At 51.0% G+C, this 70470-nt stretch overlaps 2 long non-coding RNA genes and 6 other non-coding genes across 8 annotated transcripts; 3 read left to right on the forward strand and 5 right to left on the reverse strand.

Annotated features, from left to right (window-relative positions):
• Positions 1 to 14625: 14625 nt before the first annotated feature.
• Positions 14626 to 14697, reverse strand: TRNAA-UGC. The gene has a single exon. It is a non-coding gene; the product is annotated as a tRNA-Ala (tRNA).
• A 1273-nt stretch (positions 14698 to 15970) lies between these two features.
• TRNAE-UUC lies at positions 15971 to 16042 on the reverse strand. The gene has a single exon. It is a non-coding gene; the product is annotated as a tRNA-Glu (tRNA).
• Positions 16043 to 22181: 6139 nt separating this feature from the next.
• On the reverse strand, positions 22182 to 22275 carry TRNAI-UAU. The gene is made up of 2 exons: positions 22238 to 22275; positions 22182 to 22217 (listed from the first exon to the last, which is right to left on the reverse strand). It is a non-coding gene; the product is annotated as a tRNA-Ile (tRNA).
• A 20842-nt stretch (positions 22276 to 43117) lies between these two features.
• On the reverse strand, positions 43118 to 44685 carry LOC123358879. The gene is made up of 3 exons (XR_006575784.1): positions 44625 to 44685; positions 43875 to 43964; positions 43118 to 43177 (listed from the first exon to the last, which is right to left on the reverse strand). It is a non-coding gene; the product is annotated as an uncharacterized LOC123358879 (long non-coding RNA).
• Positions 44686 to 56650: 11965 nt separating this feature from the next.
• LOC123358877 lies at positions 56651 to 58482 on the forward strand. The gene is made up of 3 exons (XR_006575783.1): positions 56651 to 56693; positions 57048 to 57292; positions 58425 to 58482. It is a non-coding gene; the product is annotated as an uncharacterized LOC123358877 (long non-coding RNA).
• A 2819-nt stretch (positions 58483 to 61301) lies between these two features.
• Positions 61302 to 61373, forward strand: TRNAG-UCC. The gene has a single exon. It is a non-coding gene; the product is annotated as a tRNA-Gly (tRNA).
• A 1441-nt stretch (positions 61374 to 62814) lies between these two features.
• TRNAV-CAC lies at positions 62815 to 62887 on the reverse strand. The gene has a single exon. It is a non-coding gene; the product is annotated as a tRNA-Val (tRNA).
• Positions 62888 to 69286: 6399 nt separating this feature from the next.
• Positions 69287 to 69360, forward strand: TRNAI-AAU. Its single transcript has one exon. It is a non-coding gene; the product is annotated as a tRNA-Ile (tRNA).
• The last annotated feature ends 1110 nt before the right edge of the window (positions 69361 to 70470 follow it).

A 70470-nucleotide genomic window follows, 5' to 3' on the forward strand; every position in this document is an offset into this window, starting at 1 on the left:
CTGGGAGCTCCAGGGTCCCCCTGTCACATGTGGTGGCTGGGAGCTCTTGGATCCTCCCACAGCAGCTGGGAGCTCTGGGGTCCATCCGTGGTGGCATGGGCCTGTGGGAGCCCCTTCCGACACTGGTGGCTGATAGCTGTGAGGCCCCCACCGGCCGACAGCTCCAGTCTTGCTGCCCCAGGGCTGAGGTGGAAAATGTCACTGAGATCTCTGAAAGTCACAGATTCTGTGACCCCCTTTATATAATCTTAGCCTTAATAGTTGTTGACTGTCTCTCTCAATCTAGTGGTCTGCTCTAGCGCGGATGGGACAGGGAAGACAGACGCTCACCCCCCAGCACAGGTTTGGGCAGAAATGGCTCTTGGGCTATTTGCTGTGCATGCAGAGGACTTGTCCAGGCCGGTGGAGCAGCTCTGCCAGATGAAGAGCTGGAAGAAGGAGACCTGAGCAGCCTGGACAGCCCACTTTTTCTCCACAGCCACTGCCTGTCAGCAGGATTCCTCCTTCTCCTCAGTGAGACCAAATCTAAGCACCTAGATAGCTGGTCTGTCCGCTGCACCCCAATCCCTCATGCCAGAGCCTCCCTGCCAAGTCCTGTACCTGGCTCCAGAGAATTGTCTCACATCTCGCTGGAAACTCGACGTCTTGTGCCCAGACAGTCTCGGCCCCACTCAGTAGAGGACCTGAGAAACACAGTGTCTGCCTTTTCCAAAGAAGTGCTTGGAGAGGTTTTGTTCCCGTGGCCTAACGGATAAGGCGTCTGACTTCGGATCAGGCGATTGAGGGTTCATGTCCCTTCGTGGTTGTGCTTGTACAGTTTTACCTTTGTGCTGAACGTCCTGCTCCCTTCAGGGCTGGAACCTCTTCTTGGCCGCTCAGGACAATGCTCTGGCTTCAGCTAGAGCCCCGGGAAGGAGTTGGGGGGTGGGCGTCACAAAGGCTGGGGCATGAGCCCCAGGTGCTTCCAGTCTCGCCTTTGCCCTTCCTGACTTGCCAAAGAAAATGGGCGGCTGCCCGGGCTAGAGTGTGGAGCAGTTTCCCTCTTCCAAGTGTGCGCCTGTCCCTGTGCTGGAGGGTACTTGCTACATAGCACCTTGGGAGCCTGGGTGTTTCTCTGCTTCTCGCCCGCTGGGGAAAAGCCTCTTGGGGTAAAATCTCCTGCCCCACTGCCAAAGTCAGCACCGTGAGTGGGAACGGTAAGAGGCCCCACCAGGGGGGCTGGCCCTGCTTTCCTACCGTCTTCTGATGGTGGCCACATCAGCAGCTGGCTGTGGGTGGTTTTCAGTGGGTGTTTGGCATGGCAGGGAGCAGCCTGGCTGGGTGTCTCTGTGGCTGTCTGCTGGCCACGCATAGGCATGGTTCTCCCCTCCTCTTGCCCTGCCCTCGGTTGCTCTGTGGCTTTTAAGCCGTCCCTTGGAGCTGTCAGCACCAGCCGCCTCTGTCCTAGGTGCCCAGAGGAGGAGAGGTGCTGAGCTCCAGCCTGGGACTCTGCCTCCCTCCTGCCTTTCCCTGACTATGAAACCTGGCCCTGACACTCCTTTCTTCAAGCGCCATGTGGGCAAGAGGAAAAGTGTGGTAGAAAGCACAAGGGCCAAACTTGCAGGCATCAGAAATCCCAAACACCCAGTCAAACCATAGTCACTTCTAGACCCCATTCCAACCAAAGACCTGGCTCCAGTGGGTATGAATCACTCAGCACAAGGTAAACAACTCATTCTTATAGAGCTGGAGATAGGAAAGCACTTGGGTCTCCAGGGATTTACCACAAGGTCCCACTGAGATTTGAACTCAGATTTCAGCATGCCAACCCTTACACCATGGGACCAGCTTGTGCTAGTTTCTCTGAACATTGGTGACCCTATCATAGAATACCAGGGTTGGAAGGGACCTCAGCAGGTCATCTAGTCCAACCCCTGCTCAAAGCAGGGCCAATCCACAGACAGATTTTTATCCCAGATCCCTAAATGGCCCCCTCAAGGACTGAGCTCACACACCTGGGTTTAGCAGGCCAATACTCAAACCACTGAGCTCTCCCTCCCTCACAGGGCCAGTTTGTGTAAGGGACTGTTGGCCCTTTTCTAAAACTGAGTGGGGTTTTTTTGGTTGGCTAGTTCCCAGTCCCAATAGAAGGGGGAAGGGTCAATGGGAAACCAGGACCCTGAGACTGACAGGCCCCTGGGGCAATGGTCACCGACTGGTAGGGAACAAGTGAGAATTTGTTAATGAGTAAAATTCCTGCTGAAAATTGGCAAAGCTGTGGAGAGTTTGAAAAGTTCCAGTGAATTTACACATGAAGATACAAACAGAGAGAAAGAGAACATCACAGACTGCACAGGCCCACACAGACATAAACAAAAACCCAACCCACACAGCACACAGAGCCATATACACATAAGGGAAAGCCACACAAAACATAGAACAAATCCACACCAAAAAATACAGCAAAAGCCCACAACAGGAAAGCACAAAAACCACATACCAAAAGAATACTTAGCAAAAAACAATCTGCATGCAAAAGTCATACACACACCCACGCACACACAAAACTATGCACGGCATCCACCAAAATCACACAGGACCCACATGCACATCAACACAACAGATGAAAACCACACCAACATACAGAAAGCCAGGCAGGGTTTGAGTGTCACAGCGAAGAGGGTGAACACACAGGTGATTTGGGGAGCAAAGATTGAGGGGGAGTTGGGGGCAGTGCTCTGGGCTCTGCCTGACCCCTCCTGACACAGGCGGCTGGTGGAGAGCAGAGCCTGGTAGATCTGTGGAATCTGCCCTGCTCTCTGTAAAGCATGGGGACCTCGGTGTCTTCTGAGCTGCAATTGTATTTTCTGCAGGGCAAAATGATTGGCAGAAGCCATTTGCTTAAAGGAAACTAGTACTGTAGGTGAAGTTTGAATTCACAAGCTCAGCATGACTCCACACAGCACTGCTCTGTAAGTACTGGGCACTAACCCATTGCACCACTGGGCCCTGCTTTTAAGAGTTTGTCTCCATGTTTCATGGATGGATTAGCGGAGTGGGGCGGGGGGTTGCATTAGCTAAAACAAATCCATATTAAAGGCTGCAGGATGGCAGCAGCAGAGGTGGGGAGCCTCCTTCCATGTGATAGAGCTGGTTCCCCCTTCCGTTGCTCAGGGGAAGGTTGGTGCTTTGAGCCCACCCGGTGCTGGAACGTCTCATGGGTGAGATTAACGGGACTCTTGGGAAGGGAGGGGAAGTCTTTTCTATCCCTGCCTAGCTCCATTGGTCTCCTGTGGCCCTTTCGGCTCTCTGCTCCCCTGTTGGGGAGATGCAGAGACAAGCCCCCATCTGGGTGAGTCACCGAGAGGCTGTGTCCCATGGCGTGTGTGGGGGAGAGGGGTAGGGGTGGGATGGGGCTCAAGGGGAGAAGGTTGTGTGTGACAGTGTGTGGGGCAGGGGGAGGGTGTGTTCCTTAGGATAGAAATGATGGAAAACACAGGGGCAGTGACAGCGAAGCCCTGTGTCTGAGTGTTATGACCCTGTGTGGTGCCGCCGTTCACCTTCCCCTCCTATGGTCTCAGCTTTCATTGAATCCAGCATTTTTTCACCTGTCCTCACCACAGAGGTGTCCCACGTGCCTCAGCTACCGAGTGTCCCTCTTAGAGACGCCGAGGACTGGAACTGATTTCAGCTGCTGGACAGCTCTGCTAGGTCTTTATTCATTTGCATAGGAAAATGCTGAGTGTTTAAATTCATTTCAAGCCCTGCCCCCCATTCAGCGAACTCCTGAACATACTGGAGATGGGTCTGGAAATTTATTTTCATTTGAAAAAGTTTTTAAAGGGAATCACTTGGATTGGAACTACAAACCTATTATCCTAGAAGGAAACATTCACTTACTGACCTACACTCACAACAGAGAGTGCCCTGGATAGCCCAGAGCAGGAACAGTTTTTACCCTGGGGGTTAGTAAACTTTCTCTCTATACAAACACCACAGCTTACAAACTCCCCACCCCCGCTCCGTGTCACCAGAGCACAACAACAACTCTCCTTGGGGCACACACATTTCCCCAGCTCCCTGCCCGTCAGTCTCTCCAGCGTTGCTCCAATTCCTTAAAACAGGGTCTCAACCACAATGTACCTTAGGGCCAGTGCCAGTCCTCCAGTCCTCCCAGTGGGCCAATAATGTCTCTCATACTGCCCAGAACCCGCCCCCCAAAACTCCACCCTCCACCTGCCTAAGGCTCTGGGAGGGAGTTTGTGTGGGGCGAGGAGGTCTAGGGTGCAGGACCTGGGCTGGGGATTGGGGTGCAGGAGGGGTGCAGGCTCTGGGGGGAGTTTGGGTGCAGAAGGGGCAAGAGGCTGGTCTCTGGAAGGGAGTTTGGGTGGGGGGAGGAGGTCTGGGGTGCAGGCCCTGGGCTGGGGATTGGGGTGCAGGCTCTGGGGGGAGTTTGGGTGCAGAAGGGGTGAGAGGCTGGTCTCTGGGAGGGAGTTTGGGTGGGGGAGGGGTTCTGGGGGGCAGGCTCTGGGATGGAGTTTGCAGCACCGTAACATGGGCGAGGCGAGTGAGGCACTTGCCTCGGGCGCGCAGAGTGGAGGGGCGCAGCTCTACCACGATCAGCGGCGCTTCGGCGGCAGCTCTACCGCTGCCACTTCTTCGGCAGCAATTCGGCAGTGGGTCCTTCTCTCTGAGAGGGACTCAGGGACCCGCTGCTGAATTGCCACCGAAGGATGAATGAAGCGGCGGTGGCAATTCAGTGGCAGGTCCTTCCCTCCGACAGGGACTCAAGGACCCGCAGCCGAAGAGCCTGAAGCTGGCCCTTGCCTCGGGCACAAAAATTCCTTGTACGGCTCTGGGAGTTTGGGTGCTGGGTGCAGGCTCTGGGCTGGGGCAGGGGGTAGGGGGAACAGGAGAAGGGGTGGGGGTGCAGGCTCTGGGAGGGAGATTGGGGCAGGCGGGATTGGGTGTGTGGAGGGAGAGGGCACAGGCTGTGGGAGGGAGTTGGGGGCAGGCGTGTGTGGACCGGGGTGCAGGCTCTGGGAGGGAGTTTGGGGGGAGGAGGGGGTATGTGAGGAGGGGGTGGGGGTGCAGCACTTACCTGGGGCTCCAAGGCGGGGCAGCCTGGGGGGCCTCCATGTGCTGCTGCCCCCAGGTATCACCCCCACAGTGTCCCATTGGCTGCAGGTGCTCAGGGCGGGGGCAGCGCGCGGAGGCAGCGACCCACCCTGCCCTGCCATGGGGAGGGGCCGGCAGCCACTGGAACGAGCAGGCAGATGCTGCTCAGCTCCGCTGCACTGCCGGGGCCCCTGGGGGGGGAGCACCTGGGGGCGGCAGGTGGGGCCAAGGGAGCGACCTGGTCCCAAAACTGCTGGAGCCCCACAGGCGAGACCTGGGAACCAGGGCTGCCAGCCAGACAAACACCTTGAAGAGGAGGCGTCCCTCTCCCTGTCAAAAACTGATCTTCCTCCTTCAGTTCAGTGACAGCCTGAATTGTTCCTTATCCCGGCAGAGCCGGAGGATTGAAAGCAGCAACATCAAACCCCTGTGTAGCTCGCAGGAATGGACATAAACACTCCCTGGTATCTGAGGAGATGTTCAGCTTTGCCCTTGGTCAACTACAAGGCTAAAGGGAAAGGAGGTGGCGCCAGGTATAAAGAGTGAAACACGACAAATCATAGTTATGCGCATGGTGGCTGCAAAATCTTTTGATGTACTTCTTCTTATCAGCAGTGTATTGTTTTCTCTGGAGTCCAGGCCTTGACCATGAAATTTGTACCCTGTTAAAATAATTGACTGCCCCTGATGAAGGCAATGGACTTGACACCCACTGGGGTGTCCCTACAGAGGTACAAGTACTAACAACAGTGGCTGCCTTTTAGCCATAGATTTTAATCAGGGCAATACATTGATACAAACCCCTGTTAAATCATTTCTCAGCCCGAGTCCTTCACCCACATTCCATAGAGCATTGGGCCACCATGTGGACGTTTCATTTCCGACCTCAGTTTCACACAGAGACAAAATTTCCTTTGCACAGATCCATGAACAGCAAAATATTCCTATATCTCTTGTCTGAGCCAGGGCATTCGATTCCAGTGAACCCTTCTCTCCTGCAATGGTGATGGTCAGACAGAGGGGACGTGGCACCTGCATCCCTGCCAGGGAGATATTGGCTCGGCTCTTTCTTTGTGCTGCTGTTGTTAGTCCATGAAACATCAAGGGTGGAATGCAAGGCTGAGTTCATGCACCAGCCCTCAGTGCCCCAGAGAAATCCTGCCCCCTGCTATTGGAACGATGTGCTGGAGATTTGACTAGGAAAGGGACTGTCTGAATTGTCAGAGTGGGGAATGAACAACAATCTACAGCAATGTCGTTCACACAAACACACTCCCATCCTACTCCAGCCGGAAGGGAAATGGGCAGGAATTCTGGCTGTTCACCCAAGGACACACTTACACTGATGTGCAGCCATGAGTGTGCTGGGGAAGCTGGTCTGACCAAACAATTTGAAGTGACAATTCAGTGACAACAGAATCATCATGTAATAAAATAGAGGTATGTCAAGTAGTTGTGGTTGAGTGGTTAAGGTGATGGACTAGAAATCCATTGGGGTCTCCCTGCGCAGGTTCAAATCCTGCCCACTGTGCTGTTGTTGTTATTATTGTAGCCTTAGTACCTGAGCATCCACAGTGCGAACTGGAGCCAGATCTGCTTTCACTCTGTCTACACTTAAAACGCTGCCGTGGCACTGCTATAGCACTTTGGAGTAAACAGTGACTGGAGGGGTTTTCCCATCCCTGTAACAGCTACATGGACAGAACAATTCTTCCTTTTCTTTAGCACTATCTAACCAGGGCTTAGGTCACCTTAACTCTATGGGTTACAGGAGTGGGTGAGTGAGATTCTGTGGCCTGCGTTGTGCAGGAGGTCAGACTAGATGATCATAATGGTCCCTTCTGACCTTAAGTCTATGAATCTATTCCCAAATTTGGAAAATTGTGTAGGTCAGAATGTGAATAGTGACCTCGTCTCCTTCCTGCACCTGCTCTACATTGCTCCACAGCAGCTTGTCCACCTGCAGAGTCACCCCAGCACGGCAGTGCAGCCACCCAGGGTTCAGCATGGGCCCCTGGCAAGGACAGTGGGTGCAGCTAACAGCCCGATGTGCCTGGCCATGAGGCAGTTGTAAAAAAGCAACACCCACCCCCAGAATTACAGAGACTGAATTCCCCAACTATAACATCATGGTCCCCCGTAGAAAGCCACACGTGCCAGTTGCATTTTCACAGGGAGATGCAAAAATCAAGTGACACCAATTTTTAAGTTGAGTAAATAAAGTTGAGGAGATAGTTATTAACCTCACAAAAATATACTAAAGATCCCTCAACATAACACCTGAAGGTGAAATATGAACAGAGACAAACCTTGTCAGCAAAGGCTCATTTCCCAAACGATCCTCAAAATGTTACTAATTCCCACCCCTCCTCCGCAGGAGCTCTGTGCAGTGTCACTGTTCTGCAGGCAGCTTCCCATTAAATGCTGTTGTGGGACATTCCCAGGCCTGGAAATGTACCAACGACAGAATTTGAAGAGCAAACCTGGCTCCCCGCACCAGGCGGGATTTGAGTGTTTTGTCCCTGTCACTTAGTCTGTGTCAATAGTACAGATGCCAGGGTCAGGACTCCAGGCTCTGCTTGAGGGATCCTGGCACAGGAGCTGGTGGGTGAGAAAGGATTGTAGATTCTCACCTGTGCTCTGGAGAGGAGGTAATAAGTGAAGGGGGCATTTTTGACTCTTCCCCTTCTCAGGGTCCCAGGGCTGGAATTCTACATTCCACAGGGCCAAATGAGGGGGTGACCCCACTTGGCTAATGAAAACCAGTGCTCCAGGTGAGGCTTGAACTCACAACCTCAGCATAGCTCCTCTCAGCACTGCCCTATAAGTACTGTGGGCTAACGAATTGCACCACTAGAGCAGCTAATAATAAGCATTCTCTGAGACCCCTAGGTTGATACAGGCAAGGAGTGACCCCAAAACATTTTCAGTGGTGTTGAGAGCGGATAGCAACAAGTGTTGTACTTGGTGGGGTGGATTCTTCTTAAGGGTTCCAGGCACCATTTGACCCTTTTGTTCTTCCCTGTGAAATAACAGAGCTGGTTAAGACTCAATGGAGAGTCTTACTGCAGACCAACAGATCTGAAATCACTGATAACCAGCTCTAAGCATTAGTCCTGCTTTGGGACAGTGTCTCTCATGCAAGAAATAAGCCCAGGGTTAGCAGAAGTCATGTCAGCAGCCCCAACACATAAACATAAACCAAAAGGGAAAGTCCCACCCCCAAATAAGCTGGGCAGTGTCCTTCTCCCTACGGTTCGTAAGTCCAGCAACCAAAAGTTCTTTAACATGAGCCATCCCCTCTCTGCACCCCACTCACAGCTGTTGTCCTTAGTCAGTGCAAGCCCAGAGGTGCCTCTGTAGAGTTCACCTGCCATCCTGGGTGGAAAAGGGGGAAAATAAGAAAGCACCGTACTCACTATGGTGTCTAGGGACTCACTCATCTCTCCACAGCCCCCCTGTCCTAACGTTGGTCTAACACCTACATTTTAGTATTGGGACCCAGACCCTGACCCACTTGGCTTTGGAACCCCTGTCCCCTGCCTAGCAAGTGCTATTGAATTGAGGGTGAGTCCCTCTATCGGGGTCTGCCAAGCACAGTTGTGCGGCCCTCGATTCACACAACAAGGATAACAACCCTTTATTTCTCCTGCTCCTATAACATGGAGACTGGGAATTCAACACCAGCCAAAAGTGATCATTTCGGCAAGCAACCCAACATATTTCCAACATACTGTAAAATCCACATGCAAAGTCATACACAAAACCTTGCAAGAAAATCTTCCTGAGGGGGTGTGAAGCACCTGCTGCTGGAGGGAAGGAGGGGGCTGTGGGTTGGGATTGAGGGGCACTGGGAATAGGAGGGGGCTGTGGGTTGGGATTGAGGGGCACCGGGAATAGGAGGGGGCTGTGGGTTGGGATTGAGGGGCACTGGGAATAGGAGGGGGCTGTGGGTTGGGACAGAGGAGAAGGGTGAAGAGGAGCAGGCTCTGGTTGGGAGTGAGGAGCAGTGAGCATAGGAGGGACTGAGAGTTGGGATTTAGGGGCACTGGGAAAAGAGGGGACATGGGTTTAGGCTGAAGAGCATCTTCATTTGGGGATCCAGCAGGACAGGGGAAGGCAGCAGGTGATTCTAATTCCTTAGGGATATTCTGTGTGTTTGTCTGTGTGTTTGTGTGCAGGGGAGGAACATGCTCTATGCCCAGAGACCTTTATTCCTCCAGGCTGCAAGGACAGAGGGGCTGTCAGGAAGTTGCCCCTTCAAACCCACACACAAAAAGGCCCTTCTGAGGAAAGAGAAAATCCGGAAGAGAAAAAGTAACATCAAAGAGAACTCCAGAAAGACAGGTTAAGATCTGGGTGAGTAGCTTATCACCTGACTACGGACTTGAACCCTGGACCCTCAGATTAAAAGTCTGCTGCGCTGCCAACTGACCTAGCCAAGCTCACAAAGAACAACAGCAAGTTGGTGCAGAGGAGAAGCTAGTCAAGAAAACAAGAGCAGGAAACAATACAGGAAACCTGCTGCTCTATCTGGCCTGGTCAACACTACGAGTTTATATCGAATTTAGCAGCGTTAAATCACATTAGCCCTGCACCCATCCACACAGCGAAGCCCTTTATATCGATATAAAGGGCTCTTAATACCGGTATCTGCACTCCTCCCCGACGAGGGGAGTAGCGCTGAAATCGGTATTGCCATTTCGGATTAGGGTTAGTGTGGCCGCAAATCGACGGTATTGGCCTCCGGGCGCTATCCCACAGTGCATCATTGTGACCGCAGTCTGGACAGCAATCTGAACTCGGATGCACTGTAAAATCAGAATAATCCTGTAGTGTAGACATACCCTGTGATTAACAACTTTGGTGGCTAATTGAAAGGTTGATGGTTCAAACCCAAGTGAAGATGGCGGTGGTTTTTTTTAGTGATGCTAATCCAGTACATTTTAACAGGCAGAAAAGCTCCTCAATGCTGCTCTAGCCTCATTGGGCAAGCATAATTGGTACTTTTGCTATATGCATTAGTGGTATAGTGGTGGGCATAGCTGCCTTCCAAGCAGTTGATCTGGGTTAAATTCCCAGCCAATGCAGGGATGTGATGTTTTCTCTGCTGGGAATGGGTTTAATTTCAGTCACATTGTATCTGTTTAGCAATGGAAGGAGAGAATCAATGTGCTGCAGGTCATTCAACACCCAGTGGAGGAAAAATGGGGTGGGACTATACAATGAGCTGTTGGAGTTATCCTGGTATTACAATGTTTGGTTTATATTTAAAAAAAAATTCTTTACTTCCCTCTCCCATTTAGACTCAGAGCCTTTAAGGACAGAAGGGACCAGTGTGATCATCTAGTCCGACCTGCTGCACCTTGCAGGCCAAAAGACCCCACCCACCCACTCCTGTAATAGACCCGGGAGGGGAGGCAGCTCTGTGCTCTGCCCCTACCCCAGGCAGCACATGGAGGCCCTCTGCTCCCCTCCCCCCATGGGTGTGCAGAGATGTGCCAGCAGCACTGAGGTGGCTCCCTGCCCACTCTGCCTCTGTCCCTCCGTGCCGCTCCCAGCATCCCCTGGGCCGGGGGGAGTGTCTCCATTCACTGCCTCTGCCCCAAGTACCAACTCCGCAGCCCCCATTAGCCAGGAACTGCAGCCAATGGGAGCTCTGGGGGCAGCGCCTGCAGGCAGCGGCTCACAGAGACCTCCCTGGCATGGCCCACCTAGGACCTGCTGCCGGAGGGTTGTGTGTACCAGTCACTTTGGGAGCTGCAGTGCCCGGGGTAAGCGCCACCCCTCCTGCACCCCAACCCCCTCCCCCAGCGCAGAGCCAGCACCCTGCTCCCAAATTTCCTCCCAGAGCTTTGCTTGTCTTCCTTTCACCCAGAACCGTCCTTCTTCTCCTGGGCTGCAAGTAGCCATCCCTGGGAAGCCAAGAGGCAGGCACAGGATTCTACCTCCCAGTAGCCAATCGCACCTCCGCAGGCTTTGCAGAATGACTGCTGGTGCTCTACTAACCCCATTTAGCCGCATTGAGGTGCTTAGCTTCTGCCCTGCCTTCCTCAGATCAACTTTCCTCTTTTGCTCCATTCCTGCCTCACTCCCTCCTTTGGCAAGTCACGCAGAAGAACCGGCCGCCATAGGCCAATCTCCCAGGGCAGAGGAGACCAAGCCACAAGGCTTCAAAAGGTGACTGGCCAAGATCCTCTAGCTTTCCCCTGCTGATGCCAAGGCTTTTTCTCAGCTCATTTCACTACCCTCTATCCTGCAGGGGTTGGGGTTTATCGCAGGTGTTACCCGAAATTGGGCCAGCTAGTCAGCGTAGGGAGGACTAATGACCCACCAGAGTTTGGCAGAAAGCAGCACGTTTGTTATAATGACAGCTAAGCTCAAAAGAAGGGGGGGGGGGTGTCACACTCTCTCTCCCAGGACAGGCACAGCACTGGAGATGTCAGGATTCTGCAAGGTAAATGTCCCACAGCACCGTGATGGATGGTGTAATGAAGGTAAGTCTTCCTGAGGCACAATGAAATGCAACGCTGTGAACCACTGGCCAGGCGGTCTGGGCAAAGGGCATTCACTGGAGGTACAAGCTTGTGAGTGCTCTCCTGAGCACAGGGCCCCTTCCCCTTTTAAGGGCCTGCACCTCATGGCCTGTGACTAGAGATGACTTGGCTGCATCTGGTTGGTCACACCCCACCTTGGGCAGTGTCCATGCTCTGGGTGTGTGATCGCTGCCTAATTAGCATCCCAGACACCTTGTCTACCTGGGAGCTCTTCTGCTCTTCAACCAGCCCATTCATCCCACGAGCATTCCAGGGGGGAGCGGGACGGGAAAAGCCACTTCACAGGCATTCAGAGAGGGAGAGGAGACAAAAGTGGGAGCAGGGGAAGTATAACAGACCTTCTGAGCGTTGAAATCACTGCTGCTCCTACAACAGCAGGGACAGGCCAGGAGGAGCTGGGAAAATTAAGCCAGCATGTTTCTGAACTAGGGACCTTTTGTGGGTTAGGCAAATGTGATAACCACTACACTACAGAAACTCTGTCCCAGTGCATTGCTCCTCCATTCATAAGACCATAAGAACGGCCATATTGGGTCATACCAAAGGTCCATCCAACCCCGCATCCTATCTGCTAACAGTGGCCAATGCCAGGTGCCCCAGAGGGACTGAACCTAAGAGGTAATGAGCAAGTGATCTCTCTCCTGCCATCCATCTCCACCCTCTGACAAACAGAGGCTAGGGGCACCATTCCTTACCCATCCTGGCTAATAGCCATTCATGGACTTAACCTCCATTCATTTATCTGCAAAAAGAACAAGGAGTACTTGTGGCACCTTAGAAACTAACAAATGTATTTGAGCATAAGCTTTCCTGGGTTAAAACCAACTTCATTGGATGCATGTAGTGGAAAATACAGCAGGAATATATATATATATATATATATACACACACAGAGAACATGAAAAATTGAGTGTTGCCATACACACTATAACGAGAGTGATCAGTTAAGGTGAGCTATTATCAGCAGGAGAAAAAAACCTTTTGTAGTGGCTTTCATGGCCTTTGAGAAAGCAAGACAGAGCCTTGGAAGACCCAGCAGGGTTTGTGGCACAGGAATTATTCTCAGATTCCACTGAGACTTCACCTCAGATTGCAGGATTCAAAGTCCTGAGCGCTGGCCCTTACACCATGGGAACAGCACAGCACCTGTTGATTCCTGTAGACTTCCAGCAGGGAGGACTCTATGGGCAGTGGCAGCTCTAGGCATTTTGCCGCCCCAAGCACGGCAGGCAGGTTGCCTTCGGCGGCTTGCCTGCGGGAGGTCCGCCGAAGTCGCAGGATCAGCGGACCCTTTGCAGGCATGCCACCGAAGGCAGCCTGCCTGCCGCCCTTGCGGTGACCGGCAGAGCACCCCCCGCGGCTTGCTGTCCCAAGCACGTGCTTGGCATGCTGGGGCCTGGAGCCGCCCCTGTCTGTGGGGACAATTTTTTCTGGCAGGGAGGACTCAGTGGGAACATGCCTCTCTGGCCAGCCCTGCATTTGCTCAAAAAGTCAGCGCACGGCACTTTGCTGCAGGCCCAGAGGCCTTTCTTCCTCCAGACTGTGAGGCCAGTGGACAGGTGAGGCAGTAGCACCTTCAGTCCCAGGCAGTAAAGGGCCCTTCCTGGGAAAGGCCATGTCCTGAAGAGGAAAAACTAAAGTCAAGGAGAGTCCTTCTGAAACTCTTTGGGGATGTCACAAGGGGAAAGTGTTTCTTTGCTTGACCAGGGACTGGAACCATGGGGTCTCAGATTAAAACTGAGCTAGCCAGGGTCATGTTGGGAAAAAAAAGGCAAATTTCTTGCAGAAGAGAAACTAGTCACGAAAAATGAGGGCAGGAAACAATACAGAAAGCCTGCTACTCTGGCTCTCTTAGCAGTCCTAGCCCCAGCCTGCTTCTCCATCCAGTGCCCTGAGACCATATTCTTTTTTTCATTAAATATCAAATCCAGGAGAAAACACAGTTATACAAAGCAAAACAAAATCACAAACATCATTGGAAATACAGAAATAAAAAAGGAAAATGCAATCCCCATCACTTTATCGTATCTGGGCCATTCCTGTATCGAGAGCACCGCCAAGGTCCCTGTGTGCTTACGAGAAACCTGGAGGAACTCATACCACAGCCTGAACATGAAACTCAACTGCTCCCGGGTGCCGCAGTAAAACCCTTTCCCTGCTGTGACCTTGCACTCCATAGGATTTTATGAAAATATGCTAATGAGTGTGAATATAAACTGACTGGACTATGCTTCATGCAAAAGGTCTCTTGTAAGGTATCATTACAAAGCTTATAATCTACGGTATGTGTTCATCCTATTTGTATGAACCGATCATTCTTGGATCTGAAACTAGAAATATGAACTATAACTCTGAGGTCCTGTTGTAATGATGCAAAGTGTGGGGCATTAATAGTGGTTTGGATCTTGATGGCTCCCATTAACCAGGACAATTCACTGTAGATGGCTCTGTCCTGCACCATCTGTGAGTCAGGCCAGGAAGAATGAAGGCTTGGGGGGTCTCACAGGACATGTGACCATGTCACCTGGTACAGGAATCCATCTTAAACCTGGGGCTCTTCCCCAGGAGAGAGACAAAAGATTCCTGCCTTGTACCAAAGCTGTATAAGAGGGTGGAACTGAACAAACATGGCTGCAGTCATGAGACATCCCCTAGCTACCACCTGAGCTGGAACACGGACTATACCAGGTGAAAAGATTGGGCCCAGACAAGAAATAAGTCTAGTCTTTGCACCTCAGTCTGTGCAGATGGGACCTTTCCCCTCCAGTGCTGACAGATTCTCCTCTCTCATCTACCCTTGTCCCAAGCAGCACAGCAGGTGGGAATCTTAAATGTACAGAGGAGACTTAGGAGCAGAACCCCCCCCAGACCTTCCATGCAATTGGCACTTGCCCCTCACTGAGCAGGAGTGAAATTCCTGCAGGGCCACATCCCCTTTGGGCTTGAACAAAGCAGCAGGGTAAAATGAACCTGGAGATGCTGGGGATTGAACCCAGGACCTCATACATGCAAAGCATGTGCTCTACCACTGAGCTACATCCCCAGATGGGCCATGTGTGCTATAGGTTACACTCAGAGCCCTCCTGTTTCCAGAGCATCCAGTGGCCTAACAGTAGCATGGGGGACACATTCTCTGCTCTGAGGCCAAACCTGCTGTCCTGGAGGTTGCTGGTTCTTAGGGGTCACTTTGCAGCAGGGTCAGATTCGAAGTGTGGGGCAGAGAGAGTGGGTGCCCTGGACTCAGGGTGCAGAGATACACTCAGCCCTATCCCCAGCATTGGGTGGGGGGTGCTGCCACCTCCTGCTGGAAGGTAATGGGATGGGAGGGGCGCTGTGAGTCACTCAACACCTGACCCTGTTGGCAGCAGTGGTGTGGGAAGCTCCAGGTGTTTCTAGGATCTGCTATTTCCACCTGCCTGTAAAGTCCAGCTTTCCCCAGCACATTCACTGCGGTGCAATTGGGTCACTGTTTCCATGGCTTAGCAGCAAAGAATCGCTCCCAGTTTCCCTTCTATCGGCAGCAGGATTAGCCTGTGTTGGTGGTTAATGAGGTGGATCTAGTTGTAGATTGTTATTCATTCCCCACCTTGATAATTCACACAGTCCCTTTCCCATGCAGATTCCCAGCACCTCGGTGATCCTGGTAGCAGAGGTTGGGGCCTGAGATTTTCAGGGTCATTTTTCCCCTCCACCTGCAGTGAACTCAGCTTTTCCCCCATCCCAGACAATCCATGAAAGATTGGGGCATAAAGAAAGAGGGGAGGGAACATCTCACGCCCAGGGCTGGATGTGCCCAGGGCCCCCTGCTTGTCCATTGTTTCCATGGAATTTGCCCCCCTGCTTTGCACAAGGGACAGAGAAAGATCTTGCTGTTCCTGTGTCTGTGCAAGGAAAATTGTGCTTCCCTAGGAAAGAGAGGCAGGAAATGGCCCCATTGTGGGACATTATCCTCAGGATTAAGACCTAAGGACTCAGGCTGAGAACTGATAGAACTGCACTCATCTGGGATTTAATAAATTGTCTTCCATGGAGCAGGGCCAGTTCCAGTGTTTTTGGCACCCCAAGCGGAAAAAAAAAAGCTGTAATCAATGGCAGCTCTACCGCTGCCACTTTTGGTGGCAAGTCCTTCCATCTGAGAGGGACTGAGAGGGCTTAATTGCCGCTGAAGCCTCCCATTTCCATTGACCACCCCAGGGACCTGCTTGCTGTCCTGCCATGGAGACACTGGGAAGATGGGGGGAATCAGGAAAATAGCATGGATTTATTTACATTGCAAGTGAAGAAAAATTAAAGCTTTTTTTGGTTTAAAGTCACTTTTCCCTGACTGGGAATTGAATCCAGGCCTTGGCAGTGAAAGTGCAAAATCCTAACCACTAGACCATCAGGGAAGAGAGTATGTTGTTTTTCTTCTCACTTATGCTACACTTTCTTAGGCTACTTTCTAGCCACTTCCTGAAATTGCTCCATTATCTACTCCCTGAGGGCCTAGGAGCAGAGTGCAGGAACCCCTGTGCTCAGGGTCACAACCTGAGCCCAACCCAAGCCACTGAAACAAACTCAAATCATGCTTCAGCTTCCTCCAGCAGGATCACAGAGCAACACAAAGAAAACCCATCAGGAACAATCCTCCTCTGCTTTCATTTACCCCATCACAGCCCTCTCAGCAGCCCGCTCTTGTGGGAAGGACACTGAGCTGATAGGAGCTCTGGCACAGAGACCAAAGGAGGGGTGTTGCTCCCCCACACTGTGAGCTGATCACATTCTGACTCTGTGTAATGGGGCTCTGAGCTTTGCCATCTTGTGAGTTCTGTGTCCTGAACAAGTAACCACAGCGCTGACCCCTTTCCTTGTCTTCTTCAGATTCCCCGGGCCTTCCCCACAAATGGTTCTATCAGGCGCTGGAGGGATCTAAGGACCTGCAGGTTTCCCTCACCCACCTCTTAAGGCAAACAGTGATTCCCTTCTCTGACACTCCTGGGCCTGGGCTTCTTTTGAGTTTTTCCCCAGGGGACCTGATTCCCTGTGAAAATGTGTGTGTGGCATGTGGGGAACTCAGACTCAGACTCTCCCCCACTAGATGAGTCCAACAGCACCTCCCCTTGGTGGGAGATTCCTAAATTCCACCCTCCCACCCTGGTTACTCTGACCAGCTGATGGCGACAGCATGCTTAATCAACCCCAGCTCTCTGGGCTAGAAAGCAGCATCTAACCAGCCTTGTAACAGCTTTGGTTTGCTCGCTGGAGCCATAACGAACCAGGAAAGAAGGCAAATGTCAGACAGGGAACCTCAGCTCCACAAATAAACACCCTCAGGCTCCTTCTACACTGCGACTGGGCAGTTGACTGACTTCAAATCCAGCTAACCCAGTTGGTAGCGTGTGAGACTCTTAATCCTGCCATCATGAGTTTAAGGCCCATATTGGGCAGCAGCAACAGGCCTTAGGTGTCACTCTTCTGCTTATAGTCACAGCCCAGAATGAAAGTGGCGCACCATGGGATAGGTTTTGCAGCAAGACAAGATAAGCACATTAGCCAATGGTTAACAGGTTACATAATGTCTCCGCCCATGGTCTTAAATTAGCAAGTTAACATTTAATGAATACTTTGATACAATGTTAGTTGTATAAAATATCTATGTTGAATTCTGATTTGGGGTCCATTGGAATGGAGCAACTCCTTTGATTGTCCAACAGGTAGATTCCTAGGGGTTAAAGCAAAGAAACAGTGAAAGTATATGGCAATAAAGATTGTTTTCTGTGTGTCTAAAGGCAGGCATTGGTCCCTGGGAAGGGAGGTGGAAGGATGCCATAACTTATACTGACATGTGACAACTTCTCATAAACTCAAGGTTGCATCTGTGGGAAGAACGTCTCCCTACAGAAGAGACTAACACAATAGGAACAGGGATTCTTTGTTCAATCTGCAACTCTGAATAAGACACAGTTATTTAGTTCTTAGCTCCAACACCTGGCAATTTGCTGACCAGGCCTATCTTAGCAAGCAAGGCTGTCTGTTTACCCAGCTTTCTCTTAGCTGATCACGATTTGCTAGGCCTCTGGTCCCTTGACTTTGCTACCCCTGGGTGTGAGCTGATCACATTCTGATTCCATGTAACGGGGCTCTGAGCCAATGGTTAACAGGTTATATAATGTCTCCGCCCATGGTCTTATATATTTTATACTAATAACATTTTATCAAAGTATTCATTAAACGTTCTTCCCTGGACTTTGGGTCTGGAAAAGAGCTGGCACAATCCATAGACCAGGTTGTTATACAAAATGCACATGAATTTTAACTCTTCACATACAGTAATGGCATAGTTCTTGGTTTAGGCTTGTAGCAGTGATGGAATAAATTGAAGGTTCAAATACAGTCTCTAGAGTCCATCCACTGCTGGGATGGGACATTGAGTCCTTTGTACAGAGCTTCAGTTTGTAGCAAAGTCACTCCGGAGGTATGAAGCAGGATTGGAGATGAGGCATCAGCCTTTTATAGTCTCTTGCCATGTGGTCTTTGCTTTCTTTGTCCCAAGTACACTCTATCCAGCACGTGGCATAGAAAAACCTGAGTTCTGTCCATAGGCAGGTCCCTGCATACCTTGCTGAGTCACAAGGTGTATCTGCCTTCTCTCAATGGGTCAGTTGTACAGCTGATGCTCCTTAATTGGGTGATCCACAGGGAGTAGCTCAAACCTCCAAAGTGCCTGGCCAGGGGCAGGACATTAGCACAGCAAGGGAGGGGTGTGGCAGTGACATCACAAAGGCCTTTTGCAGGACCTCAGACTATTGGTCAAAGGTGGAGGGGAGGTGGTGACCTCACAGAGAGATGCTGACATCAGCCAGGCAAGACAGGGGCAAGGGGCCAGGGAAATCTCAGAGACCCCTGTGGCTTTGCTTCAGCAAGTCTCCTTCTACAGGTCTCTCTGTGAGGACTGAGAGAGTATTCGGGTTCACGTACGTGAGCACCAGGAGGAACCTCTTTCGAGTTTTCTCCTTTCCTTTGCCTGATTTTACTAGAAAACAGCCGTCCCTGTTTAGAAGGTAAGAGCCTCCTCAAGGTTTGAAACCTGTTCAGTCTGATCCATCTGGTGACAGTTGAATTCTAGGTATGGAAACCACGAGCTTAAGGAGGCAGAATTTTATTTCGCACCTGGGATTTTGTCCCTTAGAATCACTGGGGACATTAGGGTTTGTCCTTTTTGTTTCACCTTCTCCTCCATCCATCCCTTCCTCCTTTCTCTTCATCTCTTGCTTCTTTTGTCCTTTCTCGTGTTGCCCTCCCAACACCAGGAGGGGTGTGTGTGTGTGTGTGTTGCGGGGGAGCAGTGTGGTTTTTCCCCGTGTAGCCAGCACCAGACCTGGCACCATCCCCAGCTCTGCCCCCTTCCTGCCACTGCGACCCCATCTCACCTCCTGACCCTGGCTGGGCGCCCCTGGCCCCTCATAGCAGGGGGCTGTGCAGGAGGGTGCAGGGGGGTCTCCTTGCAACCATGAGTGGGTGTCTGGTGGGTGCTGTCACCTCCGCCAGAGACCCCCAAGAAACTCACTAGCTTCCTCCACATGTGGGGAGGGGCTCCTACTTTCTGACTTGGGTGGGGGGAGATTCCATTATGTCAGAGCCCGTGGAGGGAGGGGTTCAAATCACGAGTCTGAGTGGCAGGGCAACCCCCTCCCCGAGTCAGATTCTGGTAGGGGGCTGGGCTGGGATCTGTAGGGAGGGAGACACAAGAAAAAGCAGCCGCTACTATGGAACCCAGGAGTCCTGGCTCCCAGTCCTCCTGCTCTCACCTCTAGACCCACCCTCCACTCCCAGAGCAAGGGATAGAACCCAGAGGTCCTGGCGCCCAGCCCCCTCTCTGCTCTGACCACTAGACCCCACTCCTCTTTTAGGCTCGCTGCCTCTTCTATCCACCCAGCCCACCTGTCCATCCCTTTGCTGCAGGTTTCTGGGGTGTCACCCCTGCTCTGCACTCCCCCAGTGCAGCCCAAGGCCTTTCCTCCCCCCCACCACACATCCTCTCCCCGCTCGTGCTGGATCATCTGCTTGGCCCCCCACCTCCTCTCGGGATGCGCTGTGCGGCGTGGCTGGGGATTGTGCAATGGCCCAGCACCAGGCAACGCAGAACGGACACCACAGGCCCTGCCCTGCCCCACCGCACTGGAGCTGCCTTCCAGGTGCATTGGAGCCCAGCACCCTGCACCTGTTCCCTCCTGCCCCACAAGGGGTGAGCTGCAGTCCCCACCACGCTCCGCAGAGGGGAGAAGGGTCAAGCCAACCAGCCCATTTAGGATGGGGGAATCAACACCCTTTTTTCTGCACAGCCACTGACCATCAGCAGGATTCCTCCTCCCTCCTGTGCCTCAGTGCAGCTAAATCGCTGCACCTAGTCAGCTGGTCCATCCGCGGCACCTCAGTCCCCCATGCCTGAGCCTCCCTGCCAAAGCCCTGCACCTGGCTCCGTAGAATTAAGTCTCACATCTCGCTGGGAACTCGACTTCTGTGCCCAGAGAGTCTCAACCCCCCTCAGTAGATGACCTGAGTCTGAGAAACACAGTGTCCGTCTTCTCTAAAGAAGTACTTGGAGAGATTTTTTCTTGTGTGACCATGTGGCCTAACGGATAAGGCATCTGACTTCAGATCAGGCGATTGAGGATTCAAGTCCCTTCGTGGTTGTGTTTGTTCAGTTTTACCTTTGGGCTGAAAGTCCTGCTCCCTTCAGGGCTGGAACCTCTTCTTGGCCGCTCAGGCCAATGCTCTGGCTTCAGCTAGAGCCCCAGGAAGGAGTTGGGGGTGGGCGTCACAAAGGCTGGGACATGAGCCCCAGGTGCTTCCAGTCTCGCCTTTGCCGTTCCTGACTTGCCAAAGAAACTGGGCGGCTGCCCGGGCTAGTGTGTGGAGCAGTTTCCCTCTTCCAAGTGTGCGTCTGTCCCTGTGCTGGAGGGGGGTTGCTACATAGCACCTTGGGATCCTGGGTGTTTCTCTGCTTCTCGCCAGCTGGGGAAAAGCCTCTTGGGGAAAAATCTCCTGCCCCACTGCCAAAGTGAGCACCTGGAGTGGGAACGGTAAGAGGCCCCACCAAGGGGGCTGGCCCTGCTTTCCTACCGTCTTCTGGTGTTGGCCATAGAGCATCAGCAGCCGCCCCCGCATGCTGGTCTGTGGGTGGCCTTCAGTGGGTGTTTGGCATGGCAGGGAGCAGGCTGGCTAGGGGTCTTTGTCGCTGTCTGCTGGCCACGCATAGGCATGGTCCTGCCCTCCTCTGAACAGCCAGAGTTAGTCTGTGCTTAGAAAGCAGAGACACAGGAGACTCAAGACAAGAGGGTGAGAAATATTGAGAAAGGACCTATGCAGACAGCCCACACTACAGGGACACTGCCTGGTTAAGGGATGTGGAGGCACCAAATTGCCCCAAATTTCCTGCTGCCCCACGCAGCTGGGTACTGCTCCAGTGGCGACCTCGATCCCCCGACTGGCTGAGCCGGCCAGGAAAGCTGCCCCTGCCCCTGCTCCACCTCTTCCCACAGCCCCCCACCCCTGGTCTGCCCCCCCCCCGCTCCACTCCATCCACCCCCCACTCTGCCCCTTCCCCTGAGTTACACCCCAGTGGACGGCAGGAGGGATCAGGCGCACCCGGCACTCACCGAGCGGTGGGAAATGGAACGACCTGGCCACAGCCTGCTCTTCTCCACCAGCTCCCAGCCACACCACTGGTGAGTGCTGGGGGGTGTTTTTCCCCCACCCCCCATGTTCCAAGGCTGGGAGCAGAGTGCAGCAGGCTGGGGCCGGATCACTCCACTTCCCACCGCCCCATGAGTGTGGGGTCGGGCCTGCCCTGCAATTACCGGGCGGCGGGAAGTGGAGTGACCTGGCCCCAGCCTGCTCCACTCTGCCAGCTCGGGCTGGGGGACGGGGGTGCCGTGTAGGGCACCAAAATGTCTAGGGACAACCCTGAATAGATCATTTTCCCACAGGGACCGATGGCTGTTAGAATAGAGATATTCAGGCTGCCTGTACAGGCCTAGACTTTCAGAACTGCGGTGTCAGAGCTGGGAAGGGGGACACTGGGGAACAGACTCTGTCGGTGTATAGAGATAAGCCCGACTGGTGTGAAGGGTTTCGGAATCTGCTTGCTGGGAAACTAACCCCAGTAAACATCCCTTTGTCTGCGCTTCCGACTTCTGGTCTTTTGCTGCTTGCTGTCTGCGTGACAAGAGCCAGGGAAGTGGGCAGGGGAAGGGAAAGCCCTCTGACAATGGCTCCTTGCTCCTCTCCCTCCAGGCTCAGGGGTCAAGGATGGGCAGGACTCCAGGCTCTGCTTGAGGGATCCTGGCACAGGGGCTGCAGGAGGGAGGGGGGCAGAAAGGATTGCAGGTTCTGACCTGTGCTCTGGAGAGGAGGTAATAGGTGAAGGGGGTGTTTTTGACTCTTCCCTTTCTCCCACTCCCTCCCCTTCTCAGTGACCCTGGGCTGGAATTCTACCTTCCACAGGGCCAAATAAGGGGGTGAAGCCATTTGGCTAATGAAAACCAGTGCTTCAGGTGAGGCTTGAACTCACAACCTCAGCATAGCTCCTCTCAGCACTGCCCTATAAGTACTGTGCGCTAACCAATTGCGCCACTGGAGCACCTGCTAGTTATCATTCTCTGAGACCCCTAGGCTGATAAAGGCGAGGAGTGACCCCAAAACATTCTCAGTGGAGTTGAGAGCAGGTAGCAACAAGTGTTGGTACTCAATGGGGTGGATTCTTCTTAAGGGTTCCAGGCCCCATTTGACCCTTTTGTTCTTCCCTGTGTAATAACAGAGCTGGTTAAGACTCAATGGAGAGTCTTGCTGCAGACCAACAGAGCTGAAATCACTGGTAACCAGCTCTAAGCATTAGTCCTGCTTTGGGACAGCGTCTCTCATGCAAGAAACTGCCCAGTCTGCGCTAGCAGTGAGGCTCCCTCACTAACAGCTGAAATCAGGGAGAGCTGTGTGAAGTGCAGGGCCCCAGGGGTGCCTGAACACGGGGGAACAACACCCCAGGGCTTTTAAAAATGGGAGGGCTCTGCCTTGCCACTTTGTAATGACCGTAAGGGCGAGTGAGTGGGGGAGGGGGCGGAGAGCAGCGAGCGGCAGGAGGGGTCTTGGGGGAAGAGGCAGCGTAGGAGTGGGGCCTTGGAGAGAAGGGGGGCAGGGGCGTGGCCTCGAGTGGAAGGGGTGGGGCTACTGTTTGGGCTCTGGTGGCTGCTACTTTTAGGCAGGGCAAGTGCGGGGGGCAAGTGGGGCAATTTGCCCCACAAGCCCTGGCCAAGAATCCCTTCCCTGGCTAGAGGCGCCTTTTTAATTTTTACTCACCCGGCAGCGGTCCGGGTCTTCAGATGCACTTCCGCAGCGGGTCCTTCAGTGCTGCCGAAGACGCGGAGCGAGTGAAGGACCCGCTGCCACTGAAGACTCAGACGCCACCCAGTGAGTACAAGCGCCGCAGCGGGTGGCACCTTTTTCATGTCTGCTCCCCCGCTTTGCTGCAGGCCCTCGAATCCTCTGGGCGGCCCTGCTTTTAGGGAGCCTGTTCTGCTCCTGGTGGGACCACAAGGTGTCAAATGGTGCCTGGAACCATTAAGAAGGATCCACCCCACCGAGTACAACACTTGTCGCTACCTGCTCTCAGCTCCACTGAGAATGTTTTGGGGTCACTCCTTGCCTGTATCAGCCTAGGGGGGTCTCAGAATTATATTTAACAGGTGCTCTAGTGGTGCAATTGGTTAGTGCGCAGTACTTACAGGGCAGTGCTGAGAGGAACTATGCTGGGGTTGTGAGTTCAAACCTCATCTAGAGCACTGGTTTTCATTGACCACATGGCATCACCCCCTTATTTGGCCCTGTGGAATGTAGAATTCTAGCCCTGGGGACCCTGTGGCAGGCGAATAGTCAAAAACACCCCCTTCAATTATTACCTCCTCTCCAGAGCACAGGTCAGAACCTGCAATCCTTTCTGCCCCCCTCCCTCCTGCAGCCCGTGCCAGGATCCCTCAAGCAGAGCCTGGAGTCCTGCCCCTGGCGTCTGTACTATTGACAAACTCTAAGTGACAGGGACAAAACACTCAAATCCCGTCTAGTGCTGGGAGCCAGGTTTGCTCTTCAAATTCTGTCGTTGGTACATTTCCAGGCCTGGGAATGTCCCACAACAGCATTTAATGGGAAGCTGCCTGCAGAACAGTGACACTGCACAGAGCTCCTGTGGAGGAGGGGTGGGAATTAGTAACATTTTGAGGATCGTTTGGGAAATGAGCCTTTGCTGACAAGGTTTGTCTCTGTTCATATTTCACCTTCAGGTGTTATGTTGAGGGATCTTTAGTGTATTTTTGTGAGGTTAATAACTATCTCCTCAACTTTATTTACTCAACTTGAAAATTGGTGTCACTTGATTTTTGTATCTCCCTGTGAAACTACAACTGACGTGTGGCTTTCTACAGGGGGTCATGATGTTAAAGTTGGGGAATTCAGTTTCTGTACTTCTGGGGGGGGGTGTTGCTTTTTTACAGCTCCCTCACGGCCAGGCACACTGGGCTGTTAGCTGCACCCACTGTCCTTGCCAGGGCCCCTGCTGAACCCTGGGCGGCTGCACTGCCGTGCTGGGGTGACTCTGCAGGGGAAGAAGCTGCTGTGGAGCAATGTAGAGCAGGTGCAGGAAGGAGACGAGGTCACTTTTCACATTCTGAACTGCACAGTTTTCACTCCCAGCCCTACCGGTGCCCCTCAGTCCCAACCCGCAGCCCCCTGGGTTCCCCGCTGAGCTCCCCAGTCACTGAGCGGCTGGTGCCCCTCACTCCCGACCCGCAGCCCCCTGGGTTCCCCCCAGCTATAGCGGTGCCCCTCACTCCTGACCTGCAGCCCCCTTGGCTCCCCACTTTGCTCCCCAGTCACTGCATGGCTGGTGCCTCTCACTCCCGACCTGCAGCCCCCTGGGCTTCCCTCAGATCTACCGGTGCCCCTCACTCCCGACCCGCAGCCCCTGCTATCCCAGTCCTGACCTCCAGACTCACAGCTCTGCTGGTGCCCCTCACTCCCGACTTGCAGCCCCCTGGGCTCCCGCTGAGCTCCCCAGTCACTGCACTGCCGGTGACCCTCACGCCCGACCCGCTACACCTGCTATCCCAGTCCTGACCTCCAGATTCACAGCTCTGCTGGTGCCCCTCACTCCCGACCTGCAGCCCCTGCTATCCCAGTCCTGACCTCCAGACTCACAGCTCTGCTGGTGCCCCTCACTCCCGACACGCAGCCCCTCGGCTTCCCCCAGCCCTATCGGTGCCCCTCACTCCCGACTCGCAGGCCCCTGGGCTCCCTCCAGCTCTGACGGTGCCCCTCACTCCTGACCCGCAGCCCTTGCTATCCCAGTCCTGACCTCCAGACTCACAGCTGATTGCTTTGAGAGACTGGTAGTGAGTTGGGTGTGGTGGCTAGAGAACAGACAAAGTGGTTACTGGTTTATGATTTTCTGTTTGCTCCTTTCGGGTAAGGGAAATAGGGAAAGAAAAATAAGCAAACTAATGAAGAGTGAAGAGCAGAAGAAGCTGGAACTGCACAGGTTGCAAGTTGCTGCCCAGAAAGGCTGAACACTGGGCGCTGGGAAAGTCTCTGTTAACTAAGAAGCCCCCTGAGCTGAGTGCATCCCAGTTTCAGTGAACTGCAGAGGGGGTGTCTCAGCACAAGAAAACAGGAAAATGTCCACCAGAGAGGCAGCTACTTAACTAGAGCTGGCCAGACTGGAAGCAGAAGAGAAGGCAAAGGACCGGGAGTTTCAATTGAAGCTCAAAGAAGCAGAGGCACCTGTGCACAGAAGGGATATGGAAGCAGAGGCAGCCAGGGAGGGAGCTGCTCACACAAGAGCCCTGGAGTTAAGAGACAGAGAAATAGAGGCCCAAACTGAGGCCCAGAAGCATGGACTGGCTGTTATGGAGTGGAAGAGACAAAACCCTCCAGCAGCTGGCTCCACTTCCCCAAAAATCCACAAATGGGAGTGACTATGTCCACAGTATGATGAATCCAGTGATATTGCTGAATATTTCATCACCTTTGAGAGACTCTGCACCTCTGTGAAATCCCTGGTGATCAAAAAATGGTCACATTGGTAGCCAAATTGACTGGAAGAGCTATGGACATATTGAATGAGATGCCTATTGATGATGCTACAAACTATGGTAAATGTAAGGAACTAGTTTTAAAACAGTTTCAGATGACACCTGAAACCTACAGGGTTAAATTCAGGAGTCTTAAGAGGGGATCTGGATTCAGCAATGTGGCTTATGTAAATGAAATCAGAGATTTGTTAGCTACGTGGGTGAGGGGAAAAGACATGACAAGCTTTGAAGGAATGTGTGATTTGGGCTAAGGGCAGGCATGGTTGCAGTGCACCCTTCCTTGCCAACACCTCAAACACATGCCTGAATTTAAAACCTTCTCCAAAGAGGCAGAACAATCTGCATCAGAGCACTTACGAGGGTACACAAAGGAATTGGGAAATGTAATAGACACTAAACAAGTTAAATTGTGTGAACAAAACCTGTCTGCCGTAGATTTGCTGTTAATCTGGGGGTCTTTTGCTACGTCATCAAGACCAAGGAGTTAATACTAGTGGTAAACCCTTTAAAGATGTGGGACATACCTGATTTGTGGGGAAAAAAAAAACTTTTGTACATGCTAGGGATGGTGACAAGACAGTCCCACAAGAATTGTTTCTTTTCAACTCATACCTGTAAACAGGCTGGAAGCTTGGCACAGCAGCAAAAGCATAACAGGCCTACGCTGCTGTGTGGGAGGGGAAACCGAGGCACATTGGTGGCTAAATGCCAAGACATCTACACGTTAACAGATATTGCTGTCTACACTCTGTTAGCAATGATACACCCCAACATGTTTTCAGGCAGCCAGGGACCAGGAACCTCATACCTTGCTAGACCACCCATGTAGGACATCATACATTTAAAGGTATTGAAAGGGGGTGTGACCAGAGACAAGCAGGGATTTTAGGTGTACCGTCTCCACCATGGACAGTGTCCAAGCCTCTGGCAGTAAGTTCAGGAGGAGGGTGTGACGTTGCACACACACCCCCATCCAGGCCCGCCCTTCAGCATTCCTGGGGAAAGACCAACATGGCCAACATGACTTTGGGCCAGTAGGTCAACCAAGGGGGCTGTCTCCTGGGTTTACTCGGAATTCTGCAGCTGGGCTGCAGCCAGGCACAGGAGGCCGCCCTCTTGGTTGACCTACTGGCCCAAAGCCACTTTGGCGGCATTGGTCTTTCCCCAGGAATGCTGAAGCACAGGCCTGAGGGAGGGAGACTCAATCCTCCTCCCTCTTGGTCAGGGCGGAAGAGGCGGCTGTAAGAGCGGCCAGGTTCCTGAGCTGGGTCTTCCAGCGTTTGGGGAGGGTGGAGCTGACTGGGGCATGGTGCTGGCAAAATGCATCAGGGCGCTGGCGGGAGGAGCAGGCCAGGGCTAGGGCTGGGAAGAGAGAGAGAGAGAGACCAGCAGGTTTTCCCTATTGTTTCCTGCGCCCTTTTTCTTCCGTAATTTCTCCTCTGCATGAACTTTCGCACTTTCACTGTAAGCCTGGCTAGCTCAGTTGACCAAGTGTCAGACTTTTAATCTGAGAGTCAAGAGTTCAAGTCCCTGGTCAGACACTCAACTATTCCCCAAGGTCTCAAAAAGCTCTGTCTCTGGAGTCCTTCTCGATGTTATTTTTTCTCTTCAGGGTTTTGCCTTTCCTAAGAAGGGGTTTTGTGTGTGGGATTGAAGGGGCAACTTCCTGACACCCCCTCTGTCCTCGCAGGCTGGAGGAATAAAGGCCTCTGGGCAGGAGCAGCCCTAGACTAGCTGCCAGCACCTGGCGCCCTAGGCGAACCCTGCAATCGGCACCCCCCCCCCCCCGAACCCCAAGGGCAGAGCTAGGCTGAGGTATTTTGGTAAATGGGGAAACATTTTGCCCCTTTTTTTCCTTTTAATGTTTTTAAGCCTTTTTTTTTTTTAAACAGAGGCTTAATTATTCGGTTTGTCCATCTGTCCATATTTCTTTCTCCATCCTTCTGGTTCTGGCTGCCCCTTACTACAGCCATAACTTTGGTCTTGAACTTTATAGAGTAGTGAGGTACCTTAAGGGTTAAATGTTAAATACCAAACCCAAACAACACTAGTTACCTGTGTCTGGCAAAAGGTGTCTGGCAGTTTTGCCACTTTGAATGATTCAAATGGATTTTCAGTGGCATTATAAAAAAAAACCAACAAAGCAGAACCAAACCAATTCACCTTGAACCTTCAAAACAAGAGTTTTACAAACCATGAGTGTCAGTTTAGGTCCTTAAAACCTTACATCATCACACACAAAGTTCTCTTTTGCCTAACATCCCTTGCAGTGCGAGTACTCTTTTTTACACAACTGTACCCTGATTACACGGACATCTTGTACAATGAGAGACAGCCAGAGGCAGGCAAGTTAAGTGCCAATAGAAACCCCTGACATTCCTTTAGTGATTTTGATTACATTACCCAGTAGTCTAATAATTTTGATGAGATTATCTCTCGGCCTGCTGCCTGCAGCCGTCCATTATAGACCATTTCTGTGGGCAAAGGGCCCATTTCCTGCCTCTGCCTCCTTAAGCTCGTGTTTTCCATGCTTAGAATTCAACAGTCACCAGATGGATCAGACTGAACAGGTTTCAAACCTCGAGGAGGCTCTTACCTTCTAAACAGGGACGGCTGTTTTCTAGTAAAATCAGGAAAAGGGAAGGAGAAAACTCGAAAGAGATTCTTCCTGGCGCTCACGTCCGTGAACCCGAATACTCCCTCAGTCCTCAAAGAGAGACCTGGAGAAGGAGACTTGCTGAAGCAAAGCCACAGGGGTCTCTGAGGTTTCCCTGGCCCCTCGCCCCTGTCCTGCCTGGCTGATGTCAGCATCTCTCTGTGAGGTCACCACCTTTGACCAATAGTCTGAGGTCCTGCAAAAGGCCTTTGTGATGTCACTGCCACACCCCTCCCTTGCTGTGCTAATGTCCTGCCCCTGCCCAGGCACTTTGGAGGTTTGAGCTACTCCCTGTGGATCACCCCACTCAAGGAGCGTTCGTTCTAGGAAGCAAGCCGGCTAGACAGGAAAACATCAGACGCTGCTCCCAATGCTACACTCAGTTTTTCAGAAATTGGTCGCCTTTATGCCCAGAAGAGACCATTAGAGCATCTAATCTGACCCCCTGCATATCACAGGCCTCCTGTATGACACAAGAGCTACTTTTGGAGAAAACACATTCCAGAAAGGCATCTAGTCTCCATTAGATGACACCAGGAGATGGCGAATCCACCTCTTTCCTTGGTAGCTTGTTCCTGTGGTGAATCATCCTCGCTCTTGAATATTTGTGTCTTATTTGTAATATGAATTTATCTCTTTTCACCTTCCAGCCATTGGGTCTTGTTAGGCCTTTCTCTGCTCGATTAAAGAGCCCTTTCATATCCAATCTTTTCTCTCCATTAAGGCCCTTCAACACTTCAGTGAAGTCACCTTTCAATCTTCTTTTGATAAGCGAAACAGGTTGAGCTCGTTCAATAGCTCACTAGAAGGCATTTTTCTCCAACCCTCAGAACACTTCGTGGCTCTTTGATCATCAGACTCCTGAACTGCAGCTGGATGTGGTTCTTGTTCTTCTGCACAGCATAGCTCCTGGAGAAGAGGGATCTGCAAATGTACATTCGTATGATACCTTTGTTTAATTGATGAAAACATAAACTAGACACTTAGAGGATTGGAACTGATTTCAGCGGATGGACAGCTTTGCTAGGTTTTTATGCATTTGGACAGCGAAATGTTGAGTGTTTACATTCATATCAAGCACCCCCGTATAGTGGAGCTCCTGAACAGAATGGAGAATGGAAATGAAAATATTTTCCTTTTTTTTAAAAAAAGAAAGAAGGTTATAAGAGAACACAGTGGTTTCAACCAAGGACCACTTTACTGGCTGGCAAGCACTCTACCACTGAGCTATACCCCCATGACAACAGGATTATAGAATTGTGATCTCCAGGACTTTGAAGGACAGACCCTGCTTCATCGAGCTCCTTTGCCATTCCCAGACCACAGGTGGTTTTAAAAATGGGGTTTGATTAAACGTCTTAAATGTGGTAAACACCACAGCTTGCACACCCACCGATATAGCTTCTCCCACTGACATAGCTGCCACCTCCTGGGGAAGTGGATTAACTGCACCCCCAGGAAAACTCTCCCATCAGCACAGAGCAGTGGTTCTCAAGCTGTGGGTCGGGACCCCAAAGTGGGTCATTACCCTGTTTTAATGCGGTTGCCAGGGCTGGCATTAGGCTTGTTTGGGCCTGGGGCTGAAACCAAAAGTCTGAGCCCCACCAACCAGGGCTGAATCCCTCAAGCTTCGGTTTTGCCCTCCCCCAACTGGGGCAGGGCTCAGGCTTTGACTCCCCCCAGTGTGGAGGGGCTTGGTGCTTGGTCCCTCTTTCCAGGGCCAAGTAAGTTTTTTGGCAGAAGGGGGTTGCAGTGAAAGGAAGTTTGAGAAACCCTGGCATAGAGCATCTCCATTACTGAGCTGCAGCAGCACAGACTCACTGTTTGAAATGTTGACTTGTCCTTAGCCTCTGCATACATCTAGGCTTGGCTCCCTGCGGCACCATGGGTGATCAGACACTGAAAGTGCAGCCATGGAGACATCACACACCAGCCTTGTCTAGTTGGCAAGAATCAAACCTCTACAGAAAGACGCCCATTGCTTTCAAACCCAGCTCCCTAAGCCCTCAGCCACAACCACTTAACACAGGGGCCTTTCTACACTCTGGTTCTGTTCTCACTGAAGGGTCATTTCCAATTGTTTGCTCAGACCAGCTTCCCCAGCACACTCACTGCTGTGCAGCTCTGTACGTGTGGCCATGGCCGAACAGCAATGGCTGGAGCATGATTAGAGTGTGTTTGTGGTTAATGATGTTGTATGTTAATGTTGCTATAGCTTGTTCATTCCCTGGCTTGGCAATTCAGACAGTCCCTTTTCCTGGCGTATTGCCTGTACGACGAACAAAACACAAAAACAAGACAACTTTCAGTTTTCCAAAATAATTCAGATTATCACACAGTCTCTTACTCTTTAACCAATAACTTCACCTATAATTTCACTTTAATTGGTAACAATAACATATTCAAAGATCACAAATTCTTGTCTTATATATTAGTTTTCTTTTAATCCCCATTGCCAACAACTGAACCCTGGTTCTTATTGTGGTTTGTCCCAACGTAGGTCCCAACCATTTCTGTGAGTTCATATATCTCTGGTTCTTCTGCCACGTGTGTTCGTAGAAGGGGTCTTCTATGTCGGAATGTTTGCATCATGGAGAAAAATACCTCTCTTTTCACACTTTTTAATCTTTCAAAGTAGGAGGAGTTAGAGAAGTAATGTAAATGTATAAAACACAAGAGAAAACTAAGGTCTGGTCCACACTAAAGACATTTATTGGGATAACTATATTGCTTAGGGCTGTAAAAAATCCAGTTACACAGCCCTAATCCCCTTGGGTAGATAGAGCTACATGAGCGGGAGAGCTTCTCCTGCCAACATAGCCAACACCGCTTGCAAGGGTTGGACTAATCAAGTCCGATGGGAGAAATCTCTCCCATTGGCTTAGAGCGTTTGTAATAGCAGTGCAGCTACATTGGTGCAGCTGTGCCAACATCAGCTTTATTGTGTAGCCACAGCGTCAGACACAAAACCATAGAATCAGGACTCAACATGCATGTATCCGGAAGTCTGAAATTGGAGCCTGACAGATTCGTTGCCTCATTGGTTACCATCATTTCTACAGCCTGAAAGTCCTTGTTACCCAATCAGGCAGCCAGTTTGGGATCCACAGGGAAAGACTGTCCTATGAAGCACTCTCTCTTTGCATCCAAACAGTGAAAGATGACTGTTCTCAATCTAACCCTGGCATCCTTTGGAAGTGTAATCAGTGACACTGAACTAGGAAGTGGAGTTGCACAATCAATTTTCCTTGGGTCACCATCGCTTCCTTTACCGGGGTGGAAACCAAGAACTGGGTGTGGACTCTTTCAACCTCAGCTCTTTCCAAATCCTTGGTCTTGGATAGGGTAAATTTACACTTCTCTGAAGTAGAATCCTTTACAAAACCACTTCAAATCTCAGCAGTGTTAATGAGGAATGGCTTCCTGAAACATGCCCAAGCTTTTCTTTAATTTGGTGGCACAGGTCCAGAGAAGGGACCGGATACAGGCCTAGAGCAGAATCTTCGTTAGTTACCAGAGCTGGAGAGTCTATTAAAAATGGCTATTTTTCTGAAGATATTACATTTTCAACACTGGTTTAATTTTATACAGATCTTTAGCTCCTACAAAAGATAAATTTGACAAAAAAACTCCACTTCTATTTCCTCAACATCTGTGTCATGAAGGGCAGCATTTCCCATACCACAGGATTAGCTAGGAGAGATCTTCTGTAGGGCCTGAGTTACAAAGGCTTTGGGAACCAAACACATGGGCATTTTGCCTAGTTCAAAATCACTTACCATGGAATTCTCTTCCCAGATCATCTGAGACAATATTGCCTTAAACAACTGAAATACACTGTGATCAGATGCACTTCCTTCAGTTAGTTGGGGTTCTGCTGTTGTTCACCATTTCTGAGTGGAGATTTTAAATCACCGCTGTTTCCTTGTTAGCCTGTCCAGTAAATTAGAGAGTTCTCTCCTGTTGATAGAACTGCACTTCAACTTTCTCTATGTCATCATGGAGGGATGGGGAAAAAGCAAAGCTGAAATCATAAATGAGGACTTTAGCTAAGGGTCATTGTCTTAAATTCTCCAATACATCTGAGCTACATCCTATCAAACTGAACTAATATCCAATTGGGTGACCAAATAGCCTTCAGGAAAGATAGAAACCCACATCACATAGAGAGAATACATTACAAAGAAAGTATCAAGTCAAATTCCAGAGCAGGTTACATTTGATTATTCAGAATCGGGACAAGAGATTCTCCCATCACATTCTCCTCTGATCCATTCAAACCTGCTTCACTCATCCCTGTCTACATAGTCAGTTATGTTAATTACAACATTTTTAGTATCCTAGCATTCCCATAATGAGGGAAAAACAGCCACCTTGCCAAAAGTGGCTTTACAATAGATGAAACCTGGGATTTAAACTCCAACAACACTGTATTTGGGATCCATTTGAATTCCCCTCCCAGGACTTTGGACACTTTCATCTCCAGTCATAGCGACTCTGATATAGGATTAAAGAAGTCAAAACATCATCTCCAAGCACAGACAATGCAGAATGCTTCATCACATGACACTTTGAGAAGTGGATGGATAGAACGTGATGAAGATAAACTCTACATGGCTCAGGCAAAAGGTAACAGTTCTGCAGTGATGGGGAAGGAGGGAATCTCTGAGTCACCCCATCTCCTTCCAGTGTCACAGAAGCTGTAATTATACTTTTTTCCTGCCCCTGCTCCTCTTCATTTACATGTAATTTGAAAAATTCCCAATATATCTGCTCTTCAGCAAAACCCAGAGCAACGGGAGAACAACTGGCAAGGATACAATCTGTATAGTAGGTGACTAACAATAACTTTGCAATAGGAGGAATGGTATAAATGTGACGCTCCCTGGTTCCTAATAGGAAGGGCACACTCCAATTACTTGTGGGACAATAGAAAGGACAAATAGGTCCATCTCAAAAGAGGGCGAACTGCAAAAGGCAAAAATGGGCCACTCATCTGGACAAGCTGAGGGATAACGGTGCTGCACACAGTTCAAAGAGCTGTAAAAGTTACTATGTGGGAATCAGGAAAAGTTTTAAAGAAAAGAAAGTCTTGATAGCCCTAGAGATTTTTACAAATGTTGATCCCCCTTGCAGATTCTCTGATGGCTAATATGGGCTGACAGCCAAGAGAAGGTTTTCCCACACTCGCTGCATTTATAAGGCGTCTCCCCTGTGTGGATTCTCTGATGGGTAATAAGGTTTGAGCTCCTATTGAAGGTTTTCCCGCACTCACGGCATTCGTAGGGCCTCTCCCCTGTGTGGATCCTCTGATGTCTAGAAAGGGCTGATCTGCGATTGAAGGTTTTCCCGCACTCACTGCATTCATGGGGCCTCTCCCCTGTGTGGATTCTCTGATGGATAAGAAGGGCTGAACTGAAAGTGAAGGTTTTCCCACACTCACTGCAATCAAAGGGCCTCTCCCCTGTGTGGATTCTCTGATGTTCAGAAAGGGTTGAGCTGTTAGTGAAGCATTTTCCACACTCACTGCATTTGTAGGGTCTTTCCCCTGTGTGGATCCTCTGATGTCTAGAAAGGACTGATCTGTGAGTGAAGCTTTTCCTACACTCACGGCATTCATAGGGCCTCTCCCCTGTATGGATTCTCCAATGAACAGAAAGAGCAGACCTGTGAGTGAAGTTTTTCCCACACTCACTGCATTCATAGGGCCTCTCTCCTCTGTGGATTGTTTGATGACTAATAAGGTGGGAGTTGCGATTGAAGGTTTTCCCACACTCACTGCATTCATAGGGACTCTCTCTTCTGTGAATTGTTTGATGCCTAATAAGGTTTGAGCTGCGACTGAAGGTTTTCCCACACTCACTGCATTTGTAGGGCCTCTCCCCTGTGTGGATTCTCTGATGTACAGAAAGGGCTGAGCTGCGAGAGAAGGTTTTTCCACACCCACTGCATGTATTTTTTCTCTTTCGCCTGAGAATTTCCTGCTGTGTTGTGGTTTCCATGAGGACCTTCTGTGTTCCCCAAGAGAAAATACATTTATCCACTTTCTCCTCTGGCTGGTTTCCTTGCTCTCTTTCTGGTCTGTGCTGAATCTCACAGGATTTTCCCTGCTCATGACTCCAGGACACATTCCTTTTCAATCTTTGCGATAATTCTCTGTGTTTAGCCACTTGCTCAACATTTTCCTGCTGAGAATTCTGCTCCTCTTTCTCACATACCCTTGCGTCACCTGCTGTGATAGAGACAGAAACCTCAAACAGGGATAGAAAGGGGAAGGCCAAACCAATACAAGTGCTGGAGAGAGGTCAAATAAAAACAAGAACTGAACTCCTCCAAACTCTTCCTCTAAACAGGAGAGAGGAGGGGATCAATTCAGCCCTCACATCCCATCCAAATTCACAGGAGGAAGGGAGGAAGCTACTGCCTGGTGTCTGCTATGGTTTACAGGAAGCCATGAGCTATATTTACCCTAAGGATACGACCCCTGCTAGGGACAGTAATGAACTGAGAAACCTTCTAAAGGCTTTGTAGGGCATCCCAGATGTTTCCTTCAGGCACTTACAGATTCTGAGGTGGTTTAATGTTTCCTCACCTGTGCAGGGAGCTCTCAGGATCTCTCTTTCCTCTGAACCCTGGAGGTCTGGGACCCATGGCTCTTCCCTTTGTTCCAGCTGGGAGATTATATGAGGTTTGGAAACTGGAAACCCTGCTCAGATGAAAGAAAACAAAGGAGTTCAGTTGATTTCATATGACTGTGTCATAAAAAACACTATTAATTTAACTTCAGTGCTTAGTGTGACCCAGTGTGCCTGGGGAAGTCCACACTGAAAATGGCAAGATCAGAGCAGGCTGAAAAAGGGAGAGCAGATGCTCCCAAAACTGGTGGTTAACACGGAAATTAAATTCACTGATCAGTCACCAACTGTGCTTCTGATCCCCCACACTGGTTATCGAGAAACTGAAAAAAGACATCACACGGCCCCCTTAACTGCATTCCAGTTCTCCGACTCCCAATCAGCACCTAGGTCCGGCACAGTGACAGGTTATTTAAAAACTCTGCTCACATAAACAAAGTGTTCTTCTGACCCCAGAGTCAGCCACATTACCAGGTCTGTATAGCTTTGGATCTTACCCAGAATACTATGATGCCAGCCAATCCTTAGCATCTAAACTAAAGGTTTATAAGCAAGAAAGCATCTAAACTAAAGGTTTATTATAAAAGAAGGAAAGAAAAAGGAAGTTGTTAAAATGGGAAAACAGTCAGATACATTTAGAAATCTATATATCTGGTTCTTAGCAGTATTAGAACATAAGAACATAAGAAAGGCCGTACCGGGTCAGACCAAAGGTCCATCTAGCCCAGTATCTGTCTACCGACAGTGGCCAATGCCAGGTGCCCCTGAGGGAGTGAACCTAACAGGCTATGATCAAGTGATCTCTCTCCTGCCATCCATCTCCATCCTCTGACGAACAGAGGCTAGGGATACTATTCTTACCCATCTTGGCTAATAGCCATTTATGGACTTAGCCACCATGAATTTATCCAGTCCCCTTTTAAATATTGTTATAGTCCTAGCCTTCACAACCTCCTCAGGTAAGGAGTTCCACAAGTATTGGTGAGTTGCTGGCTTGAGAGGCTCTCTGGTACACATCCACATCATTCAGTCCTTTGTTCCACGGTTCAGTTTGTAGAGCAGTTGCTCCAGAGGTAGGAAGAGGGATTGAAGACAAAATGGAGATGATGCAGCTGCCCTTTATATTCCTTTTGCCAAGTGGCTTCTACTTCCTGTGTCCCAAACACAAGCTTCACAGCACATGGCATGGAAAAGCCTTGGAGGTCTCAGTACACAGGCATACCCCTGCATGTCTTGCTGACTCAAGAGGTGTCTCCCCTTGATCTTTTCAATGGGTTCATTGTACAGCTGATGACCCCGGATAGGCCATCGAACAGGCTGGGCAGCACTGATGCCAATATGTCTGGGGGTTTCACTCAGAAACACTACACAAGTCTGGAATACAGATATACCCTACATATCTATAACTCACAATACAAAGATAGACACAAGATTATCAAACTTGGAAAATCATAACATTTTCATTGACACCTTACATGGCATATCTAGCACGATTCATTGCAATTTCATCATATCGGTATTTATAATAAAATAATAATAATATAAAATGTGTCTCAATTCCCTACAGTGTCACTTAATAAACCAGTGAATTCCCAGGACCGGTTCCCCAGGTGTTTGAAGATGCCTAACACCTTGCTTTTGAGGGACTGAAATACCCACATATATGTTGGGAACACACAGACAGACACTGTGCAAGTCTGTGCCCCTATGTTCACTCTTCTAGAAAATTATGATCAATTTTGTTCATAGTATGTGTCAGGGCTGAATCTCCACTCTGTCACTCTGAGTGCAGAAAGTGGGGGGCCGCCAGGATTCTAAAAATTAATTTGTGCAACTCTAGGCTTGTATTAAACCCCCAAAGTTACAGCTTTTCTCTGACCTTGGCTTGGTAAATGCTGCCACCACCCAAATGCAAAAAAACCCCAAACCCTTGGACCCAGGAAGGAGCACTTGAGAATTCTTCCCTCTGGGGTACCCCTCAAGCCCTTTCACCTCCCCTCCGGGAAAGAGCTGAGAAAGAAAACAAAGGATATTAGCTACCAGCTAATCAAACAACATGCACAAACCTCTTAGGACACCAAAAATCCAACCCTGTTCTTAAAAGAGGTAAATTTTATTAAAATTGAAAAGGAAAACAATACATCTGGAACTTAGGCTTTTGCTAGATCTTAAAAGAAACAATTGTTGTAAGCACCCAAAATAGCTTTCTTGGGGGTTCAGCTTAAAGCTTACAAGCAAACAAAAGCATCTGGGATAGCACAGAGGAGCTCCAAAAGCCAAAATAAAAAAATATAAACGTGATTGTGTCTGTCTAAACATTCCCTGTCCAAATAATTTCTTCTAGGGATGGAAGATGAATTTTCAAACCTGCTTCAAGCCATACATAGCATCGCTACTCCGTGTCGCCTTCTCCAGAGAACAACAGACAAAGGGAAAGTTACTGTCCCGTTTTAAAAAGTTCTAGCCTTTCCATTGGCACTTTTGGTCAGGTGCCCACTCCTTTTCTTTTACCTATGGCCTTGTTAACCCTTTACAGGTAAAGCAAGCAGAGAAGTCACACCACCAAGGATTTTACAGCAATCTGGCTGGCTGCGTGTTTATAAAAGGGAGATCCCTCTTCTCCCCTTCATTTATCACTGTATGGCTTGTGAGGTATCATTTTAAAAGACAATCTACTGAATATCCTCCTTAAAATGTGTAGCAACACTGTATGTAAAGTTATGAGATTTTACAGTATGATATTACTGAAAAAGTTGCAACCCTAACCCCAAGTTCGTCAGAGACAGCAAGGAAAACAGCTGGTCAAATAGCCATTCTTCAGGAGGGGAAGGTGTGAAGAAGACATTTACATTCCATCACAGGGACCACTTGAAGCTCATATCTACGACAGCCTGTCACCATGACTCAGCTGAGAACTGGATTTGTTTCTAGTACAAAGGACTGAATTATAAAGAGAGGTGAGGAAAATGCATGAGACTCTCTCTCTCTCTCTCCCCCCTTTCCCTCTGCTCATGACAACTCCTGAAGAACTGAATGTGGGCAGCAGGGGCAGGTTAGAGGGATTCCCGGCTGAAAGGAAAACCAGCCTGTCTCAGCAGATGGTGAGAGAAACATTTGTTTTAAATCATTTTAGCTGGTTAACTTAGACACTAGTTTGTGTTTTATCTTCCACTTCTTTCGTAAACAATTCTGACTTTTATGCCTCCTTACTTGTAGTCACTGAAAATCTTTTTTTTTCCCCTTCAGTAGTTAACAATCTTGGTTTATTGTTTTCTCTAACCAGTGTGGTTGGATTAAAGTGTGTTGGAAACTCCATTTGGAATAACAAGGCTGGTGCATGTCATTTTCCATTGATGAAATAACAGATTTCATATGAGCTCCCACTGTTCAGTAGTGTGCTGGACAGGACAAGATGCACATTTCTGGGGGATGTCTGGGAGCAGAGAATTTTCTGGGGTTCTCCTGTGGGGTACTGTAATTCGGGAGTTGCTGACTAGCAGCACTCAAAACTGTGTAGCTGGGAGCGAGTTACATGCTGGAGACTGCGTGTTACCTGCCCAGGAGTGGCTGCTCTCACAGTAGAGCAGTGTAAAAGGCACCCCAGCCTGGGGAACTGAGGGGACACAGCTGTTCAACACTCCAGATTGTACTGTGCTTAATGTCACAGACACTCAATTTCAAAGTCTCTTAAAACACATAGAAAGTAAATCCATGTCCCAGAAATCGAAGTCTCCAGAGAGAGGGCAAGTCTCCCTGGCTCTGCTTCTTGCTGACAGACAGGTCCAGAGACAAAGAGAGAGTCCTGGGGAAGCTGGAAACATAAGCGTGGGGCTCAGTGCAGAAACGGGACAGGAAGGGCAGTGATATTACTGAATGCAGCATCTCAGCACTACTAGATGTCAGGATAACACACAGTGCAGCCCACTGGAAAACATAATCCCAACTAGACATATAAAATGATGGGGTCTAAATTAGTTATTTCCATTGATTTATATAAGGGCAATAAGATATTCTCTGTATTATTGTTTATCCCTTTTAAAATAATTTCTGACATCCTGTTTGCTTTTTTGACTTCCGCTGCACACTGCTGGATGTCTTCAGAGAACTATCCACAATGACAAAAAGATCTTTTTACTGATCAGCTGTAGCTAAATTTGCCCCCATCATATTGTATGTATAGTTGGGGTCATTTCTTCCAATGTGCATTACTTATCCACGTTAAATTTCATTTGCCATTTTGTTGCCAAATCACTTAGTTTTGTGACATCTTTTTGAACTTCTTCACAGTCTGTTTTGGTCTTAACTATCTTGAGCAGTTTAGTAACATCTGCAAACTTTGCCACCTCACTGTTTACCCCTTTCTCCAGATCATTTATGAATAAGTTGAATAGGATTGGTCCTAGGACTGACTCTTGGGGAACACCACTAGTTACTGCTCTTCATTCTGAAAATTTACCATTTATTCCTACCCTTTGTTCCCTGTCTTTTAACTAGTTCTCAATCCATGAAAAGATCTTCCCTCTTATCCCATGATAACTTCATTTATGTAAGAGCCTTTGGTGAGAGACCTTGTCAAAGGCTTTCTGGAAATCTAAGTACACTATGTCCACTGGATCCCCCTTGTCCACATGTTTGTTGACACATTCAAAGAACTCTAATAGACTAGTAAGGCACGATTTCCCTTTACAGAAACTATGTTGACTTTTGCCCAACAATTTTTGTTCTTCTATGTGCCTGACAATTTTATTCTTTACTATTGTTTCAACTAATTTGCCTGGCACAGACATTAGACTTACCGGTCTGTAATTGCCAGGATCACCTCTAGAGCCCTTTTTAAATATTGGCGTTACATTAGCAATCTTCCAGTCATTGGGTACAGAAGCTGATTTAAAGGACAGGTTACAAACCATAGCTAATAGTTCCCCAATTTCACATTTGAGTTCCTTCAGAACTCTTGGGTAAATACCATCTGGTTCCGGTGACTTGTTACGTTAAATTTATCAATTAGTTCCAAAACCTCTAATGACACTTCAATCTGTGGCAATTCCTCAGATTTGTCACCTACAAAAGGTTTGGGAATCTCCCTAACATCCTCAGCCACGAAGACTGAAGCAAAGAATGCATTTAGTTTCTCCGCAATGACTTTATCGTCTTTAAGGGCTCCTTTTGAATCTCAATCGTCCAGGGGTCCCACTGGTTGTTTAGCAGCTTCCTGCTTTTGATGTACTTAGAAAACATTTTGTTATTACCTTCTGAGTTTTTGGCTAGCTGTTCCTCAAACTCCTTTTTGGCTTTTCTTATTACATTTTTACACTTAATTTGGCAGTACTTATGCTCCCTTCTATATACACGTCACTAGGATCTGACTTCCACTTTTTAAACGATGCCTTTTTATCTCTCACTGCTTCTTTTACATGGTTAAGCCAAGCCACAGTGGCTCTTCTTAGTTCTTTTGCTGTGCTTTTTAATTTGGGGTATACATTTAAGTTGGGCCTCTAATATTGTGTCTTTGAAAAGCGTCTATGCAGCTTGCAGGGATTTCACTCTAGTCACTGTACCTTTTAATTTCTGTTTAACTAGCCCCTCATTTTTGCATAGTTCCCCTTTCTGAAATTAAATGCCACAGTGTTGAGCTGTTCTTCCCACCACAGGAATGTTAAATTTTGTTATATTATGATCACTATTTCCAAGCGGTCCTGTTATGGTTACCTCTTGGACAAGATCCTGCACTCCACTCAGGACTAAATGGAGAGTTGCTTCTCCCCTTGCGGGTTCTTGTACCAGCTGTTCCAAGAAACAGTCATTTAAAGTATCGAGAAATTTTGTCTCTGCATTTTGTCCTGAAGTGACATGTACCCAGTCAATATGGGGATAATTGAAATCTCCCACTATTATGGAGTTCTTTATTTTGTTAGCCTCTCTAATCTCCCTTCGCATTTCATCCTCACTATCACTGTCTTTGACAGGTGGTCGATAATAGATCTCTATTGTTATATTCTTATTAGAGCATGGAATTACTATCCATAGAAATTCTATGGAACATGCAGTTTCATTTAAGATTTTTACTTCATTTGAGTCTACATTTTCTTTAACATACAGTGCCACTCCCCTCCCCACCCCCCTGAGTATGACCTGCTCTGACCTTCAGATGTATTTTGTACCCTGGAATGATTGTGTCCCATTGATTATCCTCACTCCACCAGGTTTCTGTGATGCCTATTATGTCAATATCCTCTTTTAACACGAGGCACTCTAATTCACCCATCTTATTATTTACACTTCTAGCATTTGTGTACACACACTTTAAAAACTTGTCAGTGTTTATTTGTCTGCCCTCTTCTGACGTGTCAGATTCTTTTGTGTGTGAATGCTTCTCATCTGATCTGGCCCCTACTTTATCCTCTTCCAGCCTCTCTTCCTGACTAAAACTAGAAAAAACTCTATCACTACACTCTCCTCTAAGAGAAGTCTCTGTCCGATCCACGTGCTACTCTGCAGCCATTGGCTTTCCCCCATCTCCAAGTTTAAAAACTGCTCTGCAACCTTTTTAACGTTAAGTGCCAGCAGTCTGGATCCACTTTGGTTTAGGTGGAGCCCATCCTTCCTGTATAGGCTCCCCCATCCCCAAAGTTTCCCCAGTTCCTAATAAATCTAAACCCCCTCTCTCTACACCATCATCTCATCCACGCATTGAGACTCCGAAGCTCTTCCTGCCTACCTGGCCCTGCGCGTGGAACTGGGAGCATTTCTGAGAATGCCACCATAGAGGTCCTGGATTTCAGTCTCTTTCCTAGCAGATTAAATTTGGCCTCCAGGACATCTCACTTACCCTTCCCTATGTCATTGGTATCTACATGTACCATGACCACTGGCTCCTCCCCAGCACTACACATAAATCTATCTAGATGCCTTGAGAAATCCACAACCTACGCACCAGGCAGGCAAGTCACCATACGGCTCTCCCGGTCATCACAAACCCAGATATCCTTGTTTCTAATGATCGAATCTCCCATTACTAACAGCTGCGTTTTCTTAATGACTGGAGTTCCCTCCCCCGGTGAGGTAACCTCAGTGTAAGAGGTTACCCCACCACTATCTGGAAGGAGGGTCCCAACTATGAGAAGCTTTCCCTCTGCTCCCGTTGACTGCTCTCATTCCCTGGGCCTTCCATCCTCCTCAACAGTGCGGGGGCTGTCTGACCGGAGTTGGGACAATTCTATAGTGTCCTGGAAAGCCTCATCGACATACTTCTCTGCCTCCCTTAGCTCCTCCAGTTCTAACACCCTGGCCTCCAAAGCCTCCACACGGTCTCTGAGGGCCAGGAGCTCCTTGCACCAAATGCCCACATACATACATAAGAACGGCCGTACCGGGTCAGATCCAAAGGTCCATCTAGCCCAGTATCCTGTCTACCGACAGTGGCCAATGCCAGGTGCCCCAGAGGGAGTGAACCTAACAGGCAATGATCAAGTGATCTCTCTCCTGCCATCCATCTCCATCCTCTGACAAACAGAAGCTAGGGATCCCATTCCTTACCCATCCTGGCTAATAGCTACTGATGGACTTAACCACCATGAATTTATCCAGTTCTCTTTTAAACGCTGCTATAGTCGTAGCCTTCACAACCTCCTCAGGTAAGGAGTTCCACAAGTTTGCTGTGCGCTGCGTGAAGAACTTCCTTTCATTTTCTTTAAACCTGCTGCCTATTAATTTCATCTGGTGACCCCTAGGAAGCTTCTGTTGATTATGCTGCACTTAACCCTCAGTTTTACTTGAGCAAACAGGAGATATCTGACACTGTGGGATACGGCTCCTGTGCTCTGTTCCCAAAGTGTTCTGCAGCAGGGGAGGGTCTCTGGTAGTGTGTGTGTCACTGGCATATTGGGGTGATGCTGAAACAGGGCAGAGTAGAGGTGGCAATGTGGGGCTGGCGTAAACCTTCTCTCTCCATTTCCCCTTCCAAGAACCAAGGGGACAGTAACCCTTACCCAGTGAGGTCACATTCTCATAGTTCTCCTGCATGACATCCCAGTAGAGGGCTCTCTGAGTGGGGTCCAGCAGAGCCCACTCTTCCCTGGTGAAATACACAGCCATCTCCTCGAAGGTCACCGGCCCCTGAAAGAGCAAGAGTCCAACACTCAATACCTGCTGCCCCATTCACAGCCCCACTATTTGTGGGGAGAGGAGCCTATCAAAGGGAAGCCCTGGGTGGATTGCAGTCAACAAAGTCCCACCCCCACCCTGCTCAGAGCATCCCGGAAACATCAGAGTGAGGGGACAAAGAGAGCCCCTTATCTCTCCCAGCAGATCCATCACATACCTACTAGCCACAGACTGATAGAGGAGAGGGAGCCCCTAGCAGGGACCAGGGAGAGATCCCTGGTAGGAAGCCCAACACCCTCCTCATTGTGAGGAGCTGGATATGAAGGGAGGGGAATCTCCCCTAACCCTCACTGGTGGGTGCCCCCTTCATATCTCACAGCAGCCACTGGTTAGTCGGGTCAGGCTCCAGCACTGTGAGTCGGGTCAGTTTTCCCAGCCCCATTCACGTGGGTTATTTTCTGCTTCACAAACTAGAGCATTTCCACCTCCGAACCTCCTGGGTCTGTTCCTAGAATCTAGGCCACTTATTAAACAACTACCAGCAGGTTTGTCACACCCTGTCCTCCTCCCTTTCTCCACCCTGTGCATTTCCTGCCCCGCGCCAATCTCCAAACCAGACTGTGCAAACCTTCCCATCTCCACTGTATTTGCTGTCCCTCTTCCTCCTGTAGGAACCCACCAACCCCCCCCTCAAAAAAATAATCCGTACCTGAGCTGGCTCCACTGCAGCCATTTCTCTTCCCTGTGTCATGGGAGGATGGGATGAGCTGGAGAAAAACATGGACGTCGTTCTGCAGCCCTGGCAGGGCGAGAAGGGCAGTTGTGGGGGTTACAGAACAGGCTTTAGTTAATTTCACATCACGATTCCCCCAGGCCCCTTCCCTGCAGACAGACATCGTAGACTCTGCCATGCTGGGAACATGCTTGATCTCTTTATTACAGTGTAGGCCTGGCCCCTCCTGCCGGGCTAAGCCCACAGAGAGATTTTTAACCTCCCTTCTCCCTCCCCCAATCTTATAACTAAGTCTCTGAACACAAGGCTAGAAAAGAGCAGAACCAAAGGAGTCACTGTGGGGGATTCCCTCGGACACTGACCCCCCGGCAGTCACACCCAGCATGGGGAATATGGAGTCAAGAACCAGCTTTTCCTCTGTCTGAGCCTTTTCTTGATCACTGGAAAGTGATCACTGGAAAGCCCAGGGATGCTGCAATACATGTGTCTGGGTGGACTAGAGAGCTGAAAATCTCTCCCTCCACTCATTTCTCCCACTGCCCCTTTCAGTCTCTCCTTCCCCTGTCCTCTCTGCCTGCCCCTCTGGCTGGGACAGTCCCATTCCTGGGGGCTTTGCTCTCCCATGGCTGGATTTGCTCCTGGCAATTGCTAATGGGAGGAGAGGCTGTTTGTGCAGAGTCACTTTCTTGCCAGTCCCCAGCACTTTCCCAGAGGACTTTCAGTTACCTGGAGTCTGTGGTAGAATTTGTATTAACAGGGCCCAGAGCTGCCCCAAGGGGCTAGGACCAGCTGGAGAAAGTCATCCCCTGGGCCGGGCAGAGAAAAAAGCTTTAATTAAGGTCACATCCCAGCACAGAGCCCCGCTGGGGGAGCAGCAGCTGCTAAGCCTGGTCTCCCAGATCACAATGGAGGCTGCAGTGTCTGACCCAGGAAGCTGAACCCCAATATCCCGGGCAGAGAGGGACAGAGCGTTTGAGCAGCTTCCCTCCTTTAGCTCTCTGGGGAGAGCAGCTAATGAGAGCCCCTCCTCACAGGGAGAACTGCTGATCTCAGTCGCCCCACTGTCCATCTGGAGTCACTCCTTGTCTTTCCATGCAGTGACTCTGGATTAACAATGGTCTCAATGAAACCAGATTTCAGAAGGAATGAGTCCAGAACGCTGTGGAAGAGACCATCGTGTGGCATTTCTAGCCCCCTTCCCACCTGCCTCACCCCCCAGATCTAGGACAAGGACTGGGGGTGGGGGGCATGAATATTCCCTGCGGGACCAGAAGTTCCTGCAGTTTTCAAGAGGGGAGAAAAGACAAATCTGTGATTTCACCTGACAGTGTTTGGTAAGTGGATAGAAAGTTATCAGGGTGAGTGGGCCTGGCTGGGGGCTGCCTGGCCGCGCTTGGAGCCAGGATTGTGGCACAAACTGATCCGGGAGCAGGAGCAGGGTTAGTAGCAGCCCCCAGACACCCCCCAGTACCCAGAGCCCAGACCCCACAGCCGGGCCCCCAGACACCCCCACAGCCCCAGCCAGGGTCCTGCCAGATCTTCCCTGGCCCTCAGTCCCCAGAGTCCCTGGCCAGGGGCCCAGACACCCCCAGAGCCCCCCCAGCCCCAGGGAGAGCTGGACACTGGCGAAGGGGAGAGAAATGGGGCACAATCGGGGGGGGGGAACAGGGAACTTCTCAGGGGTTGGGGGAGGGGGGGTCACACTGGGGGTGCTCGTGGCTCTCTAGGGAGAAAGGGGGGCAGGACGGGGGGGGGGTGGGGGGTCCCCACGGGGGGGGGCAGCGGTAAATCCGAGGGGATCTCAGCCCCCCCTTTCTCTCCCCGCTCCTCGGGGGGGTCACCTGCTCCTCCCCCCCCGCCCCTTTCTCAGCTCGCCCGGCCCGGGAGGCTGCAGCTCCGCAGCGGGGGCGGGCCCGGGCCGGGCACGGGGGGGAGGGGGTTAATGAAGGTCTCTCCCGCCGCGATCTGCGCATGCCCAGAGCCCCAGCGGCACAAACCTTCTCCGGGCCCGCGAGAGGCTCTAACGGCCCCGCGCGAGCCAGGCAGAACCGCAGCGCCCCGCACCCGTTCGCGCTCCGGCTCCGCCTCCCTCGCCGACGTCACTTCCGCTCCAGGGAGAGCCCGGAACTACATCTCCCAGCCTGCCCCGGGGGCGCGTCCGCCCTCCCCAGCCCGGGTGAGGGAGGGGTCAGCAGCTGAAACTGCGCATGCTCCGTGCGAGCCCCGCTGGGGGCGGGAGAACAAAGCTGCTGCTGCCGCCTCCGTGTGAGCCGGTGAGTGAGAGACCCCGGGCGGGTGGGGCGGGCACGTGACTCTGCCCCGGGGAACCTGGGAGAAGCCTCGGAGCCGCCCCGGCCCTGCTGGGATGGGGGGGCGGAGCCTGTGCGGGGGGGGAAGGTCGGTGGGACGCGGGGGGGGCGGGGAGTTAATTGGCTCCTGTCCCTGTTTGCGCCTCTCGCCCCCGGTACAGAGTCTCTCCGGTTCTGCCCCGTTTCTCTCTCGGGGTCTCGCTCGGGCTGTAACATCCGGGGTGTTTCCCCCCCCCCCCCGTGATCCGCTCTCTCGATTCCCCTGTTCCCCCCCCCCCGGTCTCTCCACGAGTCTCCAATGTCCATTTAAAATCTCTCCCATGGGGGTTCCCCCCCCCCCGTTTTACCTGCTGCGATTTGTCCTTGTCCGGGTGGGAAATTGTTGCCCTGGGTCAGTCCCCAGCACGTGGCTGCCCCGGGCGGGGGCGGGGGGGTGAGATGCCGGTTCTCTGCCAGGGCGGGGGCGGGAGGGGCACGTGTCCCCCGTGGGGGCTGCCCGGACCCCGGTTTCCCAGTCCCAGTTACTGCCCCCAACTCCCACCACAGCCACCATCCACCTGCCCATCCCCCACTGCTGCCCCCTTCCCTCCTCCAGGGACCGGCCAGCTCCCCCCCCCCCCTTTGCCCTCTTAAAGCAGCTCCTCACAGGGCTCCCTGCTGCCCGTGGGAATGGTGGGGGGAGCCATCACTTTCTGTATATGTATTGGATAGTAATATAAAATCCAGTCCAACAGTCCCCCTTTTCCCTCTAGTTATTTAACAGTAATATAAAATCCCCTCAGATCTTGGTGGTGGTCATAGAATATCAGGGTTTCTCAATCCCACCCACTGACCCCAAACTACCAACACTGTTTCCCCCAGGTCTCAGTTGCCAGTCACCTGCTGCTCCCCACTTCCTTTATCCAGGGAGCCTTCCAGCTCCCCCCCGCCTTCACTAGCAGGACCAATTTTTGCCCCAGATCCCTAAATGGCCCCCTCAAGAATTGAACTCACAACCCCAGGTTTAGCACGCCAATGCTCAAACCACTGAGCTATCCCTCCCCTCTCTCATGTTATTAATTGCGTAGTTTCTGACACATATTCTCTGCAAATCTCAAATATTGATAAAAATTATCCTAAGCCCCACTTTTTCTCTAATTCTCTATTTCTAATTGACTATGGCCTGAGATTTTTCCCTGTCTCTCTAATTATAAAATACTAAGAAAATCTCAAATTTACACCTTTTCTCAGATTCCTGAACATGGATATAAAATATTGGCAAATGTTGCCCATTTTCTCTCTATTCAGTTATCAGATATTGATGTGAAACACTCAGATTTTACCTCGTATCAACAACTGATATAAAATCCCTCTGATTTTCCACTTTCCTCTCTAAACGTATTTAATACCCATCAAACCCAGAGGCCTCCCCCTGTTTGGGGGATCAGTGGTTCCCAGCTGGTAACAGGAGAGTTGGCTGGACCCTTTTCTTTTCTCCAGCTGGCACTGGGTGAGGAGGTCACTCTGAGTGCAGCCTGGGTCCAGAAGTGTCCCAAAGCCCATGACAAATGGCCTCTGGGAGGGGTTGCTTCCCGCAGTGCGAAGATGTAGCTAGTGACAGGGCATGGACCTTTCCTGCCCTCCAGGCCTTCCATTCTCCTGTTAAAGCAGCACCCCCCAGGGATCCCTCTGCCCCGGTGACTGGCCAGCAGGGGGCAGTGATAACTTTCTATCCACTTAGCAGACACAGTGAGGTAACACTGTTGCTGGGGTAGGGGATGGGGTGTCTGTGTGGGGAGATTGCAGCTGGAGCTGAAGGGGCATTGTGGGAGGAGGCGGCCTCTGGGTGACTGGGCAGGGGGTACCCTACTCAAATTGGTGGGTTCTGGAGGTTTGGGGGGGTGGGTTCTGATGTGCCCAGCCCTGAGGCTGTGGGTCCTGGAGGTGGGTATCACTGGGGACTTGTTGGTGCAGAACAGCCGGGGTGGGCGTCTCTTGGGGAGGCGGGGCAGGGGGCTGGAGGGAGCCTGGTGCTGTGCCAGGGGCTCAGTCGTGCCCAATGCACAGAACTGGGTGGGGGGGGTGCCAGGCGCTAGGTCGGGATGCCAGGCAAGCAGAGGGAGGGGTCCCATTGTAAAGCATCAGGGGGTCCCAGGCAAACAGCCTGCCAGGTCCTGCTGGAGGGCAGGTGGGGTCCTAGGCAGGCAGTAGAGGAATCCTGGGCAGGCAGTGAGGGACTGAATTCCCAGTGAGGGGTCCCCTGGGGGGGTGATCCCTGGCTGTTGGGGGCTCTTGGTGGGGGGAACCTTTAGGATTCCCAGCCTGCCAGTGATGGTCTGGTGGGTTCTCTGGCCAGTGGGGTGCTGAGGGGTATCTGGAGTCCCTGTTCAGGGATTTTGGGGGTTGTGTCCCAGGGAATATCTGGTGGGACTCTGGCTGCGGGGTCTGGGCTCTGGGTACTGGGGGTGTCTGGGGGGCCCTGGATGGAGGCTCTGGGGGCTGCTACTAACCATGCTCCTTCTCTCTGATCAGCTTGTGCCAGAATCCTGACTCCAAGCACGTCCCAGCATTCCCCAGCCAGGCCCAGTCACCATGATAACTTTCTAGCCACTTATCAAACATCTTGAAAACTCCAGGACCTTCCAGTTCCATTGGGAAAATTTGTGCCCCGAGTCCTTACACTAGATCTTAGGGGTGCGGCAGGTGGGAAGGGGGCTAGAAATGCCACACGATGGTCTCTTCCACAGCATTCTGGACTCATTCATTCTGAAATCTGGTTTCATTGAGAACATTGTTAATCCAGAGTCACTGCATGGAAAGACAAGGAGTGACTCCAGATGGACAGTGGGGCAAATGAGATCAGCAATTCTCCCTGTGAGGAGGGGCTCTCACTAGCTGCTCTCCCCAGAGAGCTAAAGGAGGGAAGCTGCTCAAACGCTCTGTCCCTCTCTGCCCGGGATATTGGGGTTCAGCTTCCTGGGTCAGACGCTGCAGCCTCCATTGTGATCTGGGAGACCAGGCTTAGCAGCTGCTGCTCCCCCAGCGGGGCTCTGTGCTGGGATGTGACCTTAATTAAAGCTTTTTTCTCTGCCCAGCCCAGGGGATGACTTTCTCCAGCTGGTCCTAGCCCCTTGGGGCAGCCCTGGGCCCTGTTAATACAAATTCTACCACAGACTCCAGGTAACTGAAAGTCCTCTGGGAAAGTGCTGGGGACTGGCAAGAAAGTGACTCTGCACAAACAGCCTCTCCTCCCATTAGCAATTGCCAGGAGCAAATCCAGCCATGGGAGAGCAAAGCCCCCAGGAATGGGACTGCCAGAGGGGCAGGCAGAGAGGACAGGGGAAGGAGAGACTGAAAGGGACAGTGGGAGAAATGAGTGGGGGGGGAGAGATTTCCAGCTCTCTAGTGCACCCAGACACATGTATTGCATCATCCCTGGGCAGAACCACTTTCCAGTGAACAAGAAAAGGATCAGACAGAGGAAAAGCTGGTTCTTGACTCCATATTCCCCCTGCTGGGGTGTGACTGCCGGGGGTCAGTGTCCGAGGGAATCCCCCCACAGTGACTCCTTTGGTTCTGCTCTTTTCTAGCCTTGTGTTCAGAGACTTAGTTATAAGATTGGGAGAGGGAGAAGGAAGGTGAAAAATCTCTCTGTGGGCTTAGCCTGGCAGGAGGGGCCAGGTCTACACTGTAATACAGAGATTGAGCATTTTCCCAGGATGGCAGAATCTAGGATGTCTGTCTGCAGGGAAAGGGCCTGGGAGAATCGTCCTGTGACATTAACTAAAGCCTGTTCTGTAACCCCCACAACTGCCCTTCTCACCCTCCCAGGCTGCAGAATGACGTCCGTGTTTCGCTCCAGCTCATCCCATCCTGCCATGGGACAGGGGAGAGAAATGGCTGCAGAGGAGCCTGTTCAGGTAGGGATTATCGGGGGGTAGCTGATGGGTTCCTGCAGGAGGGAGAGGGACAGCAAATACACCGGAGATGGGAAGATTTGCACAGTCTGGTTTGGAGCCGGGCAGGAAATGCACAGGATGGGGAAGGGAGGAGGACAGCTTGTGACATTCCTGCTGGGGGGAGTTTAATGAGTGGCCCATATTCTAGGAACAGACCCATGAGATTAGGAGGTGGAAATAACCTAATTTGTGAAACAGAAAATAACCCTCCTAGATGGGGCTAGGAAAACTGACCAGACTCCCACTGCTGGAGCCTGACCTGACTGACCAGCTGCTGTGAGATATGAAGGGGGCACCCACTAGTGAGGTTTAGGGGAGATTCCGCTCCTTTCGTATCCAGCTCTGCACAATGAGGAGGGTGTTGGGCTTCCTACCGGAGATCTCTCCCTGGTCCCTGCTAGGGGCTCCATCTCCTTTATCCGTCTGTGGCTAGTAGGAGTGTGATGGATCTGCTGGGAGAGAAAAGGGACTCTCTATTCGTCCCCTTAACCTGGTGTTTCCAGTATGCTCTGAGTGGGGTGGAGGTGGGACTCTGACTGTGATCCACCCAGAGCTTGCATTTGATTGACTTCTCTCCCCCACAAATAGTGGGGCTGTGAGTGAGGCAGCAGGTACTGAGTGTTGGACCCTTGCTCTTTCAGAGGCCAGTGACCTTCGAGGAGGTGGCTGTGTATTTCTCCAGGGAAGAGTGGGCTCTGCTGGACCCTGCTCAGAGAGCCCTCTACAGAGACGTCATGCAGGAGAACTATGAGAATGTGACCTCGCTGGGTAAGGGTTCCTGTCCCCTCAGTTCTTGGAAGGGGAAATGAAGAGATACGGTTCATGCCAGCCCCACAATGCTACCTCTGCTCTGTCCTGTCTCTGCATCACCCCAATATGCCAGTGACCCACACACTGCCACAGACCCCCCCCGCTGCAGAACACAGGAACAGTATTGCACAGTGTCAAATATCTCCTGTTTGCATAAGTAAACGTCTTTGAGATGGGGTGACCACACCTGCACGCAGTGTTATGCTCCTACAAAGCACATGGGATCTTTATAGAGGAAGGTACACACACACACACACACTCTCTCTCTCTCTCTCTTTCTCTCTCTCTTCTCCCCCCTCCCCCCCCCCCGCCAGAGCAGTTCATAGTTACCAGTCTGTTGTAGCTCGAGTCAATCTAATGGCCAATTACACTGAGCACGAGTGTGGGGCTGGGCTCTTGTCGGTCGCAATCCAATGCTCCGGGAGTGTGGCAAGATGAACCCAAAGTCCCATGGCCAAGCACCCTGGTTCTTATAGGGTTTTTTCCTTTGTTGAAGTCTATGGATTTTGCTGTATCATTTTGTGATGGGTTACTTCTTAACTGGTGTAAACATTCCAGTGCACCTCCGAGAGGGTCAGCCTGTCCTTTGTTCTGATTTAATGAATTGTCCTCAGGGGTGCCAGCCTTTACCTCAGGGTCATCAATCTGCCCTTCGTTATGAATGCACGTTGATGATTCTTTGATGTCCTTTAAGTCTCTTGACTCCTTCTGCCTTGACTCTGGCTATAACAATGGCCTTTACACCTTCTCTTTTCCTGATGCATACATCCTCATTCACACAAACCCACTGAGAATACAAACAGTAGTATTTTATATCGAGCAAAAAAGCATTGCAAATGAAACCTTGCCTTCAATGTTTCTCTAATCTACTTAAAATAGACACAATAGAGAATCCTGTCTCTTATTTACTAAACCTTAAAACAAAGACATGTAGATTTAACTAGAGTGCCTAATTTGTAATACATAGACATAGTAGACAGTGTAACTTATCCTAAAACAAAAGGTGACCATAATCAGTCAGGAGGATTGTTCTGGTCTGTCATTCCTTTCTGCTATTCAAACAGGGTGGCTGACAGGACGAAATCAAATCATACATTAAATTCTCTCAGTACATTATAAAATCCAGCTCTACAGCTGTATTCGAGATGTGGGTGCACCATAGATTTATATACAGGCAATACGATATTTTCTGTCTTTTCTATCCCTTGCTTAATGATTCCCAACATTCCAGGCTGGAGCTCCCCAGCTCCTCTGCCTTTCCCCAGCCCTGCTTCACTCAGGTACCCTGTGTCCCGCTCCCTGCAGCCAGGCCCATCTCCCTCTACAAACAGAGAGACTCTATCTCCCCCTGGCTTCTCTGCCTTTATAGGGCAGCTGAGTCTGTTTGGGGCCTGGCCCCAGCTGCAGCCACTTCCCCCAATCAGCCCAGCCTAAAAGCTGCTTTCTCCAGCCACAACCCCCTCTCAGGGCTGTTTTTAATGCTTCAGGGCAGGAGCGGACGTCCACCCCGCTACATCCCAAATGCAGTTTCCAACACACTTTAATCCAAACACACTAGTTGGATAAAACAATAAAACAAGATTGTTAATTACCAAAAAAAAAAGATTTTAACTGACTACAGGTAACGAGGCATAAAAGTCAGAATTGTTTACAAAAGAAATGCAGATAAAACACAAATATATTTGTTAGTCTCTGAGGTGCCACAAGTACTCCTGTTCTTTTTACAAACTAACATGTAGGTCAGGGGTAGGTAAACTACGGCCCGCAGGCCACATCCGGCCCCTGAGCTCCCGGCCAGGGAGGCTCCCCCGTCCCCTCCTCTCTCCTCCTCTCCCCTGCTGTCTCCTCGCCCCCGCTGTCCCCCTGCAGCCTCAACATGCCGCGCCCTCAGCGCTCTGGCCCACCGCTCCTGGGCAGTGCTGGAGCGGTGGGGCTGCGAGCTCCTACTGCTCTGAGCGGCATGGTAAGGGGGCTGGTCTGCGCTCTCCTGAGGGACCTCGTATCTAGCTCCGGTGAGCCGCGTGGCTGTGGTAAGGGGGCCAGGACCAGGGGGTTGGATAAGGGGCAGAGAGCCCTGGTGGGCAGTCAGGGGACAGGGAGCAGGGGACGGTTGGGCGGGCGGTCAGGGGATGGAGAACTGGGGGGTTTGATAGGCGTAAGAGTCCCGGGGTCTGTCAGGGGGCGGGGTTGTGGCTATGGGTTCATATCCAGGACCCCACCCCCTACCCAACCCCGCTGCTACTTGTCCCTTGACTGCTCTGACCTCTATCCACCCCCCTGCCCACTGACAGACCCTTGGGACTCCCACACCTATCCAGCCCCCGTCCCCCCAGAACCTCTGCCCCATTCAACTGTCCCCTGACTGCCCCCTGAGACTCCCTGCTCCTTATCTAACCCCCCGACCCCCTTACCATGCCGCTCAGAGCAGCGTGTCTGGCAGTCACGTGGACCACGCAGAGCCAGACACACTGCGCAGCAGGAGCGCACAGCCCCGCCCCGCAGGAGCACTGCCCGCACGGTGGTGTGGCTGCGGGGGAGGGGCTAGCCTCCTCAGCCAGGAGCTCAGGCACTGGGCAGGACGGTCCTGTCGGCTGGATGTGGCCGTGGGCCGTAATTTGCCCATCCCTGATCAAGGGCATAAACCTATTGAGTCAGCAAGACATGCAGGGGTATGTCTGTGTGCTGAGACTTGCGAGGCTTTTCCATGTCATGTGCTGTGAAGCTTGTGTTTGGGACACAGGTAATACAAGCCACATGGCAAAAGGAATATAAAGGGCAGCTGCATCATCTCCATTTTGTCTTCAATCCCTCTTCCTACCTCTGGAGCAACTTCTCTACAAATTGAAGCCTGAAACAAAGGACTGAAAGACCCATCGAACTTGTGGATGTGTTCCAGATGGACTTTCAAGCCAGCAGCTCAACAATACTGCTAATAACCTGATATATAGATTTTGGAATGCATCTCACTGCTTTTCCATTTAACAACTTTTTTTGTGTCGTGTCCTGTCTTGTCTTTCCATGCTAAAGGATTGGCTGGCAGTGTGGTCTTTTGGGTAAGATCCAAACCTATAGTGATCTTGTAATGTGGCTGACCTTTTGGGGTCAGAAAAACATTTTGTATATGAGCAGAATTTTTAAATAACCTCTCACTGTACTGGACCTAGGTGCTGATTGGGAGTCGGAGAACTGGAATGCAATAAAGGGGGCTGTGTGATTTCTTTTTTCAGCTTCTCGATAACCCGTGTGTGGGATCAGAAGCACAGTTTGTGACTGGTCGTTAAACTCAACTTTAGTGTTAACCACCAGTTTTGGGAGCATCTGCTCTCCCTTTTTCATCCTGCCCTGACCCTGGCATTTTCAGTGTGGACTGCCCCAGGCACACCCATCACACTAAGCACTGAAGTTAAATTAATAGAATGTTTTTTATGACAAAGTTATGAAATCAAGTGACCTCCTTTGTTTTCTTTCATCTGAGCAGGGTTTCCAGTTTCCCAACCTGATGTGATCTCCCAGCTGGAACAAGGGGAAGAGCCATGGGTCCCAGACCTCCAGGGTTCAGAGGAAAGAGAGACCCTGAAAGCTCCCTGCACAGGTGAGGAAATATTAAACCAACTCAGAATCTGTAAGTGCCTGAAGGAAACATCTGGGATGCCCTACAAAGCCCTTGGGAGGTCTCTCAGTTCAGTATTGTCCCTAGCAGGGGTCGTATCCTTAGGATAAATATAGCTCATGGCTTCCTGTAGACCCTAGCAGACACCAGACAGTAGCTTCCTCCCTTCCCCCTGTGAGTTTGGATGGGATGTGAAGTCTGAATTGATCCCCTCCTCTCTCCTGTTTGGGGAAGAACTTGGGGGAGTTCAGTTCTTGTTTTTATTTGACCTCTCTCCAGCACTTGTATTGGTTTGGCCTTCCCCTTTCCATCCCTGTTTGAGGTTTCTGTCTCTATCACAGCAGGTGACGCAATGGTGTGTGAGAAAGAGGAGGAGAATTCTCAGCAAGAAAATGTTGAGCAAGTGGATAAACACAGAGCATTATCGCAAAGATCGAAAAGGAATGTGTCCTGGAGTCATAAGCAGGAAAGATCCCGTGACATTCAGCACAAACCAGAAGGAGAGCAGGGAAACCATCCAGGGGAGAAAGTGGGTAAATGTATTTCCTGTCAGGAAACTCAGAAAGACCTCAAGGAAACCAAAACACAACAGGAAATCCTCAGCAGAAAGAGAAAAAAGACATGCACTGAATGTGGGAAAAATATATGTGATTACTCCATCCTTCTAAAGCATCACAGAATCCACACAGGGAAGAGGCCCTATGAATGCAGTGAGTGTGGAAAAACCTTCAGTCGCAGTTCGCACCTTATTAGGCATCAAAGAATCCACACAGGGGAGAGGCCCCATGAATGCAGAGAGTGTGGGGAAAAATTCAGGCACAGCTCAGTCCTTATTAGGCATCAGAGAATCCACACAGGAGAGCGGCCCTATGAATGCAGTGACTGCGGGAAAACCTTCAGTCGCAGTTCACACCTTATTAGGCATCGGAGAATCCACACAGGGAAGAGGTCCTATGAATGCAGTGAGTGTGGGAAAAGCTTCACTAGCAGATCAGGCCTTTATCAACATCAGAGAATCCACACAGGGGAGAGGCCCTACGAATGCAGTGAGTGTGGGAAAAGCTTCACTAGCAGATCAGGCTTTACTGGGCATCGGAGAATCCACACAGGGAAGAGGCCCTATGAATGCAGTAAGTGTGGAAAAACTTTCAGTCGCAGTTCACACCTTATTAGGCATCAGCGAATCCACACAGGGGAGAGGCCCTATGAATGCAGTGAGTGTGGGAAAAGCTTCACTAGCAGCTCAGGCCTTTCTGAACATCAGAAAATCCACACCGGTGGGAGACCCTATAAATGCAGTGAGTGTGGAAAAACCTTCTGTGGGCACTTAGCCCATGATAGTCATCAGAGAATCTGCAAGGGAGATCAACAACATAAACACCTCTAGGGCTATCAATACTTTTTTTTCTTTTATAATTTTCCTGATTCCCACATAGTAACTTTTAAAGCTGTTTGAACTGTTTGCAGCATGGTTATCCCTCAGTTTGACCAGATGAGTGGCCCATTTTTGCCTTTTGCAGTTTGCCCTGTTTTGAGGTGGACCCATTTGTCCTTTCTATCAACTCCATTATCCCATGAGTAATTCAAGTGTGCCCTTCCTATCAGGAACCAGGGAGCATCACATTTATACTATTCTTCCTATTTCAAAGTTATTGTTAGTCACCAGTGATACAGATTGTATCATTGCCACTTGTTCTGCGTTGCTCTGGGTTGTGCTGAAGAGCAGATATAATGGGAATTTTTCAAATTATAGTTAAATGAAGAGGAGCAAGGGCAGGAAAAAAAGTGTAATTTCAGCCTCTGTGACACTGGAAGGAGATGAGGAAACTCAGAGATTCCCTCCTTCCCCATCACTGCAGAACTGCTACCTTTTGTCTGAGCCATGCAGAGGTCATCTTCATCACATTCTATCCATCCACATCTCAAAGTGTCCTGTGAGGACGAGTTCTCAGCTGTCTGTGCTTGGAGATGATGCTTTGACTTCTTTAATCGTATATCAGAGTTGCTATGACTGGAGATGAAAGTGTCAAAGACCTGGAAGGGGAATTCAAATGGATCCCAAACACAGTGTGATCATTGGGAGTTTAAATCCCAGGTTCCATCTATTGGTAAAGCCACTTCTGGCAAGGTGAGTGGTTTTGTCCCCCATTATGGCAATGCTCAGATACTAAAAAATTTGTAAATAACATAACTGGCTATTGAGACAGTGCTGAGTGAAGTATGTTTGAATGGATCAGAGGAGAATGTGATGGGAGAATCTCTTGTCCTGATTCTGAATAATCACATGTAACCTGCTCTGGAATTTCACTTCACACTTTCATTGCCGTGTATTCTGTCTCTCTGCGATGTGGGTTTCTATCTTTCCTGGAGGCTGTTTGGTCACCCAATTAGATATTAGTTCAGTTTGATATGATGTAGCTGAGCTTTATTGGAGAATTTAAGACAAATGACCATTTGCTAAAGTCGTCATTTCTCGCTTCAGGTTTGCTTTTTTCCCCATCCCTGCATGATGACATGGAGAAAGTTCAAGTGCAGTTCTGTCAAAGGAGATAACTCTCCAATTTACTGGACATGCTAACCAACAAACAGTAGTGATTTAAAATTTCCACTCGGAAATGGTGTACAACAGCAGCACCTGAACTAACTGAAGGAATTGCATCTGATCACAGTGTAGTTCAATTGTTTAAGTCAATATTGTCTCATATGATCTGGGGAGAGAATTCCATGGTAAGTGATTTTGAACTAGGCACAATGCCCATGTGTTTGGTTTCCAAAGCATTTATAACCCAGGCCCCACAGAAGATCTCTCCTAGCCAATCCTATATTATGGGAGATGCCCTTCATGACACAGATGTTGAGGAAATAGAAGTGGGTTTTTTGTTGAATTTATCCTTTCTGGATGCTAAAAATGTGTGTTTTGTAAATCTAATAGCTGCAGAAAAAAAATTATTTTTCAATAGAAACTCCAGCTCTGGTAACTAACAGAGATTCTGATCCAGGCCTGTATCCAGTTCCTTGCCTGGACCTGTGCCACCAAATTAAAGAAAAGCTGGGCATGTTCTGGGAAGCCATTCCTCACTAACACTGCTGAGATTTTGAGTGGTTTTTTAAAGGATTCCACTTCAGAGAAGTGTAAATTTACCCTAACCAAGGCCAAGGATTTGGAAAGAGTCCACACCCAGTTCTTGGTTTCTTCCCCAGTAAAGGAAGCTATGGTGGCCAATGACCCAAGGAAAATTGTTTGTACCACTCCACTTCCTAGTTCTGTGTCACTGATGACAGTTCCAGAGGATACCGGGGTTAGATTGAGAACAATCATCCTTCACCATTTGGATCCAAAGAGAGAGTGCTTCCTAGGACGTTCCTTCCCTGTGAATCCCAAACTGGCTGCCTGATTGAGTAACAAGGACTTTCAGGCTGTAAAGATGATAACCAATGAGGCAATGAATGTATCAGGCTCCAATTTCAGACTTCTGGGTACACACATGTTGAGTCCTGATTCCATGCTTTTGTGTCTGATCCTGTGGCTACACAATAAAGCTGATCTTGGCGCAGCTGCACCAATGTAGCTGTGCTGCTGTAGCGCTGCTATTACAGGCTCTCTAAGCCAGTGGGAGAGATCTCTGCAGTCAAACTTGATTAGTCCAGGTTCTGCAAGCGGCAGCAGCTATGTCGGCAGGAGAAGCTCTCCTGCTGATGTAGCGCTATCTATACCGGGGGTTAGGGCTGTGTAGCTACGTTGCTCAGCTGTGTGGATTTTTCACACAGCTGCACAATATACTTTTACTGATAAATGTCTTTAGTGTAGACCAGACAGTTTTACCTTGTGTTTTATGCATTTACATCATTTCTCCTCTAGCTTCTCCTACTTTGAAAGATTTAAAAGTGTGAAAAGAGGTACTTTTTCCTCATGATGCAAACATTCCCACATAGGAGACCCCTTCCTCCAACACATATGGCAGAAGATCCTGAGATATATGAACTCACAGAAGTGGTTGGGACAAACCACAACTTGAGCCAAGGTTCAGTTGTTGGCAATGGGCATTAAAAGAAAACTAACATATATGACAAGAATTTGTGATCATTTAATATGTTCTTGTTACATATTAAAATGAAATTATAGGTGAAGTTATTGGTTAAAGAGTAAGAAACTAACTGTGATAATCTGAATTATTTTGGAAAACTTAAAGTTGTCTTGTTTTTTGTTTCGTTAGTCGTACAGGAAATGATGGCTAATCTTGAAAAGTTCATTTGATTTAATTTACTCCTTGTAGTGTAAGGAGTTCTGGTAGAAAACCTCACTCCAATGGTTGAGGTGGAAGAATGTGTGAGAGAAAATTGGCCCAGTATCGATTTTAATTTTTTGTGTTTTCAGATAGAACTTATTTTGCTTAGTTTCAAAGTCGCTCTATTAAAATGAAAGCTACTCAAAGAGATAAATTGTCTAAGTTTTTACCCACTTAGACCGTAAGGGTCACTGACTTGCCCACTTCTCTAATTTGCAAAGGAAAGGCCTGACGTCTGTCATAGGTAGAAAGCTGCAATCATCAACCATCAGTATGAAGGAAAAAGCTGAAGTCCATTGCCTTTCTGGTCACATCTAAAGGCTGGTCTGTGCTGAAAAGCTATGTTGACATGGCCACAGTTCTCAGGGGTATGAAAAGTCCTCTCCACTGAGAGAAGTAGTTAATGTGCTCTGAGCCCCAGTGTAGACAGTGTTAGGTTAGCAGAAGAATATTTCCAGTGTTTGAAGTGTAGACACAGCCTTAGACAGATTGATCCCCTCTGGGAAGCGAGTCATGACATCAATTCCAATTTTGACCCATCTCCCTATGTGTGAGAAAGTTACTCGTATGGAGGGCTGAGCCAGCTGTCCGATCGCCTGGTTCCTCAACTGTAGCTACAGCCCTTAGTGCCCATCAATCCAAAGACTGAGAGAAATGGAGAGTTCCAACCATTGTCATTTTAGTATCTGATTGTTCATCTCTATTTTTTGTGCTGGTCTTTCTATTCTATCAAGGTGTGACTGGGATTCCCTGGAGCAGGGGTTCCCAACCTTTTTCTTTCTAAGGCACCCACTTAACATGGTATACAAACTCTACAGCCCACCTGTGCCACAACAACTGTTTTTCTGCATGTCCAGTAGGTTAAAAGCCAGAGCTGTCGTTAGGGGGTAGCCAGCGGAGCAATTGTACAGGGCCCCACAACATGGGGGCTCCCGTGAAGTTAAGTTGCTTTGGCTTCAGTCCCAGGTGGAAGGGCTCAGATTTCAGATTTCTGACCTGAACCCCAGTGAGTCTAACACCGGCCCTGCTTTCTGGTATATTTCTCCCACCCCGAAACCAGCTCGCTGCCCCCTAGGGGGCTCCGGACCCCTGGCTGAGAACCACGGTCTTGGAGTTCTGTCTAGAAGGAGGGAGCAAAGCTGCTGCCTTTCCTGATGGCTGAACTCAGGCCCTCAGAGTGGGATGTTCCTGCTCTGCCAGCAACACCAGGAAAGCTCCTTGAGCAGCTGCCTGGCCTCAGGGACAGTCAAAGCCTGCAGGGCCCCAGGTGCAATGAAGCAGTTGGGTCAGGCTGGGCACCCTGATTCCCAGAGAACTGCCCTGGCTCCCTGCTCAGCAGCAAAAACGTCAATTCCCCCCACCTCCGATGAATCAGCCTGGAGCTCCGTGCAGAGCTGGGGGTTTCTCCTTTCACTCCTGCTGGGGAATGCCGGGGTCCCAGGGGCATTTCTAGCAGAGCATTCGGAACTGAACTGGGGGAACCAGCCTCTCGTTACAGAACACTCACGTTCAGACCACATCTTTATTTACAGTTTTTTATAATATGATATAATCCTAGTGTCACCATCGATAGCATGGCATGTTCAGCCTGGTGGGATACCCGGGGAAAACTAACCAGCTCTTCAAATCCAAGAGAGTGGAGATAAATCACCTCTCCGAGTCAATGTGGGGTAATCAATAGGCAGACAGTGGCCAAATCGCTTTGGAATGGACCCCAAAATCTTTTTATTTACTTATTATCATCATTGTTATTTTTTATTATTTACACTGCAGTCTGGACCTTGACTAGACCCTGACCAAAAATTTTGGCTCTTTACAAAAAATAACAGATTACCCCTAAGAACGGGGTTGTGTTACATTCCTTATGTCCTCGCTCCATCTTGTGGCCATTTCCTTTCCCTCCTTTCAGTGAAAGGCTTTGGGATTTTGTGTAGAAACTTTATTTCCTCGTGAGAGACCCCGAAGCGGGGGCTGCCTGCATGTACCAAGCACCCACTAGATTAGAAGGTGACAGACCAACACCCGTAAGACGAGGCAGCCGTCCCTGTCAAAAAAATCATCTCCCTTCTTCACTTGAGTGACAGCCTGAATGGCTCCTTCTCCGGGCAGAGCCCCAAGGATTGGCATCATCCGCAACAAAGCCATGTGTCCGTAGCAGCACCGAACCCAAAATGTGCTTTCAAAGGAGCTGTCTCCTTCCTTCTGGGGTAAAATCTGCCATTATGGTCATTGATTTTAATTTCCCTTCTCTGAGGGCAGAGATGGGATTGGAGCAACCTCAGGCTGGGATGTAGAGCCCATGTCCCCATCTGTCAGTCGCTCTGGGGACCTGCCTTTGCTTCCAGCTGACAGGCTGCCTCCAGCCTCTCCGGTCAGCTCCTCAGCTTGGGGTGGGGGGTGAGTCACTTGACAAGCATAAGTGGCACATAGGAAAGCTACTTTTCCCAGATGCATTGGTGGTATAGTGGTGAGCATAGCTGCCTTCCAAGCAGTTGATCTGGGTTTGATTCCCAGCCAATGCAAGGCTGTGGTGTTTTCTCTGTTGGGAATTGGTTCAATTTCAGTCACATTGTATCAGTTTAGCAAGGGAATGAGAGAATCAATGTCCCAAGTCCCAGCAGGTCATTAAACACACAGAGGAGAAAGAAAGGGGCAGGACTATACAGTGAGCTGTTGTGGAGTCATCCTGGTATTACAATGTCTTATTGATTTTTAATTTTTTTCCCTTTACTTCCCTTTTAGACTCAGAGCCTTTAAGGTCAGAAGGGACCAGTGTTATCATCTAGTCCGACCTGCTGCACCTTGCAGGCTAAAACACCCCACCCACCCACTCCTGTAATAGACCCGGGGGAGGGGAGCCTGGCTGCCGGCAGAGGCTGCATCAAGCTTCTGCCCCCACAGAAGAGATCAGGGGGCGGAGAAGAGCAGGCTGGGCACCCTCTGGACCATGGGCCCAGCGCCATGGCACCAGTTGTGCCATGGTAAATCCAGTACTGGTGGGAGGGGAGGCAGCTCTGTGCACTGCCCCTACCCCAGGCAGCACATGGAGGCCCTCTGCTCCCCTCCCCCCAATGGGTGTACAGAGATGTGCCAGCAGCACTAAGGTGGCACCATGCCCACTCTGCCTCCGTCCCTCCGTGCAACTCCCAGAAGTATCTGGCATGTCCCAGCATCCCCTGGCGCAAGGGTAGTGTCTCCATGCACTGCCCCTGCCCCGAGTACCAACTCTGTGGCTCCCATTGGCTGCAGATCCTGGCCAATGGGAGCTCTGGAGGCAGCGCCTGCAGGCAGCGGTGCACAGAGACCCCCTGGCCCTGCTCACCTAGCAGCTGCTGCCGCAGGGTTTTGTGTACAGGTCACTTTGGGAGCTGCAGTGCCCGGGGTAAGCGCCACCCCTCCTGCACCCCAAACCCCTCCCCCAGCACAGAGCCAGCATCACGCACCCAAATTTCCTGCCAGAGCTTTGCTTGTCATCCTTTCACCCAGAACCATCCTTCTTCTCCTGGGCTGCAAGTAGCCATCCCTGGGAAGCCAAGAGGCAGGCACAGGATTCTACCTCCCCGCAGCCAACCGCACCTCCCCAGGCTTTGCAGAACGACTGGTGACGCTCTACTAACCCCACTTAGCCGCACTGAGGTGCTTAGCTTCTGCCCTGCCTTCCTCAGCTCGACTTTCCTCCTTTGCCCCATTCCTGCCTCACTCCCTCCTTTGGCAAGTCACACAGAGGAGGCCAGCAGGAGGAGCCGGCCGCCATAGGCCAACCTCCCAGGGCAGAGGAGACCAAACCACAAGGCTTCAAAAGGTGACTGGCCAAGATCCTCTAACCTTCCCCTGTTGATGCCAAGGCTTCTTCTCAGCTCATTTCACCACGCTCTGCCATGCAGGGGTTGGAGTTATCGCAAGGACAGACCAGTGGCAGCAGTAGGAGTGCTTTCCTGGATAGGCAGAAGAAGTAAACCCATGTGTTTCTGCCTGGTTTCAAACCAAAGACCTTTTGCATGTGAGGCAAACATGATAACCACTACACTACAGAAACTCTGTTGCAGTGTTTGCTCCCTCCCTTCATAAGAACATAAGAATGGCCATACTGGGACAGACCAAAGGTCCATCCAGCCCTGTATCCTGTCTGCCAACAGTGGCCAATGCCAGGTGCCCCAGAGGGAGTGACTCTAACAGGTAATGATCAAGTGATCTCTCCCCTGCCATCCATCTCCATCCTCTGACAAACAGAGGCTAGGGACACCATTCCTTACCCATCCTGGCTAATAGACATTGATGGACTTAATCTCCATTAATGTATCTAATTCTCTTTTAAATGCTGTTATAGTCCTAGCCTTCACAGCCTCCTCAGGCAAGGAGTTCGACATGTTGACTGTGCACTGTGTGAAGAACCTCCTTTTATTTGTTTTAAACCTGCTGCCTATTACTTTCATTTGGTGACCCCTAGTTCTTATATTATGGGAACAAGTAAATAACTTTTCCTTATTCACTTTAGGGTGTGGAGTCTGGGCTGGGCTGACTTTAGTCCCAGGCTGGGGTCTCCTGCTGTTGGGAAACATCCTTTGCTGCTACCCAGGGACAGCAGCTACTGGCGACATAGCAGGGCTGGGATGAGAGGGGAATGTTACATGGACTTTATCATACAGGCCCCATCCTGCTTCTCAGAGCCCACAGGCGAGAATCTAGAGAAGGGTGAGTCATTTCTCAGCTGCATTCTCAGGAGAAGCCGGTAGCTGTCCTTGACCAGACACCCAGGAGAGCAACCATGGCAGTTCTGCGGAGAGTTCTGGCTGCCAGGGGAGGGGGCTGTGCCGATCGGGTGTCCGCACTAAGTTCGGCATCAATATGGTGATCCCGGGGAAGCTTGGGGTCCCCAGGTTGCCTAAGGAGGGGTGAACCGGCCCCGGTCGGAAATGGAGCAGGTCAAAACTCCCCTGCTGATCAGTAGTGGGGTCGCGCCTGTGAATAGCCCCTGCAGCATAGCCTGGGCAAGAGAGTGAGACACGGTCTCTTTTTATACACTCCCCTCCCCCGCAGAGCCTGGCTGGGGGGATGGGAGCTCCCATTGTGGGGATCCTGAACTGGTGGGAGGGAGGCACCATGTACCAGGGACCTGAAACGCAGAACAGGGACACCCACACACCAGGTGTCTTGCAGCAAGAGCTGCAGTCTTGATTTACAAACTGCAAGTGATGGGGAATTTACCACCTCCCTTGCGGAGCTTATTCCACTAGATAATTAGCCTCACGGTTAAAAAATGGTCATTTCCAGGTGGGATTTTCTGACATTGACAGCAAGCCAATGGGGTCTTGTTCAACCTTTGTCTGGTGAATTAAAGAACCCTTTAAATCAGATATTCCCCCCCTCTGGGAATTTGTAAAACATATTTAAACCAGTGATTAAATCGCCTCTTAACCTCCAGTCAATGAAATCAATTGAGCTTCTTCAGTCTCTCGCTGGAGACATTTTCCTTGTTTTTAAAGGCTAAAATCCTGATCTTTCCAACGGGAGCTGCTGCTTCAATGTTCAGTTTGGGGAGGGATTTGGCTGCACTCACAGATCTGCCCGCAGGTTACAATCTGCGATCCGAAGGGCCGAACGCAAACAGCGTTTAGATGGGACCGTTAGTGCCGCCCCCGTGTGGCCAAAGACTAGAACTGACCAGCAGAGTTTAAGCTGGAGCCTGGGACGCTCCTGAACAAACTGGGCACAAAGCCTCTCGCGTGGGATCCTCGCTGTGCAGCAGGAGGCGGAGGGAAGCTGATTGTCAGGGCTCAGGGCAGCTCCCTGCCAGGCTGAGCCAGTGTCTGTGCTAAGCTCGGCATCAATCAGGTGATTCTGGGCAGTTCGGGGTCCCCGGGCTCCCACAGGAGGGTGAAGCAGGTCACCCCTGGAGCAGGTTAAAGCTGCAGGTTGACAGTGGGGTTGCTGCCCCTGTGAACAGCTGCTCTAGCACCGCCTGGGCATGACAGCGAGAGCCAGTTATACCCCCCCCCCAGCCTGTATCGGGGGATGGGAGCACTCACACCCTGGGGACCCTGAGTTGGGACGGAGGGAGGCCCCCGTGCACGAGGGATGCTGTAAGGGCGAACAGGGGCACCCACCCAACCACCAGAGATATTCTCGGGGGGGGTGGAGAGTGGCACCCACACACCCAGGATGTTGTAGGGGGCGACAAGGGCATCCACACTCCGGGATCCTCTGCAGAGGGATGGACACCCACACATCCAGGATTCTCTATGGGGGGCAGAGGTACCCGGACACCTGGGCTCCTGGATGGGGGATGGGGGGCACCGAAACATCCGGGATCTTACCTAGGAGGACAGCGGCGCCTGCAGCTCGACATGAGACGGGGGCGGGGGAAGCAGGAGCATTTCCCAGTTCCAGGCTGTCCCCGTCTGGCCAAGGCACAGAGCTCACAAGCGGAGTTTAAAACTCGAGCTGCCAGGCCACAAAACAAGCTGGGCCCTGTGGCTGGTGCCTGTGATTCCCAGCGCCTGGGGAGGCTGAGGCCGGCAGATCGCTTGAGCTCAGGAGTTCTGGGCTGCAGGGGGCTGTGCCGATCGGGTGTCAGCACTAAGCTCGGCATCAATATGGTGATTCCAGGGAAGCTTGGGGTCCCCAGGTTGCTTAAGGAGGGGTGAATTGGCCCAGGTCAGAAACGGAGCAGGTCAGAACTCCTATGCTGATCAGTAGTGGGATCACACCTGTGAATAGCCCCTGCAGCGTAGCCTGGGCAAGACAGTGAGACACGGTCTCTTTTTAGACACATCCCCCCCTCCCCCCCATAGAGCTTGGATGGGAGCTTGGATGGGAGCACCCACACGATGGGGATTCTGACTTGGGGGGAGGGACGCCCCCCTGCCACACAGTTCTTGAAAAGAGGAACAGAGACACCCACACACCACAGAGCCTGGATGGGGGCAGGGGAACCACACACGGGAGCTAGTTCATGGGGTGGGGGACACACCCATATGCTCCGTTGCACCATTCTTAATGAGAAGAACGGGGGCATCCGCACAACACGGATCCTTAACGGTCGGGGGGACACCCACACACTCCACTATTAACCAGGAGGGACAGGGGCACCAGACACCCCCAGTAGCGTGGAGAACACCCACATCCACCGGATCCCTCATGGGTAAGACAGAGGGGATTGTAATGGGGCCCAGCGCACCCACGCACCAGAGATTGTTACGGGTTGAAGGGACAGGGACACCCACACACACTGAGATCACGTCCTTGGAGGAACACAAACCCTCCACAGAAGGACCTGGTCTGTTCCATGATGGCAGCCCAGCCTGGGTGAGTCAAAGTCTCTTTTTATACAGGCACGTCCCAGAGATCCTGACTAGGGGGAGAGAGACACCTACCCACCAGAGATCCTTAATGGTCTAGGGTGCACCCACATACCAGGGATTCTTGTGGGTGGGAGGAATGGAGACAGCCAGACACACTGAGATCACTTCCTCCCAGGAGCCTGGGCCAGACAGGGAGACAAAGTCCCCCTTTACAGATCTGCCAGACAACCTTCCTCCCACCCCCTCCACACAATGTTCTTATCTGGAGGTGAAGCCAGGGAAACCACATGGAGGATTCTTATCTGGGGAACTGGGGGGACCCACTTACCACCAGAGATTCTTAAGGGCAGGAGGAACAGGGACTCCCAGCTCTGCAGCATGGGGGTGGGTCGCCTGCTGGGATCATCTGGGCATATTTCACCGCGTCAGCTCCCTGCCATTGCCTTGGGGGCCCCTTGTTCGCTGCCTCTGGTACCCAGTTTAGCCTCCGTCCTGAGGGCAGAAACGCTTTGATCTGTCTAAGGTCTGTGGGATCAATACGTGTCATGGTGTAATTCTGTGTTATTCGGGGCTCAGACTAGCTGAGCTAATGACCCCTTCTGCCCTTAAACGCCATGAAAACATTTCCCTGGTTTCTCCTTGCGCCTGACAGACACCACGGTGAGGGGCCCAATAGAAGATCCTGGACACAGCGCTCTGGCTCTTACTTTACTTGGGGACGTCAGCGCTTTCCTAGCAAAGCTGCTGCTAAAGCGCTGGATTTGGGGAACGGTTTGGCTCAGATTCAGAGATCTGCCTGCGGAGTGTGAACCTGCCACGAGGAGCAGGAAACGCAACCAGCAACGGGAGGCGTTGGCTGAGCTCCAGGCTGCCCCCGTGTGGCCAAAGCTTAGAACTGAGCAGCGGAGTTTAAAGCTGGCGCTGGGAGGGACCTGAACACGCGGGGCACGAAGGCTCCTGCGTGTAATGCTTGTTGGGTGGGCAGCTGAGCGTAGCTGATTGCCGGAGTCCAGGGCTGCACCCCGGGGTGCTGAGCAGGTGTCTGTGCTCAGGTTGGCCTCGCTATGATGGTTTCTGCGAAGTTTGGGGCTGCCAGTCTCCCTAAAGAGGGGGGAACCAGGCCAGAAAAGGAGACTTACAAAACTCTGGTACAAATTGCCAGTGGGACTGACCCTGTGAAGAGCCGCTGCAGCCCCGCCAGGGAGAGCCGGTCTCTCTTTGTGCAGCCCCCTCCATTCCTCAGGACAAGGGTTGTGCTCAAAGATCTGTGCCCCATGTTTTTACCTCCGTGTGAAGCACGCAGAGCACATAACCCTCAGCGCCTCAGCTCAGTTCCAGGCTCCACTTCCACCTGCTCAGGCAAGATGGTGCAGAGCAGGGCTGGCTTTAGGCCTATTTCACCAATTCCTCCGAATCGGGCCCCGCGCCTAAGAGGGCCCCACGTCCAGTGAGAATCCCTTCCCTGGCTAGAGGCGCCTTTTTAATTTTTACTCACCTGGCGGCGCTCTGGGTCTTCGGCGGCACTTCAGCGGCGGGTCCTTCAGTGCCGCCAAAGACCTGGAGTGAGTGAAGGACCTGCCGCCGAAGACTCGGAGCACCACCCGGTGAGTACAAGCCCCGCACTTCCTAAAGCCGGCCCTGGTGCAGAGGAGCCCCTGGGTGGCTGTGGGCCTGGGGAGGATGGCTTTTGATTTTTCAGCCTGACCGCTACGGGCAGCAAGGCCAAAAGTCAGATGGCCGGCTCTCCCGTCCACCACGCTCATCAGGAGCCCTTAGTTGACAGGCTCGGAGAATGCGGGCAGCGTTCCCCACTACCTCTCGCATGCAAAGCGAGCGCTCTGCCGCTTGAGCTAATTCCCCGCAGCTGGCCTGACTCTCAGGCACCGGGCAAAAAAAGGCAAGGGCTCTGTGGCCTTAAGCAGAACAGAGCCTGAAATGGGGGTAGGGGGTGGGGGCGCTACCCAGAGCTGGGGAAGGGGGTCCGAGTCCCAGCCACGCTCCTCGGCACAAACACCAACGCTCCCTCCCTGGAGTGTGTCTGGGCTGAGAGTTAGCCCCTGAAACAAGCACCAAACTTCAGAAGACAACGCAGGGATAGATCACTTGACGATTGCCTGCTCTGGCCATTGCCTCTGAAGCGCCTGGCATCGGTTACTGTCAGAAGACGGGATAGTGGCCTAGATGGACCATCGGTCTCACCCAGGAGGGCCGTTCCTATCTTCACCACTTTCCTCTAACCCAAGCAAAGCCAGGAGCAGGCCCAGCTCAGCAACTCTAGCAGGCTCCCTGGCCCCTGGCCCAGCATACAGCAAAACGACCCTGCCTCCGCCAGGATAGACAGCCACCGACTCCCTCTTCCAGACCAATGCAGCCCTTCCCTGCTTTGGCTGTCTCCAAGCTGTCTGCGTGCTCTGCTCCACGGCTGCCATGCTGCCTGAGATCAGGAGGCTGCGAGGTCTCACGGTCTCAGCTGAGCTGGTATCGCGTGCCACCCCGCCCATCTCCTCATTCCCTTCAGGGACCCCTGGGATGTGAGTAATTCTGTATTTGAGTGGCTCTCCCTCCCGGCCAATGAGCTTGGCGTAGAATAGCAGGAAGGGAGGAGGAAAGGGATTGTGCTCCAGTGAGAGCTCAGAAAGAAAGGTGCAGGTCCCCCACTAGAGCCCAGCACAGCAGAGCACAGCAGAGCAGGCTGGAGAATGTGTGTATGGGTCTGACTACTTCTCCCATGCTCTTCCATTTGAGCTAACTTCCCCCAGCTGTCTCCAGCCGCCCAGTCAGCGCAAGGGGGAGAAGGGCCAGGGAGGAAGAGCTTTGTGCTCCGCAAGGGCTGGCTTTTTGGGAGGCCAAGCGGGGAGAGGGATGGAGGCCACGGGAGGAGCTGAGCCGGCTGACTGTCCATGGCTTCTAAAAGAAGGGCAAGAGAAGGTCCCAGGGCTGCCTAGCCGCTGGAGAACGCGGGCATTGATCCCGCTGCCTCTTGCATGCGAAGTGAGCGCTCTACCACTTGAGCTAATTCCCCTACTTTGGCAAATGGCGTCTTGATCCATCCATTCGATAACGGAGGCCACATCGTTCCCCGCGCCAGCCGGTGACTCCTTCCAAAAGGGTCAGGCAAGGGAAAGTTTCCCATAGGCCGGCTAGCTCAGCTGGTTAGAGTGTGGTGCTAATAACGCCAAGGTCATGGGTTCAAGCCCCATGCTGGCCACTGCAGGAGGGAGAAGGTCACTTCTGCTCTTCTGGCTGACTGCTAGGGGTGGTAGAGGCCAAAACCAGGTGGGCCGGGAGCGGGCAAGAGCCCTGCTGGGCGCCGGGCAGGACGAGGCTCTGGACACCTCCTTGGTCTCCCCTCCCTGGGCTCCTTGCTCCACCTGCTGCCTGAAAGGAACTTGGGCCTGGGGAGGAGACGGGTGAGCCCGGCCGGCTGCCTTCCAGGCTCATAGGAGGCCAGGCTTGAGCTGCCCGCCCGCAAAGCCAAAATCGCAGGCCTGCTGGCTCGCCCCCATTGTCCACAGAGGGTTGACCTGATGGCCCGAATTCTTGCCGGCCGCCAGCTCCACCCAAATGGACCCGACGCTGGATCTCGCTCCCCAGCCCAAGCCACAGAGGAAGGCTTAATCCTCGGCACCCCAACCTAGGGGAGAGGCTTCACACTCCGCCGGCGCAGGGTGACCTTTGGGACTTCCCTGGACACCATCCTCCCACCGCCCACAGCCAGACCCCCCAAGCCCACACTCGAGCCCACCCCTCCGACAGGGAGGAGCAAGAGGACCACTCCGCCCAGGGGCACCACCACTCGAAGTCAGCTTCACTTGCTTTCTCTTCTAATCCTTTCCTCCCAAGTTATGCGCGTCTCACGGGAGCCGGCCCTGGGAAGACGCAGGCACCGCACTCTGACTGGCACAAGCCAAACGCCCACACCGAGAGTTTAGCACGGGCTCATGAGGCACTGGAGGAACCCCATGCAGACGCACTGACGGAGCTAAGCTTTACGGCCAAGGGCCCTACCTGTGCAGAAAGCCAACTTGCTTGTGAAAAAGACTCCTCTTCCGGCTACCCTTCCAAACTTCCAAATGCCTCCAAATGGGAAAACACACCCACTGAAACACCCAAACGGTCCTAACGCTGGGTCCAGGCGAAAAAGAAAAGCAAGGAAAAGATTTCTAAATGGCCACCCTGCCAGAGTCGTACAGCTCCGCACGTGAAACCCGTGGGAGGGACATTACACAGAAAAGGGGAATGGAAAGCTGCCCAAATTGAGATGCTGTGGAAAGCTACAGCCCCATCGCTACTCCTACTCTGCACACTTCTTGCAACA

This window comes from Mauremys mutica, unplaced genomic scaffold (assembly GCF_020497125.1).
Source record: "Mauremys mutica isolate MM-2020 ecotype Southern unplaced genomic scaffold, ASM2049712v1 Super-Scaffold_100099, whole genome shotgun sequence".
NCBI classification, from domain to species: domain Eukaryota; kingdom Metazoa; phylum Chordata; order Testudines; family Geoemydidae; genus Mauremys; species Mauremys mutica.